General features: G+C 47.6%; 1 protein-coding gene and 1 pseudogene across 1 annotated transcript in view; one reads left to right on the plus strand and one right to left on the minus strand.

Moving 5' to 3' along the window:
• Positions 1 to 27,822: 27,822 nt before the first annotated feature.
• On the minus strand, positions 27,823 to 29,878 carry LOC139057061 (piggyBac transposable element-derived protein 2-like; annotated as a pseudogene).
• A 33,166-nt stretch (positions 29,879 to 63,044) lies between these two features.
• Positions 63,045 to 72,089, plus strand: part of LOC135908708 (uncharacterized) — an 834,911-nt gene continuing 825,866 nt past the window's right edge. The window contains exon 1 of the mRNA XM_070536550.1: positions 63,045 to 63,145. Within this exon, the coding sequence (XP_070392651.1) occupies positions 63,067 to 63,145 (79 nt within the window). The 5' untranslated portion in view covers positions 63,045 to 63,066. The remainder of the gene's footprint in view (positions 63,146 to 72,089) is intronic.

Below are 72,089 nucleotides of genomic sequence, written 5' to 3' on the forward strand. Positions count from 1 at the left end.
CTGCCTAAACTAGTAGCATTTGGGGAGACCGAAGTGGTAGTAACCCCGCACCACACCATGAACACCACCCGCGGCGTTGTCTCGGACGATGATTTGCTGGAGCTCACTGAGGCTCAACTCTTCGAGGGCTTCAGTGAATAGAATGTTATCAATGACAAAAGCATTAGGATGGGGCGAGATGGCAAAGAAATTCAAACCAAGCACTTGATAATCACCTTCGGTTGAAGTGCCCTGCCTGAGTCAATCAAGGCAGGGTACATCAAGCTCCATGTTAGGCCATATATGGCAAATCTCCTCAGATGTTTCAAATTCTAACGTTTCGGCCACAGCTCGCAGAGCTGCCGTGGCCACCAAGCCTGCGCAAAATGCAGTGCCCATGAACATACCTCTCAATCTTGCGAGAACACTCTCCACTGTGTAATCTGCGATGGGGAGTATGCCGCGTACTAACGGTGGTGCCCATCCTGGAAAAAAGAAACAGGAATTGTGAGGATAAATGTAAAAGAAAACATAACTTTCAAGGAGGCTGGCAGGTGGGTATCCTACCTGCAAAAGAACACATTTGCCGATGTGATGAGTCAGGGGGCGGTGGCTTCCGGCGGCTGTCCGGCCCAAACCCAGTGTGCAGGTGGTGACGTCATCCGGCCCCCGGCGGTTGCAGCTAGCGCTGCTGCGGCACCTCCTTTGCGACCTCCTGGCAGGTGGTCTCAAAGGCCTCGTCCAACGTGCCGGGGCCTTCAGGATAAACACAGCGCTCGGAAGAGCGCGTGTCTAGCGCCTCTTGCGAGGCGCTGGACACAACGACCAGCGCCTAAGAAGTGGCGAGCCTCTATCAACCGCTCCAAAAGAGACAAAACTGATGTCACGGCGCCTCCAAAGGGCCCGTGAGCTAATCTCCGTCTCTTAGGCTCACAGCAGTAAACACATTTATCAGAATGGATACACAAATGCTCCAATTGAATGTTAGAGGACTTCTTCATAACCTTGACGATATTAGAGAACTCCTACACAAACATAATCCAACGCTGCTGTGTGTTCAAGAGACACATCGGAAACCTACAAACACTAATTTCCTTCGTAATTACTCTATCTTTCGGAATGACCGCGACCAGGCTACCGCCTCTAGCGGCGCAGCAATAGTAGCCCTCAAATCTGTCGCTTGCCGACCCATCGCCCTTAACACGCTCCTTGAGGCAGTGTCAGTTCGGTCCATTATTTTTAGTAAATTAGTAACTGTGTGTTCCATTTATATACCGCTGAACCAGAGTCTCGAAAAAACAGACTTTTATACCATCATTCATCAGCTTCCCGAGCTTTGCACACTGGTGGGATATTTTAACGCTCATAACACGATGCGGGGAGACTCATAAAGCTACGGTCGACTCATTGAAAATTTTCTTTTAACCTCCAGTGCGTGCCTCTTTAATAAGAAAGAGCCGACGTACTATAATCTGCAGTAAAATTCACACTCGTCAATAGACCTGTCTATCGTTTCTGGTTCTATCTTTCCTGATTTAGAGTGGTATGTAATTAAAAATTCACTTGGAAGTGATCACTCCCCAGTAACGCTGAACTACGTAAACAAACGACTTCCCTCCGCAATTCCCTCGCTGGAGACTGGCCTCGGCTTACTGAGAACGTTTTAGGGAATCCACCTACATATCACGGGATTTTATAGTGGCGTTTCATTGAAAGGACGGAGCCCTAGTGGAATGACGATTGTAGAAAGGCTCGGAGGAAACAAAATAAAAATTGGGGCAAACTACGCGAATGCCTTACGGCCGAAAATTTAGTAGAATTTAACCAGGTAAAATCTCAGGGTAGAAGAGCGCGACGACAGGCAAAGAGGGCAAGCTGGCAGATGTTCCTTTCAGCTATGAATTCATATCCACAAAAGGCTAAGGTATCGGACGGGCTTAGAAGGCTAACGGTACAACAAATTCATCCGTTGCCCCTGGTAAACAATGAAGGCAGTAGCTTTCAAGGTCGAGCTAACGCGCTTGGGGAACATTTTTAGCGCATTTCCAGCTCAAATCATTATTCCAAGGCATTCCTAAAGCACAAACAAGTAGCCGAACGTGAGGCCATCAGCCGCAAATGCAGGAAGAACGAATTCTATAGCCGGCCTTCTAACATTGCCGATTTGACAGGTGCAATAGCTGCATGACAGAGTTCTGCACCTGGACCTGACAGGATCATGTACGACATGCTTAAACATCTCCACAGCAATACTCTTCAATGCTCTATGGGCTGCCGGGTACCTCCCACCTAAATAGAAAGAAGCGATTGCGATTCCTGTTCTGAAGCATGGTAAAGATACATCATTGCTGAACAGCTACCGTCCTATAGCGCTCAAGAGCTGCCTTTGTAAGCTTTTTTTTTAAAAAAATATCAATCGCCGTGTCGTACGCTTCTTAGAGTCCAGCAAAATGCTTGACCCACATCAATTTGGCTTTAGGGAAGAGCGATCTACAACCGACCATCTCGTGCCCATCGAAGCAAATATTCGCGATGCTTTCGTACACAAACAGTCCTTCCTATCTGTGTTTCTTGACATGGAAAAGCCGTACGATACAACTTGCCGGTACGGAATCCTGCGCGACCTGTCGCGCTGGGCATCCGCGGCAATATGCTAAACATTATCGAAAGCTACCTACACAACCGTACATTTCGGGTGAAAATAGGTAATGGATTGTCGCGTGCATTCATACAGGAAACTGGGGTACCCCAGTGTGGCGTACTCCGCTGCACGCTTTTTGTCGTTAAGATGAACGTGCTTCGTGCACCATTACCACCAGCAATTTTTTACTCCGTGTACGTAGACGATATGCAAATAGGTTTCAAATCCTGCAACTCACAGCGTGTGAGAGACAGGTACTGCAGGGCTTAAACAAGGTGTCCGAGTGGGCTGAACAAAATGGATTTCAAATCAACCCCCGCAAAACCTCTTGTGTTCTCTTTACAAGAAGGAGAGGCCTGGTTCCAGAACCTTATGTAGAACTGGGCGGACAACATATTCCTGTCAACAAAGAGCAGAAATTTCTAGGTGTCTTGCTTGACTCTAGGCTTACCTTCATTTCACAGATAAAATGTCTTAAAGCAAAATGTCTAAAAACAATGAACTTACTTAAAATCCTATCCCACACAACATGGGGTTGCGACAGGAAGTGTTTATTGAATCTTTACAGGAGACTACTTCGACCACGACTTGACTATGATGCCATGGTTAATCGCTCTGTCACCCCGAGTGCGCTAAAGATGTTAGACCCCGTCCGCCATTTGGGTGTCCGCCTGGCCACTGGCGCATTTAGAACAAGCCCTGTCCAAAGTCTATACGTAGTCAGATGATTGGTCACGCCATTTTCAGAGAACACACACCAGCTTCACCTATTTTCTGAAAGTGCGCGCTTATAAGGAACATCCGTGTTTCACAACCCTTAACGACTTGACGTGTGGAACACTTTTTCGTGATAGACCCTCTATGAGATTGCCCTTCTCACTGTGTATAAGAAAACTTAGCAAAGAAGTGGATGTCCCATTTATCGAACACCGACTAATGGCTCCAGCTAATTTATTACCGCACTGGGAGTGGCAGGTGACTGTGACCTATCCTTTGTAGAGGTCACAAAGCACACTGCTGACCTTGAAATCGCTATGCATTTCCGTGAACTTCAATCGAAGTACTCCTGCTGCGAAATCGACGAAGACGCGTCACAATTACATGTTGGCGTATCTTACGCTGCTTTTGCTCCTTTTTTTACGGAATCTGACTTGTTGAATCCCCTAACAAGTACCTTCACTGCAGCAGCCTATGTAGTTCTGTCTTCGGTAAAACATATGAAGAAACTAAAACTTGACAGAGCAATCATATTCACAGGCTCGTTGAGCCTTGTAAATGCACCCATTTCTCTACAAAAGTACATAAATCCTGTCTGCAATCATCTTTACTCACTCTGATGCAACATCTATTGATCGCATAGACCTGTAGTAATATGCTGGGTTCCTGGCCATTGAGGAGTCGAGGGTAATGTGCTTACGGACAAGATCGCCAAATCAGTGGCATCGCAGCCTATTCGTTCTGCTACTGTCCCGGCCACAGACATGAAGCCTTTCCTAAGAAACAAACTGCAAAGCCACTGCCATCGCTTGTGGGACGCTGAAACGAGTAATAAGCTCCACTTAATTAAGACAAAAGCTAGGCTTCTGGCACCCAACTACGAAAATACGAAGCACACATGTCCTATTCACTGGAGTAAGAATAGGACACGCATTTGGCACTCATAACGTTCTGTTGATTAGTAATGAGCCTCCAAGCTGTGGTAGACCTGGTGACAGGCTGACCGTCCTCCACGTCTTCCTGGAGTGCCGGGAAGCCGAATTACACAGGAGAAAACACTTTCATTTTGCACACAGCATTTTGCACACAGTCCCTGCGCATCCGGCTTTGTTTCTTGGAGAAAAACCGCTTTTTAAAGCCAAAGCAGTCCTCGCTTTCTTGAATGATGTTGTGCTACATGTTAAAAGACCATTAAATTCGTAGCACATCTTTCCAGAGGATGTCGCTTTGATAGTTTTCCTTATATATCACATGCCTTTAGGCCCTTGAGTTTCAAGGGCTGTAGAGTGTCAGTAGTGCTCTAGCCAATTTTTAGCATCTCACATATTTTGTATACTGCCTCATTATTTCACAATGCATTTTAATGTTCATAGTACACATCATCATTCATTGCCATAATTTTATTATACGTAGATTTCAAGCAATTCGCATCAACTCGTTTAGGCCCCTTTACAGCCACCTCACATTAACATCACAGAATCCATCAGTCCACTGCGAACTCATTAACACTAGCATGGCACTCCTTGGCCATATCTGGCCCTTGCGCCATTATACATCATTCATTCATTCTTCAAGGTGACATATGCTTTCCTCGCCACAGTAGATATGACTGAGGTTCTGAAACGAGAACAAGATGAACGCAGGAGCCAACGTTTCGACAACTGAACTTATCTTCTTCAAAGCGACATCTGCTTTCTTCGCGGCACTATATATAGCTGGGGTTCTACAACGAAACAAGGCGAAAGCAGGAACCAATGATTTGACAATTGCACTTGTGTTTTTCAAGGTGACATAAGCTTTCCTTGCCACAGTGCATATAGGTGGGGTTATAAAACGAGAACAAGGTGACAGAAGGAGCCAATGTTTCGACAAGTGTACTTGTCTTCTTCAAGGCGACATATGCTTTGCTTGCCATAGTATATATAGGTGGGATTTTAAAACGAGAACAGGGTCAAAGCAGGAGCCACCGTTTCGACAAGTGGACTTGACTTCTTCAAGGCGACATATGCTTTCCTTGAAACAGTATATATAGGTGGGGTTCCAAAACGAGAACATGGTGAAAGCTGGAGCCAACGTTTCTACAAGTGGACGTGTCTTCTTCACGCCGACATATGCTTTCGTCGCCACAGTATATATAGGTGGGGTTCTAAAGAACGTGATCAGTGTGAACTTTCCAGTACAAGTAGCCCATCGGTTGATAATATTTTAATCAGTCGCGAAGGTGTCCTGGCATTGCTTCTAAATATACATATTAAGAAGTCAGCTGGGCCCGATAACATTCCTAATGCTTTCTTGAGGCGATATTCCGAGCAATTATCTGAATTCATTTCTAATCTTTTCTAGTTATCCTTAAAATTAGGTGCAATACCATCAGTCTGGAGTAAAGCACGTGTTGTGCCGGTACACAAGAAAGGAGACCGCCAATCTGTTTCAAATTACCGTCCTATATCTATTACTAGCTCGTGTTGTAAGCTATTGGAACATATTGTCGCTGGTTTTATACAAGAGTTTTTGAAATATCATAGCATACCATCACTTTTTCAGCATGGTTTCAGGAAAGGACTCTCCACTGTAACTCAACTCGTAACAACTGTACATGAGCTATCCCGCATAATTGATTTATCTGGACAAATAGATGTGCTCTTTCTGGACTTCAGCAAAGCTTTTGATAAAGTTCCCCATGCAAAGCTATTACATAAATTAGATAAAATTGGACTCCCATTTGGTATCATACAGTGGATATGTGCTTATCTCAAAAACAGAGAACAGTTTGTTGGTACAGTGAAAGCTCGTTAATTCGAACTTCAATAATTCAAATTTATGGATAATTCGAACTGTACGATTTGGTCCTGCCAAGCTCCACAGAAGTCTATGTATAAAAAAGTCCGTTAATTCGAACGCGAGAAGGTTCCCTCACGGATAATTCGACTTACGCTCGCCTGGCACACGGCCACAGAAACACGCCTACTGCCTACACACAAGGCTGTATTGCCTCCAAAACGGAGAGAACGGCGAGAGAAGGCAAAATCGGAAAAACTTTTAACCGACGCGGGGTCAGCCAGAAGGCAGCGGCGGCTGCCGCCTCTCCGTTCTACGCAACCTCCGAGACTTCTTGCCCGTTGCGAATCTCGGAGGCTTTGAAAATCTTGTACAGTTGTTAATGTTGTGTGGAGATGGCACGGCAAGCTCCAAAACACAGCGAATCAAGTACGTCGCAGCTGCGCTTGCAATCAAGAACCAACGAATCAGGGCCTTCGCCACCTTCACATGTTCAGCGTCTTTGTCTCGGCAGTCTTCATCGGTTCTGCACCTCTGTTTTCAGCTTAGGAGGTATCGGCCGTCGCGATTCATTGTGATGGTGTTAAGCCTCGGCTAACGTTCGTTTCGGTGGACATCTGTGGTGTGGCACAGTCGGACCGAGAGCTTCAATTTGAAGATGGCGTGTGCCCGCGGCACACGCCATCACTTTCTGACACGCCAAATTTCTCACATGCCCTACTGCTTACAAATCGCAGTGTACTGTTGCCCTCCTTCACTTTCGTTAGTTCGAACTTTCGTTAATTCGAACTGAAGCGGCTTACCCTTGCGGTTCGAATTAACGAGGTTTTACTGTATTAGGAATTGTACTTCCCGTGCACGTCAGGTCACCGCAGGAGTCCCTCAGGGCAGTGTACTAGGACCATTGTTATTTTTAATCTATGTTAATGACTTGATTGATGTTATTCCTGGTAATGTGTCCATATGGTTATACGCGGATGATTGTGTTATCTTCAAGGAAATTGTGTCCTATGATGATAAAATGGACTCCCATTGTGTCCTATGATGATCATTTTGTGCTGCAAAGATGCCTTGCAGAAATCACTGACTAGTGTTCCAATTGGGGAATGGAGCTCAATGCGGAAAAAACTGTACTTTTACGCGTAACAAGAAAAAATTCTGCTAGCATTTTTTCGTACCAACTTGGAAATAGAACTGTCCTCGAAGTCGACAAATACAAATACCTTGGCGTTACCCTCAACAATAAGATTACATGGTCAACTCATATCTCGGATGTTTGCTCAGCTGCGCTAAAAGAATTGTGGTTCATAAAAAGAAAGCTTAAAAACGCGCCTGTAAGGACTAAAATGTTAGCCTACAATGCAATAGTGAGATCAAAGTTAGAATATGCTTCCGAACTCTGGGACCCGCATACCATGAAAGACACAAAAGAACTTGAGCGAGTACAGAGAAAAGCAGTGAGATTTATTTACGGGAAATATGCCAGGAAGGATTCGCCGTCCTCAATAATGTTACAAAATAGAATACAGGGACTCGAAATACGCAAAAAAATTAATCGTCTTGTACTACTACATAACACTCTTTCTGGAAAAAATAATATGACGCTAGCAGCTTCCATATCTCGGCCGTCTACAAGGAGAACACGACACAGTCATGAGTATTTGCTTGCACCGATCTTTGCGAAAACAAACGCTTACAAGTACAGTTTTTTCCCTCGAACGGTGAACGATTGGAATTCACTTCCCATTAGTGTATTTCAGTCTAAAGATTTCATGGCTGCATTGCAAAATCATTTTTGTGCAAGCTAGCGATGTTGACGTTATCATTTGTGCTTCTTTTAATGCATTATGTTCATTTCATTTGGCATTGTATACGCTTTTCTGTGTTTTCTTGTTTGTGACATGCCCCTCCTGCTTGGGCCAAAGTATTGGCCTGCAGTATTGTTAAATAATAAATAAATAAAGATAAGCGAAAACAAGGCGAAAGCAGGAGCCAACGTTTTGACAAGTGGATTTTTCTTCTTCAAGGCGACACATGCTTTCCTTCAAAGAGTACCCATAGTTGGGTTCTAAAATGAGAACATGGTGAAAGCAGGAGCCAACGTTTCGACAAGTGGACTTGATTTGTTCAAGGCGCATATACTTTTCTTGAAACAGTATATATAGGTGGATCTCTAAAACGAGAACGTGGTGAAACCAGGTGCCAACGTTTCCACAAGTGGACTTGTCTTCTTCAAGGCGCATATGTTTTCCTTGAAACAGTATACATAGTTGGGGTTTAAAATGAGAACATGGTGAAAGCAGGTGCCAACGTTTCCACAAGTGGAGTTGTCTTCTTCAAGGCGCATATGCTTTCCTTGAAACAGTATACATAGGTGGGGTTCTAGAATGAGAACATGGCGAAAGCAGGAGCCAACGTTTCGACAAGTGGACTTGACTTCTTCAATGCGCATATGCCTTCCTTGAAACACTATATATAGGTGGCGTTCTAAAACGAGAACGTGGTGAAAGCAGGAGCCAACGTTTCGATAAGTGGACTTGTCTTCTTCAAGGCGCATATGCATTCCTCGCCACAGTATATATAGGTGGGGTTCTAAAATGATAAGAAGGTCAAAGCAGGAGCCAACGTTTGGACAAGTGGACCTGTATTATTCAATCGGACATATGCCTTCCTGGCCACAGTATATATAGATGGGGTTCTAAAACGAGAACTAGCTGAAAGCAGGAGCCAACGTTTAGACAAGTTGACTTGTGTTCTTCAAGGCGAGATATGCTTTGCTTGTCACAGTATATATAGGCGGGATTCTAAAACGAGAACACAGTGAAAGCAGGAGCAAACCTTTCGACAGGTGAACCTGTCTTCTTCAAGGCGACATGTTTTCGTCCCCACTGTATATATAGGTGCGGTTCTAAAGCGAAAACAAGGGGAAAGCAGGAGCCAGCGTTTCGACAAGTGGACTTTTCTTCTTCATGGCGACATATGCTTTCCTTGAAACAGTAAAACATAGGCGGGGTTCTAAAACGAGAACATGGTGAAAGCAGGTGCCAACGTTTGGACAAGCGGACTTGCCTTCTTCAAGGTGCATATGCTTTCCTTGAAACAGTATATATAGGTGTGGTTCTAAAACGAGAACATGGTGAAAGCAGGTGCCAACGTTTCCACAATTGAACTTGTCTTTTTCAAGGTGCATATGCTTTCCTTGAAACAGTATATACAGGTGGGGTTTTAAAACAAGAACATGGTGAAAGCAGGTGCCAACGTTTCAGCAAGTCGCCTGTCTTCTTCAAGGCGACATATGCTTTCCACCCCACATTATATATAGATGGCTTTCTAAAATGATAAAGTCAAAGCAAGAGCCGACGTTTCGACAAGTGGACTTGCCTTCGTCAGTGCGACACATTCTTTCCTTGAAACAGTATATATAGGTGGGGTTCTAAAACGAAAACTAGGCGAAAGCAAGAGCCATGGTTTCGACAAGTGGACTTGTCTTCTTCAAGGCGACATATGCTTTCGTCGCCACAGTATATATAGGTGGGGTTCTAAAACGAAAACAAGGCGAAAGCAAAAGCCATGGTTTCGACAAGTTGACTTGTCTTCGTCAAGGCGACATATGCTTTCGTCGCCGCTGTATATATAGGCGGGGTTCTAAAACGAAAACAAGGTGAAAGCAAGAGCCAACGTTTCGACGAATTGACTTGTCTTCCTCAAGGCGACATATTGTCACCTGGTAGTGACGGAGAAGAAAGAAGCAGCACGGTGGAATACAAAACTAGCTTTTATTGGGCGAACCTGTGCCCACAAAACAGGCTACACTTATAGCACAACGAGAGCGGCGAACACAGTCGGCGATCGTCGAAAATCTGATCAGCGGGTCAAGCGCGTCGGCTTTTATAGAGCAGTCTTCGAATGTTCCAGACTAATCGTTCAGACCCGCGTGCCTTCCACAAAGTTCTACACCATTCGCGTTACGCGATGAAATCAGATAACACAAGGTTCGACGACAACAGACAGCCGGGTAGAAGCATCGATAACTTTCCAGAAACGTCGGACACATGCAGGCGCGCACTGCGCCGCGCGATAACATCCGATAGGCGGCAAAACTCGTCGCCCGATAAAGACAAGTACATGTGTCAATATTCTTTCCTCGCCACAGTATATATAGGTGGGGTTCTAAAACGAGAACAAAGCGAAAGCAGGAGCCAGCGTTTCGACAAGTGGGCTTTTCTTCAAGGCGACGTATGCTTTGCTTGCCACAGTATATATAGGTGGGGTTCTAAAACGAGAACAAGGCGAAAGCAGGAGCCAACGTTCCAACAAGTGAACTGGGCGTTTTCAAGGCGACATATACTTTCGTCGCCACAGTATATACAGGTGGGTTTCCCCCTTATATATTGCGACGAAGAAAGCATATGTCGCCGGATAGCGATCGAATATGTTCGTCCCCATGCTGGACATCAACGCCTATTCGCGTGTAGGATCATACGAACGATGGCGCGTTCGAACGAAGCCTCGGAAGACAGTCTCGCCAAAGCATGGAACGTCCGCGGCGCTTCTCCCTTTTGCACACCAGTAACCCCGCCGTTACGTGGCGTTAGCAGCGTAGCGCTCGCGCCATCTTTCGTACTACTCTACAACCACACCGGCTACAGCCGTAAAGCCACGCGGCAAAGCTACATTTCAAGAGACGGCAGCCATGCGGAGAAAACAACAAGAGATAGAATAATTTATGGGATTTTACGCGCCAAAACCACTTTCGGATTATGAGGCATGCCGTAGTGAAGGACTCCGGAAATTTCGACCACCTGGGGTTCTTTAACGTGCACCTAAATCTAAGTACATGGGAGTTTTTACATTTCACCTTTTCACCATTTCACCATTTTTCACCTGATGGATAGTGTGAATAAGGTCTATTGTTGAGTAGCCTTTACAGAATCCTGCCTGGGCCTTTGGTTGACGGAAGTCTAAGGTGTGCCTGATTCTATTCGCAATTACCTTAGTAAATACTTCGTAGGCAACGGGCAGTAAGCTGATCGGTCTATAAATTTTCAAGTCTTTGGCGTCCCATATTTTATGGACTAGGATTATGATAGTGTTTTTGCAAGATTCCGGTACGCTCGAAGTCATGAGGCATTGCGTGCACAGGGTAGCCAGTTTCTCTACAACAATCTGCCCACCACCTTTTAACAAATCTGCTGTTACCTGATCCTCCCCAGCTGCCTTCCCCCTTTGCATAGCTCCCAAGGCTTTCTTTACTTCTTCCGGCATTACCTGTGGGATCTCCTATATGAACACAACAATCAAGCCACAGATTACCGAGCTCTTAATCAACAAACCGTGCTGATACCTAACCCAACGCTGAGGATTGATAACGTAATTGACTGAACCAGTGGTTGTCGTTGGGTTTCAAGATTAGGCTTCTGAAAGGGTTCTGCAAATTGAATTGACTTGGAAACAAAAATTACACTGCATTCAATACACCATTCGACTTATATGAGTATAGTCAACTACCTTTCGGCTGGAAGAACTCCCCAGCGTGGTTTCAGAAAATGATTAATGAAACCCTGGAGCGGTACCTGGGCACGTTCTCAAGCGTTTCCGTTGATGATGTCATTGTTTGTTCAAAAACAAAGGAAAAAATACCAGAAACGCCTTTCATAACTTTTAAACACTGTCACTCTTGCACATCTCAAAGTAAAGTCCAAAAAAGTTCTTTCTTCCAAGAAAAGGTGGTGTTCCTTAGAAGAGTTTTCGATGGGTCCGCGAAAAGTACAAAGAAGCAATCGGTTAAAATAATTTCAAAATTTCTGCAGCCCTTTGATATACTCTCACTGTGTGTTTTCCTGGCCTAGCCAGGCAATTCAGGTCCCTCATCAAAGACTAGGCCATTAAGACGAGATGCCTCACACCTTTCATCCAGAAAGGTATGCTTTACCAGAGGGATGAGGAGCGTTATACTGCGAACGGTGAACTTGCGGCAATGATATCATCCGACACTATCCTACGGACACCAGACTACCTCTAGCCGTTTGTTCTGAATACATATGCATCATATTATAAGACCGGCGCCGTTCTCTACCAGAAATCATCGGAGTCTAACCACCAAAATAATTATGAAGTCGGGTACTACTGCTATACGCTGAAGCCTACTGAAATCGACTCCTCTACAACAAAAAGAGAAGCACTGGCGGTCTTAAAAGCTGTAAAGTGTTTTTTAACTAGCCTAGCAGCCGCAATGTTAATCCTTATCATGGATCACCAAGAATTCACTCTCTTTCTTGGCTTGACAGAAACAAGAGGACGCATCCCTAGATGGGTAAATTTTCGCCAACAATTTGATGTCGTCATTTCGATCGCGTGGGTCTTTCCTCATTGACGCTGATATACTGTCCAGATTGTCAGCACCGAACATATTTGACTACCTTCAAGAACTTAATCATATGAAGCTTTTGAGGGCACCAGAGAAATGAAGTTTATCAATGGCAAATATTGTGTTCCCGCCACCATGGTTCCCAACATACTGTAGCTCTACCTTGACACCCCAGAATCTGGAGGGCATGATGGTTTATAGCACACGTACCACAAGCTGCTCAAGAGACATACGTGGCTAGGTATAAGCATTGATACAAGGTAGAAACATATTTAAACAACGCGCGCAGGTTCATGCGCCCCTCAAGAGGACAGCGGCATATTGGAGGAAAAGACGACGAAATGATAGCACGCGTTTTCGCCGCACGCACTTACATCGTAGACGGCCGTTGTCAGCGTCTACAAGAAGAAGAGGTGAAGCGACGCTCGAGAGAGAAGAATGCATTCTTGATCTCCTGTTCAGAACGCGGCAGTCCTTTTTATTTACCCCCAACGCGCAAGTTAGCCCACAATAAATAGTTGTGTCTGGACTCCCTAATTGTTCGTTACAATTCTGGTGCAGGGGCGGGGTAATGATTTCCAGCCCAATTCGACTTGGAGAAAGCAGTTCGGAACCACGCCATCTCACACCAAACGAGTTCACGCCTCTCCACCAGCGCACGAGCCATCGCCTACGTGGTGAGCCGCCTGAGTTTCCTCTTTTGCCGGAGCAAACTATAGTAGCAGCAGCAGACAATCCTGAAATGACATCACAGACAGCCTCAACCCGCATCGTCATTGATCAGCCGCGGACATCCGAGCTTTTTCGCGGCGATACTTTCGAATACGCCGAGGACTGGTTGAAAGGCTTCGAGCGCGTCGCTGACTGCAATAGATGGGATGAAAACCGGAAGCTCCGCAACGTTTAGTTCGCATTGCAAGACTGTGCGCGAACGTGGTTTGAAAACCATGAAGCTCTCCTCCGGTCGTGGGATGACTTCCGACGAGAGCTGTTGGGCACGTATCCGAGCACAGACTGCCGGGAAAAAGCTGAAGCCGCTTTTCAAGCAAGAAGCCAACGAAACAATGAAAGTGTGGCAATGTATCACGAAGATATGTCCCGCTTACTCCACCGGGCCGATCCGAGCAGGAGCGAGGACAACAAGCTTCGGCACCTGATGCGTGGTGTGAAACAGGAGCATTTGCCGGTTTGGTTCGCAGCCCTCCACGCACCGTCGCCGAATTCCGCTTCGAGGCGACAACTATGGAAAGGACTCTTCAACAGCGTGCGACACTTTGCAACCACGATATGAACGTCGCCTCTATGGATGCGATGTCGGCAATGTTCGCGAACAGCGTCGAGGTCTTACGAGAACTCATAAGATCTGTGGTTCGCGAAGAGCTCCAGAGGCAACAGCTGAACAACGGCCCCACAGCGGTCTCTTCATTAGCAGAAGGGGTTCACGAAGAAGCAACACAAGCAGTCCGCAAACAGCACCCGCTAGCACTGCCGCGAGCGTCGTCACCGGTTCGGCCGACGGTATCGTACACCGAGGTACTCAGAGGATCTCCAGGACGTACTTTCGTCGCGGCAACTGCGCATGTACCCGAACCTCAGTTCTTGCCGCCTCCGCCGTAGACGAGATTCCGGAAGGCTGACATATGGCGCACTCCTGATAGAATCCCACTGTGCTACCACTGCAGCGAAGCTGGTCATCTCTACAGGATGTGGGAATACCGCAGAGCGGGACTTCGGGGGTTTTCCATAAGCGCTTCTTGCCCAAGAAACGGTGAAAACCCTTTCGAGATCCAGGAGTATTTGTCAACGTGCCAATGCACGCAGACTTCACAGCAACATCAAGCTCGGTCAACAGTGCCGCTGAGCTATCGATCACCGAGCCCGCGTCCATCCTCAAGCTCCCCAAGGCGACGCCCCCAAAGCCCAGGTCGGGAAAACTAATACCGGCGACCTGTGGAGGTGAGGCCACTGTCCACGCAAGAACAGAGCCTGCAGCGCTGAACGACGGACGCGAGAGCAGTTGCGAAAAAAGTGAAGTTGCTTCAGATTTATGTGTGTTTATAGACGGCTGTGAAATTACTGCTTTAGTAGACACAGGTGCAGACCATTCCGTTATGAGTAAAGTACTTGCCAGAAGACTGAAAAAAGTGCTGACTCCTCGGAGAGAACCGCAAATTCGAACCGCCGAAGGACACCTTATCAACCCGGTGTGCAGGTGCACTTCTAGAATCACAATACGCGGCTTTACATACGTCACCAGTTTCATTGTCCTGTCAGAATGTTCAAGGGATTTAATTATTGGAATGAACTTTTTGCAGGCGAACGGTGCAGTTATCAACTTGCAGGAATCCTGTGTGTCGTTCTCAAAGGAGCATGCCATCGTGACGTCCGAGTGTGAAGAACAATTTGATGCTCCTTAGATTATAGACGACGATGTCACGATAACCCCAAGATCCGGCATAGGTGTCGCCGTAAGAAGCACCGTATTCAGCGATTATAAAGGAATAGCAGACAGTAACACTGGGCTCTTACTCGAAAAAGGAATCTGTATGGCAAGGGGTCTGGTTCGGCTGTGTGACAGGTGTTCGAATGTCTTCCTGACTAATTTTGGAAATGAAGTCCACCATGTGGCGACGGGAACCCTCATTGCCCGCCTTAACGATTATGAACAGATTACAGATATGAGCCCTTCCGATGCTGCACTACTGGATTCTGACAACGTAGACTCTATACTCGCATCTGTCAACATCGAAGCAGCACTATCACCGAGCCAGAAGCAGCAAATCGAGAACCTTGTACGAGAATTCACCTCGTGTTTCTCAACGGCATCGAAAATCCAGAGAACACCCATCGCCAAACACCGTATCATTGTCGACGAAGCTGTGAGGCCTATTTGCCAGCATCCCTACCGAGTGCCACCGAAGGAGGGAGAGATCATTAGCAAACAAGTCGAAGAAATGCTTAGAGACGACGTAATTCAACCATCGACCAACCCGTGGGCATCGCCTGTGGTGTTGGTAAAAAAAAAGGATCAGACTTTGCGCTTCTGCATTGATTATCGTAAGCTAAACATCGTCACAAAGCGGCATGTCTATCGATGACACCCTCGATAGGCTAGGGGATGCTGTTGCAAATGGGTCGCAAGCCCCAAGGGTAGCGTTGGCCTGGCGGCCTGGGGCACCACTGGAAGCATCCGAAGGTCCTGGCAAAGCATGAGTCGACTGCTAACCGAACAACTTGTTTATTCTAGCATCGCAAAGAGCGGGCGGTCAGGTCGACCGAAGTGGAGAGACGGGAGAGCACGTTACTCAACAGAAGAAATCGGAGCCTCTCTGCTGGCGTCCGGGGGCAGCTGCTCTTATACTCTCGGAGTCGCGGGCAAGAAGGAAGGTAACGGGATGAGACCACGTGACGGCGGCCACGCTACCCTTGGGGCTTGCGACCCATTTTCAACAGCTGGTGGCAGCGGTGGGATTCCAATAACCGGTGCCATCGGTGGGGATCGCAACAGCTGGTGGCAGCGCTGGGATTGCAATAACGGGTGTCAGCACTGAGGTTCCAACAGCTGGTGGCAGCGCTGAGATTCCAATAACCGGTGCTATCGGTGGGGATCGCAGCAATGCGAAATTATTTTCCTCTGTCGACCTCAAATGCGGATACTGGCAAATAGAAGTGGACGAACAAGATCGTGAGAAGACATCATTCGTCACACCTGACGGACTATACGAATTCAAGGTACTTCCGTTCGGCCTCTGTTCCGCACCTGCCACCTTTCAGCGGATGATGGACACTGTGCTCTCCGGGTAAAGTGGCAGTCCTGTCTGGTTTATCTTGACGGCGTCGTGATTTTTTCTACCACCTTCGCTCAGCAGGTGGAACTGTGCTCAAAGCTATTAGTTCAGCAGGGCTGACGATAAAGCCACAAAAATGTCACCTCGGCCTCCATGAGCTCCTCTTTCTCGGCCATGTGATTAGCTCCGAAGGCATCCGTCCTAACCCTGAGAAGACTGCAGCAGTAGAAAAGTTTCCTAGACCAACTGATAAAAACACCGTTAGGCGATTACTAGGACTTTGTGCCTACTACAGGCGTTTCGTCAAAAATTTTTCAAAGCTTGCCGAGCCGTTAACGCGATTAACGAAAGAAGATATGCCTTTCGTCTGGCAAAGTGAACAAGAAGTTGCATTCAATGAGCCACGACGGCGACTTCAAAACCACCCGGTCCTTGTGCACTTTGATGAAGAAGTGGAAACAGACATCCACACAGACGCCAGCAATTTAGGCCTCGGTGCCGTCCTCGTCCAATGGCAAAACGGAGAAGGAAGAGTGATTGCATACGCCAGCCGCACTCTTTTGAGGGCTGAAACCAACTATTCAGCCACAGAAAAAGAATGCCTCGAAGTAATATGGGCCTTGGAAAATTCCAACCATACATATACGGTAGACCGTTCCGAGCAATCAGCGAGCATCACTCATTGTGCTGGCTTGCAAACCTGAAAAATCGTTCTGGACGACTTGCTAGATGGAGTTTGAGGCTGCAGGAATACGACATAACGGTCGTGTATAAGTCAGGTCACAAGCACAATGACGCTGATTGTTTCTCACGTGCGCCCGTCGAATCTGCTCCTGTGAAAGATGGACACGACTTTCCGTTTCTTATAGCCGTGACTACATCTGAGATGGCCGAATACCAACAGTCTGACGCCGAGTTGCTCCAGCTCATCAGGCACCTCGAGTAGGGAGCACCTCGCGGAACCTGGACGGGATGTCCCGTCCATGCTCTGCGAGTTTTCTGCCGGGGATTGTCATCATAAGTGATGAGGAATGGCGTCCTGTACAAAACAAAGTTTGAGCACAGCACAGAGAAATTTCTACCCGTCGTACCTTCAGCTTTGCGATACGATATCTTGGAAGCCTGTCACGGTGACCCATCAGCAGGACACATCGGAGTGAGCAGAACGTTCGCCCGAATTCATGCTAAGTACTACTGGCCAAAGCTATTGACTTCAGTACAGCATTATGTACGAACATGTCGGGATTGCCAAAGACGCAAAACGCCTCCATTAAAACCCGCAGGCCTCCTTCAACCAATAGAACCCCCAGAAGCCCCATTCGAACAAATAGGAATGGACTTGCTCGGTCCCTTTCCGACATAGTCCTCAGGGAAACGATGGATTGTAGTAGCCACAGATTACCTAATCCGATATGCCGAGACATCCTCTCTCATCAGTGCAACGGCTGTTGAAGTGGCTGAATTCTTTGTCACAGAGATAGTATTACGACATGGTGCCCCTGCAATTATTATCACGGACCGCGGAACTTCGTTCACAGCCGATTTGACGCAATCCATTATGAAATTTACTCATACCAGCCAGAAGAAAACAACTGCCTATCACCCTCAAATAAATGGGCGAACCGAGCGATTGAACAGGACGCTGACCGATATGTTGTCAATTTACGTACACATAGAGCACCGTACATGGGACAAGATACTACCCTATCCAACATTCGCCTACAATACCGCAATGCGAGAGACCACTCAAGTAACACCATTCCAGCTTGTTTTAGGCCGAACAGTTACTACACCCTTGGATGCAATGCTGCCTGTCGGCGACAGTACAGAACAGAACCCTGACATCAGCGACTTAACACACAGGGCCGAAGAAGTACGTCAGCTGGCGCGACATCGCATTCAACAAAGGCAGCGAATCGACGCGGACCGATACAACCTGAACGAAAAAACCAGTCAAAAACACAAAGGACAAGAGGAGAAGTTCACATCACAACGACTAGACTATCAACTGACGTTTATTAGAATCGGTGTAGTCCCAGCAAGGCCAGCAGAGCATGCGCAACCTCATCATCACTTACCACATAGCATGAAAAGACAAGCACCGTTTCTATCGGGACCGACTTAGAAATTCAAATTCTTTTTCATGTAAGCGCACCGAGGTTGTACTAACGCAGTCATCACCTAATAAAGTGATGAAGTACGCTCCCAAGATTTCACGCTCTTCTTTGCCCTTGCCCCTACCAAGAATCGTCACATTGCTAAACAAAGGATAACAACCACACTCGTTGCAATGGCGAGGCAAGTTTGCACCGTTATCTGACCCCAGGGAGGAGTAGTGCTCACGCAGGCGGTCATTAATACATCGACTGGTTTGGCCTATGTAAAATCTTTCGCACGTGAGAGGAAACTTATAAACAACCCCTGCAGCACATGCCGTGAAACGGTTTTCATGCTGCGTTGTGCAAACATGGTTCCTTGCCCTGCCTCGAGAAATGCGCGAGCACAGACCCGAAAGCTTACAAGGGGCAGAAAACACAACACTTACTCCCTGCTTGGCGGCAACTTTCTTAATACTGTGGCTCACTTTATGCACATACGGCATAACTTCAAGTTTCTTACGTTCAATAGCCCCACCATCTACCAGCTCCGTACGTTCCTTCTTTAGCCTCTGAAGCAGCGATTCAGCCACCGCTTTCAAAAGAGGCGGAGGGAACCCAGCAGCTTCTAGACGTTGGGATTGTGCGTCAAAGCTACTTTTAATGGCTTGGTGACAGCTTCTTTCAAGTGCATTGCGGAAACAATTCATTGCAATCTCTCTTTTTACAATCTTTGAATGTGCAGATCCAAATGGTACAAGAGCTTTCTTGCCCCTAGGTGAAAACATCCAGCACAAATGCCCGTCGTCAAAGAAAGTTAGTTGCAGTTCTAGGAACCTGATGGAATGATTGCTAGAAAGTTCATGAGTGAAATTAAGAGTGCGTGAAGAAGGTTTAAAAGCAGTCAATACATCGTCTACTGCTGCGGGCAGAGTGTCATTTGGTAAAAGCTCTAAAAGTACTAAAAAATCGTCAACATACCTAAAAACTTTGCACACACGCTTGTTTAGACGGAAGCCTTGAAGTTTCCTGTCAAATTTTGCTAAAAATATCTGGGGAAAGCACTGGGGCAACACTAGAGCCAATACATATTCCTTTTTTCTTAAGGAACAAGGAACCTTTGAATTCAACAACACTGGATGACAGATAAAAGGATAGGAGCTCTAGAAAGGCATCCACCGACATACCACATGCATTCTGGAAGTTTACAGCACTTCAGTGATCAATAAGTTCACGCACAGCTACAAAGAGTTCATCATGGGGAATGCTGTAGAAGAGGTCTTCAATGTCAACTGAAAAGGCCGTGTTGGCACCAGGGATCCCACTATTAAGGACCTCTAGCACCGCTGCCGAGAAAGCCACACTGAATGGATCCTGCGCTGGGAGGGCCGTCAACTGTCGCTGAAGAAACCGACTTACTACCTTCTGCCATGAACCTGTCTCCGTGATGATGGCTCTCAGAGGGCAACCCACCTTGTGTGTTTTTGCTCAAAAGAACACTTGCAGGTGGTTCCCCTTGCAATTCGTGACACTTCGCGAAAGTTTTTCCAAGTTGTTTTCTTTCAGGAGCTTCACCGCTGCCGTCTTCAACCTTGAGGGCTTCCGATTTGTAGACTCCAAGTTCTTCGCTATGTCGGTGGATGCCTTTCTAGAGCTCCTATCCTTTATTTATTTATTTATTTATTTATTTATTTATTTATTAGATACCTACATCGCCCATGCGGGCATTACAGCAGGGGGGATTACATAATAAAGGAAGGAACAAGTAATCACATACATAAAGCGTGATAAAACGCATCATTGTTTTCAATATTAACAATGTCAGGCGAAAGAGCATTCCATTCTCTGATAGTCCGAACAAAAAAAGAATACCTAAAGACGTCACCCTTGAAAGGATACTCGCAGACTTTCAGCGCATGGTCGCGTCTCAACGACGTATATGTAGGCGACTTAATATATCTTTCTCTCTGAATCCCTGTTTTTGAATAATAAACAGCGTGGAAAAATTTCAACCTCAGGTTTTTTCGCCGGTCTTTTAATGCCTGCCGCGATAATTTAATTTTACTTTCTGTCATACTTAATTTTCTACTATAGTCATTAAGAACAAACCTAGCTGCTCTGTTCTGCACTCTTTCAAGCTGTTCTGTGAGATCGGCCGTGTACGGATCCCAACAAATACAACCGTAATCAAGTAAACTACGGACATAAGTGAAATACAGTTGCTCTTTTAATACATTCGGTATTTGACTGAAGTTACGGCGGAGGAAACCCAATGAACGTATTGCCTTATTTTTAATATGCGTAATGTGTCTGTTCCATCTTAAGTCAGACGTCATTAAAATTCCTAAATATTTGTATTCGTCAAGTTTCTTTAATGCCATATTACTCAAGGTATAAGTGCATGGCTCAAATGCGCGCTTCCTTGAAAAGGTGACGTGAACACATTTTTCAACATTTAGTGACATTTCCCACGTATTGCACCACGTTCCTATAAGGTCTAGGTCAGTCTGTAATAATGAAATGTCACTTGCGTTATCTCTGACTCTATAAATGACACAGTCATCCGCAAACATTCTAAATGAAGACGTAAGATCACTTTCAATATCATTAATAAAGAGTAGAAATAAAAGGGGACCTAAAACTGATCCCTGAGGAACACCTGAGGTAACTGGAAGATATGCAGAAGAAAAACCGTTGAGCACCACAGACTGCTCTCTTGCACGAAGATATTCGGCAATCCAAGCTATGACACTATTGTCCAATTTGTAGGCCTTAAGTTTTGAGATGAGAAGATCATGTGCAACGACATCAAAGGCTTTTTTGAAATCTAGAAATATGCAGTCTATTATTTTGGTTTTGTCTATTGTCGAGGCCAGATCATGAAAGAATTCTACTAACTGTGTAGAGCATGAAAAACTTTGTCGAAAACCATGTTGACTAGAGCTTAGAATATTGTGCTTAACTAAGTGCGACATGACCGAAGTATAAATTATGTGTTCCATTAACTTGCATGGTATACTTGTTAAAGATATCGGTCTGTAGTTTTCAACGGCACTTCTCGATCCGCCTTTGTGAATGGGTACAACCCGTGCCAGCTTCCAATCACACGGTAAACAAGACTCAGATAAACAATTTGTAAATAACCGAGAAAAGTAAAAACACAATATTCCAGAACAGTTTTTAAGAATCGCTGCCGGAATATCATCAGGGCCACAAGCGGTCGTCGGCTTCATCTCCTGCTGTAATTTACGTAAACCTTCTACACAAAATATAACCTCAGGCATTTGTTTAATGTCCATTTGGCAGATCACATTAACACTACGAGAACGCCTTGGTCTAAACACTGACAAGAAAAAATCACTAAAAAGTTTCACTTTGTCTTCATCAGCGTCAATTATGGTTTCAGAGCTCTTTAAAGGGGGGATAGAATTGTTTTCTTTACCGTTGCATCTCACAAATCTCCAGAACTCTCTGGAATCTTTGAGCAACTTCACACCAAGGTTTTCGAAATACGTATGCTTGGCCTGCTCCGCGAGATTCTGAAAGCTTTTTTTCAAACATTTCAGTTCTAACCAAGTATTCGGGGACTTCGCTCTCCGAAACATGAGATAAGCTCTCCTAATTTTTTGTATTAGTGTGCGCAGCTGGTGATTAAACCAAGGCTTATCCTTTGACCGTTTAGATGAGATAACATGAGTAGGAACAAATGTATTGCGCAATTCAAACAGCTTGTCTTTAAACAGCTTCCATAACTCTTCAATGCTCAATTCATCAACTAATGCATCAAAGGTAGGAAAATATGACTCAAACGCCGAAATTATAGCCGCGAAATCAGCCCTCTTATACACGTAAATCTTTCTGGGTTCCTTCTTCGGCAAGGACACATATTGAACGTTTATATCAGCAGTAAAAACACAATGGTCACTTAAGCCGGGAAGTACATTCACATTTGTTAAAATGTTCGGGACATTACATAAGAGCAAATCAAGTACGTGACCTGTGCTGTCGCTCCGTGACGCATCACGAATGTACTGTTGAAATGAAAAATCACAGACGAGATCAAAAAAAGCAGAGTACACATGGCCAGTGACCGACGCTACCGGGTCGTCGCACGACCAGTCTATACCCGGAAGATTAAAATCTCCCCCTAGTATTATGATATCGTTCTCAAGCGTATCAAGGAAAGCAGATAGCTGAAGAAACTTGTCGTATGATGTTCCGGGAGGACGGTAATATGATCCAATAACTAGACTTTTCCCATTAGATAGCCTCACTTTGCAAAAAACAGACTCAAGATCGGCTGTAGAACCTTCCAGTGGAACACACGATAAGCTTGAGCGAACTAGAATAAATACCCCTCCCCCTCTTGCTCCTCGATCGCGTCTGAAACAATGATAGCCATCTGGAAAAACTTCAGAATTTAAGACACTCGAGTCCAACCATGACTCAGTGCCAATAACTATTGATGGCTCAAGTGATCTAAGAAGGATATGGAAAGAATCGACTTTATTTCTTATGCTCCTGCAGTTTATCACCAAAACGCTGAGCATTTCCTTTATGTTAGTCACTGGTGATGGTCACATCTGCTTCACTTTGTTGGTCACGCTATCAATCTTATAGCGGTTGTTGCCCATGTACAAGGTATCAAACTTCAGTACTGCTTTTATACCGTCTTGCCGATTCTGTTTCGCAAAATTCCATAAAAGGCTTCTTTTATCCCTCGCCACGCGTGAAAAATCTTCGGAAATGCTGTAGTTCGTGCCCTTTAACTTGCGTGCATTTTTTAACACTTGTTGGCGTTCTTTGAAAGAGGAAAACTTCACTATAATTGGGCGGGCTTTATCTGCTCGATAGGTTCCTATCCTGTGAACGCGCTCAATTCCAACATCATGAAGTTCCAGCTTAGTGCGGCACAGGTTTGAGACAAGTTCGCTTGATTTAGTTGCGTTTTCGCCAGTATCACTATCTTGAAAATCATAAAAAAGTAGATTATCCCGCCTTTGACGATTCTCGATATCGTCAATTTTTGAACAAAAAGTCGACAATGTTGCGTGATTCTGACGCTGCTGTGCCTCAACGTTAGCCAGTGAAGAACGAATATCATCCACTCCTGTGATTGTTTCTTCCAATGACACAATACGTGCCTTTAGTTCTTCTATTTCAGCAGATAACTTGTTCTCCATTGCTGACAGCTTTTTCAATATTGTGTTTTGGCCTTCAAGTATTCGTTCAAACTGTGCAGTATTGGGCCCTGGGTTCGGTTCTATATCGCCTCCACACAGCAGCAAAATCAGTAAATAGAAAGCGGAACGCCTCCAAACAACAAACTGACGTCGTACGAGCGCCCTGCGCGACTTCGAAGAAACACACTGCTTTGAACACAAGAAAAACAGAGTTTGGGGTGGAACCGGCAAAGCAATGCATACATTAATCGAAGAATAGTGCTTGTGACTAACCTGCGAAAGCAGTAAACAATACATAAGGGTTGATGCCATGTCGCCGGTTCCACGCTCCGTCGTCGTAGTGCCGCTTCGAGGCTTTTGTAGCTGAAGGATACCGCCAGCGTTTCCCAGGGCACACAGTTGCCATTCGTGAAGTGGGCAGAAGTCAGATTCAGCGAGCGCCGGGCACGTCTGTTGGTCCCAGAGCCACGCAAACGGTAGTCCATCGCAGTTCACTTCCAGTTGGGCATCGCCACCTACATACGGTGATGTCGAAGTGCAGCGCGACACAAAAACGTCCATGAGGCCAATCTGCGAAAGCAGTAAACAATACATAAGGGTTGATGCCATGTTCGCGGTTCCACGCCCCCTGTCATCCACTGTTGCTGAATTCAAAGGTTCCTTGTTCCTTCAGAAAAAAGGAATATGTATTGGCTCTAGTGTTGCCCCAGTGCTTTGCCAGATATTTTTAGCAAAATTTGACAGGAAACTTCAAGGCTTCCTTCTAAACAAGCGTGTGTGCAAAGTGTTTAGGTATGTGGACGATTTTTAGTACTTTTAGAGCTTTTACCAAATGACACTCTGCCCGCAGCAGTAGACGATGTATTGACTGCTTTTAACGCTTCTTCACGCACTCTTAATTTCACTCATGAACTTCCCAGCAATCATTCCATCATGTTCCTAGAACTGCAACTAACTTTCTTTGACGACGGGCATTTGTGCTGGATGATTTCACCTAGGGGGAAGAAAGCTCTTTTACCATTTGGATCTGCACATTCAAAGATTGTAAAAAGAGGGATTGCAATGAATTGTTTCCGCAATGCACTTGAAAGAAGCTGTCACCACGCTATTAAAAGTAGCTTTGACGCACAATCCCAACGTCTAGAAGCCGCAGGGTTCCCTCCGCCTCTTTTGAAAGCGATGGCTGAATCGCTGCTTCAGAGGCTAAAGAAGGAACGTACGGAGCTGGTAGATGGGGGGCTATTGAACGTAAGAAATTTGAAGTTATGCCGTATGTGCATAAAGTGAGCCACAGTATTAAGAAAGTTACCGCCAAGCAGGGAGTAAGTGTTGTGTTTTCTGCCCCTTGTAAGCTTTCGAGTCTGTGTTCGCGCATTTCTCGAGGCAGGGCAAGGAACCATGTTTGCACAACGCAGCATGAAAACCGTTTCACGGCATGTGCTGCAGGGGTTGTTTATAAGTTCCCTCTCACGTGCGAAAGATTTTACATAGGCCAAACCGGTCAATGTATTAATGACCGCCTGCGTGAGCACCACTCCTCCCTGGGGTCAGATAGCGGTGCAAACTTGCCTCGCCATTGCAATGAGTGTGGTTGTTATCCTTTGTTTAGCAATGCGATGATTCTTGGTAGGGGCAAGGGCAAAGAAGAGCGTGAAATCTTGGAAGCGTACTTCATCAGTTTATTAGGTGATGACTGCGTTAGTACAACCTCGGTGCGCTTACATGGAAAAGAATTTGAATTTCTAAGTCGGTCCCGATAGAAACGGTGCTTGTCTTTTCATGCTATGTGAAAAGTGATGATGCGATTGCGCATGCTCTGCTGGCCTTGCTGGGACTACACCGATTCTAATAAACCTCAGTTGATAGTCCAGTCGTTGTGATGTACACTTCTCCTCTTGTCCTTTGTGTTTTTGCCTGGTTTTTTCGTTCAAGTATGTACCAACTGGCCCAGATTTCAACCCTTCTGCGATACAACCTGTGGCGAAGGGAAGTCGAGTATGCCCCAGGTGACAGAGTATGGATGTGGACTCCCGTGCCGACGCGCGGCCTGTCCGAAAAGCTTTTGCGCCGTTATTTCAGTCCTTACCGAGTACTTCGCCGCATCAGTCCCCTGAACTACGAAGTTGCGCCAGAAGGACAAGTGAGCTCATCACGATGCCGGCGTCCCACAGAAACTGTACGAGTGGTCAGACTGAAGCCTTATTATGACAGGCAGTGAATATTCGACCAAACATCTATTCTGTTCCATATACCACTTTAGCATGGACAACAGCTTCTCAACAATTTAGTCGTTTTACGCATCGGGACGATGCTTTTTGGAGGGGTGATAATTGTACAAGGCAGAAACATATTTAAACAACCCGCGCAGGTTCATGCGTCCCTCAAGAAGACAACGGCGTATTGGAGGCAAAGACGACGAAATGATAGCACTTGTTTTCGCCGCACGCACTTACATCGTAGATGGCCGTTGTCAGCGTCTACGAGAAGAGGTGAAGCGACGCTCGTAAGTGAAGAAGGCATTCTCAATCTCCTGTTCAGAACGCGGCAGTCCTTTTTATTTACCCCCAGGGAACAAGTTAGCCCACAATAAATAGTTGTCTGGACTCCCTTAAGTGTTCGTTTACAGTATGATACCAGAACCTACACGTGCCACCTGTGCCAGGCGAATAAAGTTCAGGCAGCGAACAGGTATATAGATAACCACAAAGCACTCAAATATACAGTTGGAAGTCGTTTATTTGAATTTCGTGGAGCTCTGAAAGAAAGGGGAATGCGTCAGGAAATCACAAGCTTTCCTACCAGCTATTGATGAATGTACAAGGACAGTTATGGCCAGGGCAGGAAAGGAAGGCTCCAACAGCGTCATCGCTCTTTTTAAGGGTGTGTGTTCTTGAGACACAAAGATCTTAGCGTGTGACAATGGACCTGCTTTCCAGAGCAAAAAGATTGCAAAGTGGGCGGGAGATAAAGGAATGACAATCAAGTTTTGTTCACCGTATCACCCAACTGCTAATGGCGTCGCCGAACGCTGTATACGAGACACTAAACAGTACATAAATATGTACCCGAACTTCGCAGGTGTTTAGAAGTGCTGCCTCGAAGCCGCTGTGAGATATCACAATCATTCTTGCAAGAAGTGTTCTTGGATGCAGCTCTCTTTTCCCTGCTTCAGGGAGTGTGCCCATACTTCCAGCGGATCGCGAACTGGGCCTTCCCAATAACCTAAAGCTTCCTGGGAGCGAGAATTGTGCGGAACAACCAGAAGCATAATATAAAGGTTCACAGAAGACGCAGCAGAGACATACCGGACATACAACTCCGTGACCGTGTTCTGCTGCAGAAAGGCAGTCACACTTTCAATGATAAGTGTTATGGACCCTTTCAAGTAATCAAGATTGCCTCATAGCGTGGTATCCTCAAGGCCACCTGGTACTCTGGGAGTCTCTGGGCAAACGGAGCAGACCTTCATGAGCAATGTGTTGTAATATTACAATAGAAAGTGTAAACAATGGTGTCTGGAGGAGTGAAGCGGTCTGCTCCACAAGAGTGATAGAAGACGACGAAGAGATAAGAATGGGAGGAAGCAGAAGAGATTAGGGCGGAGGAGATTGAAATGTGGTACGACACCCGTATCTTTACATATGTGTCTAAGTAAATCAATTTAGAAACGTTACAAAAAATCAGAAAAGAACAGCGTTTTTACCACTCCTCATCATCAGCAGCAGCAGCCTCGCTACGCCCACTGCAGGACAAAGGCCTCTCCCGTACTTCTCCTACTACCCGGTAATGTGCTAATTATGGTTGTGTTGTCTCTGCATACTTCTTAATCTCATCCGCCCACCTAACTTTCTGCCGCCCCCTGCTACGCTTCCCTTCTCTTGGAATCCAGTCCGTAACCCTTAATGGTCATCGTTTATCTCCCCTCCTCCTTACATGCCCTGCTCATGACCACTTCTTTTTCTTGATTTCAAGTAAGATGTCATTACTTCGCGTTTGTTCTTTCACCCAATCTGCTCTCTTATCCCTTAACGCTACACCCATCATTCTTCTTTACATAGGTCGTCGTGTCATCCTCAATTTAAACCTCTTCCCTACCGACCTAAGAAACAATTGAAAACAACTGATTTTTTTTGCGATTTTATTAGGCATCCTCTTAACAAGTCACACAAAAAAATAGCCAAGAAATTTGATTAATTTTAGGTGAAACAAGTGTGTACACAAACGTGGACATAAGTTGTGTACACAAAGGACGGGTCGACCACAAATGTGGAAATCAGTGCCCAGCGTTATCAAATTTAGCGAAGCAGTTTTGCTTCTGAAGGCACAGAAAAATATTGCATTTCATGCACCTCACCCTTGTTTCTCCCTTACAGTTCTTCTTCCTGCACCACATTGCATTTTCGAGCTGGCAGTATTCTAGAAAGTGACCAAAGTGGTCGCTACGTGTATCATTGTTTGGGAGTTGTATAGGCCTGTTTTGGTTGATTGTGGGCTCGTTGCTTGCTCTTTCAGTCCTGCTGCTTTTTGTTGAATCGGCCTTGATCAATGTTTCTGCTATGTATTGCTTGAACTGAAGCAAGGGAAGGACTTCTTTCTTCGGAATGCTCAGTTCTTGGGCGTCCCGCCGGTCTCAATCCAGGCATTGGACACGGCATGGTCAAGGAAGTGCGTGAAGAATCGAACTGTCCATTTTCTTGTTCTATCTTAATTCTGTAGTACGACACATACCTGTCAGCTAAGTCCACATCGCCCATGCACCTGTTGTAGCGTGAGACAATAGCCGGCTGAGGAAAAGGCATTTTCTTTTTCTCTTCCTTTGACCACCGCTTGCACATACCAATTGGATCGCACCCAACCGCGCTCGACAAGAAAAGAACTCTTTTGTTACCTTTCCATTTCACTAGACAGACGTTTCCGTCCTCGCGCATGAGGCAAGCATTTCCACCACGGTTCATTGACCTGTCAGTCGGGAAATTTCCGAATGCGCCTTGCGTGCGGTTAGCGTTCACAGTGCCAGTCAAAAACATTTCATTTTCAGTGACGTAGTCTATAACTGACAGCCCCATGAAAAATCTGTCAGTCAATAGGTGCGCCTTCTGGTCGCTTACGATTGTTGAAAGATGCTTTACGAGTGCGCCACCCAGGCTATATAATTTCATGTCTTCAGGCGTCACCATATTTTTGCCAGTGTAAGCCAGGAAGTCTAAAACAAGGCTATCGGGGGAAGCCAAGACAAAATTCTTTAAACCAAGTGGATTTGGCTTAGAAGGAAGATATGGTCTAAGTGCACAGCTTCCCGAAAATGGTATCGTGTGCTCATCTATTGAGCATTCTTTTGTGCGTTGCAATGAGCAGCAAGCACTTTGAAAGCTGCTAACTATTGGCCGTACAAGATGTAACCTGCTTTCTTTCTGCAGTGATGTAACTGCGGAGAGGTCTACAAAGTGCAGGTTATTACGCAGCTCGTAGAATCTCGTAAGGGGTACGTGTTGCTCGTGAACAGTTCAGCTGGACTTGAGGAAGGCTCATAATTCCCATCACTAGGTGTATGCCAGCGAGCTTCCTCACCTCAAGTACGTCTGTTCTCACTGATCGATGATTGCGGTTCTGAACGGAATACAAATTTGTTTGTTCAGCGAGTTCCCTCCAAAAACCTATTGGAAAATATTTGGCGAAATACTGACGTGGGAACAGAAGCTCCCGAAAATCGACGTCTGCTTGACCGTGACTGTCATGTCAGGGTTTGTGAATCTGGGAAACCAAATATAATGTAGGGTGACCATACATGAAACTAGAAATATTTTAACAGAAAGGTGCTGTTAATAGACGCGCGAGAAAATTTAGCGCAACAAAGCGCAAGAACTTACGTTCCTGGCTTCCAGCAGCTTTTCTTTCTGCTTTTTGGGCAGGTTGACGATGTCCGGTTCAGTTTCATCCTCATCTTCGGATGTGTCATGACTAATTGCCTGAGGCGGCGAAGCACCATCATCCTTATTATCAGACTCCGAAAGGTCCGCGTCGCTCTCTTCCAGCATGGCAGCGATCTCTTCATCGGTCAGGAATCTGGTTGTTGAGAACAATCCAGAGAGAGCAGCGTCCATGTTCACAACTTTTGTCCGCAAATGTGACACAATGTAAAAAGGTGCGCTTCAAACCAACCGTTCTGTTTTTTGGCCTAGAAATAATTCATGGCGCTTTCGGGAGTTATAAACTTCATTACCAAATGACTCTTTTCGCAAATAGTACGAAAAAAGGGAAATAGTAGGTAAAACCTCCTCTCGGTCGGTACCTCTCGGTCGCTGTCCGACTCTGGAGCTGGATGCCACCATTTCAACTTTTCCTGACGGCGCTCTGACTGGCCCGGTGGTTCCGCCTCTTGGGCATAGTGGTAATTACAAGCAGCTCTTCTAAACGCGCTGAATTTGAATTCCGCCAAACATAATTTCTTGAAGTAGAGTGCATAAATATGTATATCCACGAACCTGTACGCTGGTAGGGAACAGGTTACGTAGCACGCTTTCCGTAAGCCTCCAGGTATCTGCTGCGCAGCTGAGTACTGCTAAGAAACAGCTATTATACACTTTTCTCTTGATGGATAATTGCACCATGCTGTTCATGATCCGAGAAGGCCTGCCAAAGGCACTGCAGTCCCATTTTTATTCTTCTCACTATTTTAGTCTCATGATATGGATCCACGGTCCCTATCTGCCCTAAGTACGTGTATTGCCTTACCATTTAGAGTGCCTCGCTACCTATTGTGAACTGCTGTTCTCATCCGAGACTGTTCAACATTACTTTGGTTTTCTGAAGGTTAGTTTTCAGACCCACCCTTCTGCTTTGCCTCTCCAGGTCAGCGAGCATGCATTGCAATTGGTCCGTAGAGTTACTAAGCAAGGGAATATCATCAGCAAATGCAAGTTACTATGGTATTCTCCACTGCCTCTTATCCTAAATTCTTCCCAATAGAGGTATCTTAATACCTCCTGTAAACACGCGGTGAATAGCATTGGAGAGATCGTATCTCCCTGCCTGACGCCCTTCTTTTTTGGGATTTTGTTGCTTTTTTTGTGGAGGACTGCGGTGGCTGTGGAGCCGCTATATATGCATATCGTTCAGTATTTTTACATGCGACTCGTCTACACCCTAATTCCGTAATACCTGCATGAATGCTGCAGTTTCGCCTGAATGAAATGCTTTCTCACAATCAATGAAAGCTATATATGAGGGTTGGTTATATTCCACACATTTCTCTATGACCTGATTGATAGTGTGAATATGGTTTATTCTTGAGTAGCCTTTACAACATCCTGCCTGGTCCATTGGTTGACCGAAATCTAAGGTGTCGCTGATTCTATTTGCGATTACCTTAGTAAATGCTTTGTAGGAAACGGACATTTAGCTGGTCAGTCTATAATTTTTCGCCTTTGGCGTCCCCTTTCTTATGAATTAAGATTATGGTGGCGTTCTTCCAAGGTTCAGGTAGGCCCGAGTTCATGAGGCATTGCGTATACAGGGTGGCCAGTTTTTCTAGAACAATCTTCCCACCATCTTTAAACAAATATGGTTACCACATCCTCCCCAGCTGCCTTTAACCTTTGCATGGCTCCCAAAGCTTTCTTTAGTTCTCGCGGCGTTACTTGTGGGATGTCAAATGCCCCTAGACTATTCTCTCTTCCATTATCATCGGGGGTGCTACTCGTACTGTACACATCTCTATAGAACTCCTCAGCCACTTGAACTATCTTATCCATATAAGTAGTGATATTGCCATCTTTGCCCCTTATCGCATACTTCTGATTCTTTCCTATTCCTGGCTGAATTTCCTATTCCTAGTTCCTTCTTCACTGATTTTAGGCTTCCTCCGCTCCAGAGAGCATGCTCAGTTCTAACTATATTTGACTTCTTTGTCAGCTTTCTTACGCTTGTGGACTAACTTGGAAACTTCTGTCTGTTCTATTATGGCTGTTGGGTTAGAGAATTTCATACATCGGCGTTTCTTAATTAGACATTTCGTCTCCTGCGATAGCTTACCGGTATCTTGTCTAAGCGAGTTACCACCGATTTCTATTGCAAACTGCTTAACGATCCCTGTTGCATATGCTCCACTCTGGATGCAAAGCTACCCGGAGCTTGGAGCCGCCGACGATGCGGCGAGGAGGACTCCCCCTCCTAAAACGGCACTACTGAGATCGCTGTGGCAGAAGCGGCGGGCATATGACACCCCTCAAACTGCGTGCAAATGACTGGCGGGCGCGTCTACGAACAGCAACTGGCGGTGCCGTGGTGCCTTTCAGGTTTGGAGCGGGTTGCTTGCACGTGCGAGGTGTACAAAAGCCTGTTTGGCCCAGAGTATTTACTTTCCCTTGTCTCTACACTCTCCTCTTTCCTGTACCTTCTAGTCAAAAATAAATGAGTCTTCTTGATGCGCTCCATAAGTCTTCTGAAAGCGCTCCATTTTTTCATAAGTTAAAAGTTCCCCGTCTCTTATTCCGCAACGTTTTGGTCCCGAAACCCCAGAATAGGAACGTCAGAAGATGGATATCGACAGAATCAAGTTTAGAAGGGCCGTGGTGGGAACATCGACAACCTAACTGGTCAACGAAGTATCCACCATGGACGGCAACGCATCAATCGGGGAGCTGGAAGAAAAGATAAATCTTCTTTCTCCTAAAGAGGACTCACTGGAAGAGCTAGATTGGGACATAGAAAAGGCTTTGAAAATGAAGCTTTCAAAGATGAAATTGCACGCTCCGAAATGTACAGATCAGCGTGGCGAAAACAAAGGTACAACACATGCTACGCGACTTTAGCTTCATCAGATCGCACACTAAACTCCTCAAATCAAAGAGAATCTAGCGCAAAGGATTCGCAAATGCGCCCCACTGTAAAGCTGCCAAAGCTCAAAATCAACAAATTCAATGCAGAGCTTCGAGAGTGGCAAGGCTTCTGCAGTCAGTTTGAGTCGACTATGGACGCTCACCAATACCTTTCAAACGCAGACAAATTCAAGTACCTCAACAGCTTTCTTCACAGGAAAAGCGGCTCTCTCGCTATTAAAGGAGACGTTCGGCATAAAGGAAGTAAAGAAGACCACATGTCACGGCTATTTAACATCAAGCCGCAAGAGTGACTCACGGAATTTCGGTCAACTGCGCAGCTCGTCGACAAACTAGAGACAGGTGCACACAGCCTCACTTCTTTAGGCGTGAGTGTCAGCACTTATAGAACTTCGTTACTCACCGTGGTAAAGAAAGTGGTGCCTGCCGACCTTCGTCTGGAATAGAACGAGGCATGAAAGCTGGAGATGATCCTGCGTATATTGAGAAAAGAGGTTGCGACGTGGGAGATCATAGAGCAGGACGAAGCACCGAGAGACAACAGTGCGGAATTCGTAAAGGAAAGGCGCAACAGCAACATTAAAGATGCGAACATGCCTACTGCAGCGGAACTGCACACCACGAAAAAGGGCAGCACTGGATGTCTATTTTGTAATTCGAACGGCCATGAGACCGGCAACTGTAACGCAAAGATGTCTGCGGCGGATTAGAGAGAAGTGTTGAAGGGTAACAATCGGTGTTTCCGGTGCATAACAAGGAGGCAGGGGGCAAGAGCATGCCGTAAAGCTAAGTGGCTCAAGAGCCTAGGTTAGGGCGTGTTGGTATTCCATAACTGAGGTTTTTAGAGCACGAAAAGGAACGAGAGACAGATGGAAGACGCGGACACAGCGCTAACTTCCCACATTTGTTTTATTCCATGAAGCGGTACACATATATATAGGTTACAGACAACAGCGTACGCATGCGCATATGTACTGATTTTTAATCAAATGAGGCAGCGACGAGTCGTGTGTAATTGAAAGTTATGACATCAGAGATGAAAAAACGGCCATGCATAGCCACAAAAAATGTTTTTTTATTAATTCCACGATTAAAATGTCATCTCCATCAGGCCATGTTAAAAAACTCTGTGCCACGTTTAAAAAACCGAATTCTTTTATTGAAAGATCGATTGAAGGCGCGCCAACACAAGCGCTCCCCAAACTAGCGATCTTCGCCGCTTCAATAATCTCACGTTGTGTTCGCGTTAGGCTTCTTCCTATCACAGTGCACTGATATCACACCGCACTGATATCACAGTGCACTGAAGTTAGCCGTGTATCCGCGTCTTGCCTCTGTCTCTCGTCCCTTTTCGTGCACTAAACACCTCAGTTATGGAATACCAACCCACCCTTACCTAAGTTCTTTCAGGGTACATGTCTAGTACATCGGGCTCTGTTTTGTGTTCTACGTTGCATCCTTCCACACTCATCACCTTCATCTCAGCCGCCTTTTGCAGGGCACCCATGCTCTCGTACCGCCTACGGCTCGACCAGATGCCGTCGGACGTGCAACGCTTCTGTGGGGACCTTGAACCCTCGAGAGGACATGAACGAAGAATTTGCAAGATACTGAGGTCAGAAAGCCTCAGGCTAGCTCGGCTTTACAGGGACTTGCTACAGGCAAGAGTGTTCCTTCAGGCAAATCAACCTGCAACAAAAAAGAAGTGGCGAGAATACTCAACAATTATTGACGACGGTGTGGAAGCCCTCTGGAGACCTCTGCTCAAGCAACCACGGGCAAAACAGAAAAAGAATTAAGAGAACCGGAGCAAAGCAGTCCACATTGAGGGAGACATACAATTGCCTGGGTATGTGAGATACACCCTGAAGCTGGGACCGAAATTTGCTCTTGAACATAAACTGTCTGCACCTGAACCCTTAACCTTGGTTAGAGACGCTTCAAAATGCGTTGAGGGAAATGAAGTAGGAATGTCTATCTTGTGTCGCGAGCTAGGCCATCCAGGCCAGCCGTACCTTTAAAACGTGTGAAACATTTCCTTAGCGAAAATATCTTGGCACTGCTTCCTGCAGATGAAGAAGGTGGTTTTGTAGCCATCCCACATAACTTGTTGAAAGAGAAGGCAGATGAGGCTTTGGATTCCGTTTTTCATAGCAGGAACGATGTCTCATTCGCGAAAGTGAAATCGAAAGCTAAGAAGCTTTGTCAGAAATTAAACCTGAGTAAACTGGTCTGCGAAATTGAAAGTAAAATATCTGGGAGCCTTGAAATTTTCTTTTCGATCAAAACCCATACACCAGAACGGCCACTGCGTATTATAGTGTCGGAAGGTGGAACTTGGCAAAAGTCCGTAGGCCTTTCTCTTCAACGGAAGTTTAAATCGCTTGCAGTGAATGATGCTTTTCTGACCAAGAACTCAGAAGAAGTGATAGGTTACCTCAAGACGCTTGTAGCCAGTAATTGGGAAGCTTTCTCTGTAGATGTAAAAAGTCTATATTATACACTGCCACATGATGAGCTATTAGTATATGTTCAAGAGGCTATTAATGCTTACGATGAAGTGAAGTTTGTGAACATCATCTGCATATCTACACAAGGTTTAAAAAAGGGAAAATAAATTATCGGGTTTTACATGCTAAAATCACTCTCATTTTGAGGCACGCCGTAGTGGAGAACTCCTGAAATTCAGCCCACCTGCGGTTCTTTAACGGGCACCTAAATCTAAGTACATGGGTGTTTGCTCATTTCAACCCCACCGAATTGCGGCCGCCGTGGCTGGGATTTGATCGCGCAACCTCGTGCTCAGCAGCCTCACACCATAGCCACTGAGCAACCATGGCGGGTTCCAAATGGTTTTGCTGAATTCTTGTCCATGTATCTGCGCTCGACATTCTCCAAGTGGGATGGAAGTGTTTATTTTCAAAAACAAGGAATTTGCATTGGTTGCTGTATTGAACCAAATTTAAGTGACCTTTATCTTGCTCATGTAAACAGGACACTGGAGGCCAGATTAGCAAACTCAAATGTCAAAAAGATGTATAGGTACGTTTACGACTACTTGTGCTTCTCGATCCAAGTCCCAGCGGGGAGGTTTGTCTTGATGTTACGCAAGTGCTAGATCTTTTCAACAAGTGCTTACAACCGCTCACTGTTACGCATGAAACGCCACAGGATGGAACTTTGTGCTTCCTCGATATTAGAATGTTTTTTTTAGGGACACCAGGTGTGCTGGGCATATGAACAAAGGGCGAAGAAGCCGCTACTGCCATTTTTGATCGGGCCACTGTAAGTTGGTTAAGTGGGGCATCGCAAAGTCAACCCTAATGAATGCGCTTCGCCGCTCAAGTCCTCACAAGCGTTTGTCCAGTTTTCGGGCGCAAGTGGATAGCCTGAAAGAGACCAGTTTTCCGCAGCATATTGACACGTGTACTTATCTTTATCGGGCAACCACGTTTCGCCGCTTAACAACTGTAATCGCACAGCGAGGGACGCGCCTGCATGTATCCGACGTTTCTGGAAAGTTATCGATGCTTCTATCCGCGTGTCTGTTGTCGCCGAACCTTGTGTTATCAGATTTCATCGCGTGACACGAATGGTGTAGAACTTTGTGGAAGACACGCGGGTTCCATCAGTTAATCTGGAACATTCGACGACTGATCTATAAAAGGCGACGCGCTTGAGCCGCTGATCAGATTTTTCGACGATCGCCGACCGTGTTCGCCGCTATCGTTGTGCTATAAGTGTAGCCTGTTTTGTGGGCACAGGTTCGCCCAATAAAAGTTAGTTTTGTCTATCACAGTATTGCTACTGTGTTCTTCACGTCACCACCACGTGACATCTGGTGGAGGTGCTAGTGCGTTCATGTACCGAACGCCCCCGCAAAGCCGCGATCCAAGCCCGAAGCCCGAGGACAAAACCGACACCGTCCAAGACCAGCGTGCTAGCCGCAGACTGCAAGGACTGCCCCCAGAGCACGGACTTCTACCTGAGGCGACAAAGAAGATCGCGGTCAAGACAACCTCAATGGCTGCCCCAGCGTCCCCCGTTATCCTACAACAACCCCGGGACCCACCTACCTTCCATGGAGCAGCGACTGAAGACCCGGAATCCTGGCTGGAGACATACGAGCGAATCGCGACATTCAACAACTGGGACTCCGACGAAAAGCTGCGGCATGTCTACTTCGCCTTAGAAAACACCGCCAGAACGTGGTTTGAGAACAAGGAGTCGACCTTGACTACGTGGGACCTGTTCCGTAGCGGCTTCCTGCGCACCTTTACAAGTGTCGTGCGCAAGGAGAGGGCCTAACCTATGCTGGACGCCCGAGTGCAGCTACCAAACGAGAACGCTGCCATCTTTACGGAAGAAATGACCCGTCTGTTCCGCCACGCTGACCCGGATATGGCCGAGGAAAAGAAAGTTCGCCTACTCATGCGTGGTGTGAAGGAGGAACTTTTTGCCGGGATGGTACGAAGCCCACCGAAGACCGTCGACGAGTTTCTTCGCGAGGCCACCAGCATCGAGAAGACACTCGAGATGCGAAATCGGCAATTCAACCGCCGCGCGAACGCGACAAACTACGCCGGACTTCAGTCACTGGCCACCGACGACCTACGCGAGACTATCCGAGCTGTCGTGCGGGAGGAGCTACAAAAGCTGTTCCCATCATCACAGCCTCAAGTGGCTTCGATTGCCGATGCCGTGCGTGAGGAACTCCAACAACAACTTGGAGTAGCCCGTGAATCGCCGCAGCCCGAGCCGCAAGCAATGACCTACGCCGCCGTCGCACGCCGTCAAGGCCCCCCTCCGCGACCGCGCCAGGGCCCTGTCACGCCGTAGTTTCGTCGTCCGCCGCCGCCGCCGCCGCCAGCACGACCACCCGTCGCCCAGCGCACCTACCCGAGGAAGACAGACGTTTGGCGCGCTCCTGACCACCGCCCGCTCTGCTACCACTGCGGGGAAGCCGGCCATGTGTACCGCCGATGCCCATACCGGGAGATGGGACTACGAGGTTTCGCCGTTAACGCGCCGCGGCCACAGATTGGCGAACGACCTCGCGATATCGCCGACTACCTCGCCGCCACTCAGTGGAGCCATCGACGAGCTTCCCGTTCGCCGTCACCAGGCCGCTACCTGTCGCCGCAGCGCCGACCATACACTGGCCCAGCCCGCGGCCGGTCCGTCAGGCCATATCCGGAAAACTAAAAGCGGCAACCGATGGAGGTGCGGTTGCTGTTCGTCGAACTGACGAAGATCCTCCGCCGCCGACGAAGACGACGAAGCAACCATCTCGACGATCTAATGACGACACGCCGCCGTCCCGACGAAGTCAGGAAGCCAAGACTACACCGACGAAAGACGACTTGACGACGCGACGTTCAAGCTTCAGTTTAACACGACGCAGCCGTGATCCGACGCCAAGACCCAACTGCAACGCCAGACAAAGAACCACCGACCTCGAGGTGCTTCTCGACGGACACGCGGTTACCGCCTTAGTGGACACAGGGGCTGATTACTCCGTCATGAGTGGACACATCGCCGCCCAGTTGAAGAAGGTTAAGACTGCATGGGGAGGCCCTAAAATTCGCACCGCAGGAGGACACCTCATCACGCCAACTGGAATCTGCACGGCAAGAATAACCATTCATGACGGAACTTACCCTGCCACTTTCGTTATCCTCCAACAGTGTTCACGAGACGTCATTCTCGGTATGGACTTCCTGAACCAACACGGCGCAATCATCGACCTGAAGTCACAGTCAATAACGCTGTCGGAAGATAAAACAATACCGCCGGAGAGCCCTCATAGTCACCATACCTTGAGTGTGCTCGAAGATCAAGTGAGCATCCCGCCTCACTCCAGCATTGTTGTTTTGGTCGGCACCGAAACACCCGCTGACGTAGAAGGCGTCATCGAAGGCGACCAACGTCTTCTGCTCAACCGTGAAATTTGCGTCGCAAGAGGGATCGCTCGACTGCACGGAGGAAACACGAAAGTGTTGCTGACAAACTTCAGCAAGGAGTTCAAACACATCAACAAGGGCACGACCATCGCATACATCGAGGAAATTGCGGAAACCAGCGATGCCTTTGTCCTCTCGGATTCCGCCGCATCTACCCCGACGACCATGGTTCCCGAACCAGACTACGACATTAATCCAAATCTAACTATGATTAAGCAACAGCAGCTCAGAAGTCTGCTCCGACGATACAAAGGCTGTTTTTCGACGTCATCGAGGATTCGACAAACACCAGTCGCCAAGCATCGCATAATCACCGAGGAATGCGCTCGCCCACTCCGTCAGAGCCCTTACCGAGTTTCGGCGCGGGAACGTGAAGCTATAAGAGAACAAGTCGACGAAATGCTGCGCGACGACATCATCCAGCCGTCGAAAAGCCCGTGGGCATCCCCTGTTGTCCTGGTAAAGAAAAAGGACGGAACCCTACGTTTCTGTGTCGATTATCGTCGACTGAACAAGATCACGAAGAAGGATGTATACCCCCTCCCACGGATAGACGACGCATTGGATCGGCTCTGCAACGCTAAATACTTCTCGTCGATGGACCTCAAGTCTGGCTATTGGCAAATAGAAGTCGACGAAAGAGATCGCGAAAAGACCGCCTTCATCACCCCAGACGGCCTCTACGAGTTCAAGGTTATGCCATTTGGACTGTGCTCGGCGCCTGCAACGTTCCAGCGCGTCATGGACACGGTTTTAGCAGGATTGAAGTGGCAGACCTGTCTCGTTTACTTGGATGACGTCGTTGTCTTCGCCGAAAATTTCAACGATCACCTTAGGAGGCTTGCAACAGTACTCGAGGCCATTAAGTCATCAGGGCTCACTCTGAAGCCAGAAAAGTGCCGCTTCGCGTACGATGAGCTTCTGTTCCTAGGCCACGTCATCAGCAAGTCTGGAGTCCGCCCCGACCCGCAGAAGACAGCTGCCATCGCAAAGTTCCTGCAGCCCACCGACAAGAAGGCAGTGCGTAGATTTCTTGGCATGTGTGCCTACTACAGGCGATTTGTCAAGAACTTTTCACGCATCGCTGAGCCGCTGACACAGCTAACTAAATGTGACATTGAGTTCAAGTGGGAAACGCCGCAGGCCGACGCATTTGAAGAACTCAAACGACGCATGCAGTCGCCGCCCGTACTTGCGCACTTCGACGAGCACGCCGATACCGAAATTCACACTGACGCCAGTAGCCTAGGCCTCGGTGCCGTCCTAGTCCAGAGAAAAGATGGACATGAACACGTGATAGCTTACGCTAGCCGGTCGTTGTCAAAAGCGGAAGGCAATTATTCCACAACGGAAAAGGAATGCCTCGCCATCGTTTGGGCTACAGCGAAATTTCGCCCCTACCTATATGGCAGGCCATTCAGAGTGGTCAGCGACCATCACGCGTTGTGTTGGCTAGCTAACTTAAAGGACCCTTCAGGACGGCTGGCACGTTGGAGCCTCAGACTACAAGAATATGACATTACTGTAACATACAAGTCCGGACGAAAACACTCAGATGCCGATTGCCTATCACGCGCCCCCATTGACCCGCCGCCGCAAGATAACGAGGATGACGACGCCTTCCTTGGAATAATAAGCGCGGAAGACTTCGCTGATCAACAACGAGGGGACCCGGAGCTAAAAGCCCTTGTCGAGTATTTGGAAGGGCAGACCGACGTTGTCCCTAGGGCATTTAAGCGTGGACTATCGTCGTTCACGCTTCAAAACAACCTACTCGTGAAGAAAAACTTTTCACCAGTCCGCGCCAACTACCTTCTTGTTGTTCCGTCGGCGCTGCGTCCAGAAGTACTGCACGCCTTACACGACGATCCAACTGCTGGGCACCTCGGATTCTCCCGGACGCTGTCGAGAATACAGGAAAGGTATTACTGGCCACGTCTGACCGCCGACGTCGCCCGTTACGTCAAGACATGCCGTGACTGTCAACGACGCAAGACACCACCGATGGGGCCAGCAGGGTTACTACAACCGATCGAACCTCCTCGTCGACCATTCGAGCAGATTGGGATGGATTTGTTGGGGCCGTTTCCGACGTCAACATCCGGGAATAAGTGGATCGTCGTGGCGACGGACTATCTCACCCGCTTCGCTGAAACAAAAGCTCTACCGAAAGGCAGCGCAGCCGAGGTGGCGAAATTTTTCGTCGAGAACATCCTGCTGCGACATGGCGCCCCAAAAGTCCTAATCACCGACAGAGGAACGGCTTTTACCGCAGAGCTCACCCAAGCCATTCTGCAATATAGCCAGACAAGCCACAGGAGGACAACTGCCTACCATCCGCAAACGAATGGTCTCACGGAGCGCCTGAATAAGGCCCTCGCCGACATGCTAGAGATGTACGTCGACGTTGAGCACAAGACGTGGGACGCGGTCTTGCCGTATGTAACCTTCGCTTACAACACGGCGGTGCAAGAAACAACACAGATCACGCCGTTTAAGCTGGTTTACGGCAGGAACCCGACGACGACGCTCGACGCCATGCTGCCCCACGTCATTGACGAAGAGAATGTTGACGTCGCTAGCTATCTCCAGCGCGCCGAAGAAGCCCGACAGCTCGCCCGCCTGCGGATCAAGGACCAACAGAGGACCGACAGCCGATACTACAACCTCCGACGACGCTTCGTCGAGTACCAGCCCGGCGACCGTGTTTGGGTATGGACCCCGATACGCCGGCGAGGACTCAGTGAGAAGCTGCTGCGACGCTATTTCGGACCCTACAAGGTCATCCGACGTATTGGCGCACTGGACTATGAGGTCGTGCCAGACGGCATTTCGCACTCACAGCGGCGCCGCGCACGATCTGAAGTGGTCCACGTGGTGCGCCTCAAACCATTTTACGGACGCTGATGAACTTCCTTAGTTTTTTTTCTTTGCTACGAGTGCTTTTCTTTGTTACTTTCGTTTGTTTGCAGCATCGGGTCGATGCTTTTTAAGAGGGGGGTAATGACACGTGTACTTATCTTTATCGGGCAACCACGTTTCGCCGCTTAACAACTGTAATCGCACAGCGAGGGACGCGCCTGCATGTATCCGACGTTTCTGGAAAGTTATCGATGCTTCTATCCGCGTGTCTGTTGTCGCCGAACCTTGTGTTATCAGATTTCATCGCGTGACACGAATGGTGTAGAACTTTGTGGAAGACACGCGGGTTCCATCAGTTAATCTGGAACATTCGACGACTGATCTATAAAAGGCGACGCGCTTGAGCCGCTGATCAGATTTTTCGACGATCGCCGACCGTGTTCGCCGCTATCGTTGTGCTATAAGTGTAGCCTGTTTTGTGGGCACAGGTTCGCCCAATAAAAGTTAGTTTTGTCTATCACAGTATTGCTACTGTGTTCTTCACGTCACCACCACGTGACAATATCATCACAGCTGTGGCCGAAGGTCTCCTTAATACCGCAGAACGCGGGCGACAGGATGAGCAGTTTACTTCACCGGAAATTGCGCGGGTGAAGCAGAAACGCGCAATAAATACCATGCATCCACGATATCTCGCGCAGAGTGAAGAGTGGCAATAACGCAAATGTAAGGGTCATGTTTTCAGGGCCAATCAAGCTGTCTAGCTTGTGGAGGGCCAGCTACTGTGATTCTGAGAATCCCGGTTGCCGGACAAATCACAGGGAATGTTACGTTCTTTGTGAGAACAATATCGTGTATGAACTGCCCCTGTCGTGCGGCAAAAAAATACACCGGGCAAACGGGATGGTGCGTAAACGATAGCTTGCGTGAACATGCAAATAATGTGTGAACTGGATGAATGGGGCATCTGGCTTTTCATTGCAGAAAACATGGGTGCAGTCCCCTTTATAAGCAGTGCACTGTGATAGGAAGAAGCCCAACGCGAACAACACGTGAGATTATTGAAGCGGCGAAGATCGCTAGTTTGGGGAGCACTTGTGCTAGCGCACCTTCAATCGATCTTTCAAAAAAGAATTCGATTTTTTAAACGTGACACAGAGGGTGGCCTGAAGGAGAACAAATTTTCATCTTGCAATTACAAAACAAAACAAGGCTATGCATGGTCATTTTTTCACCTTCGATATCATCTTAACTTTCCATTACACTTGTCTCGTTGCTGTCTCATTTGTTTAAAAATCAGTGCATATGCACATGCCTCCGCTGTTGTCTGTTACCTATACAGTGAAAGCTCGTTAATTCGAACTTCAATAATTCGAATTTATGGATAATTCGAGCTGTACGATTTGGTCCGGCCAAGCTCCACAGAAGTCTATGTATAAAAAAGTCCGTTAATTTGAATGCGAGAAGATTCCCTCACGGATAATTCGAAGTACGCTCGCCTGACACACGGCCAGAGAAGCGCGCCTACTGCCTAAACACAAGGCTGTATTGCCTCCGAAACGGAGAGAACGGCGAGAGAAGGCAAAATCGAAAAAAAAATCTAACCGACGCGGGGTCAGTCAGAAGGCAGCGGCGGCTGCCGCCTCTCCGTTCTACGTAACCTCCGAGACTTCTTGTCCGTTGCGAATCTCGGAGGCTTTACAAATCTTGTACAGCTGCTAATGTTGTGTGGAGATGGCACGGCAAGCTCAAAAACACAGCGAATCAGGTACGTCGCAGCTGCGCTTGCAATCAAGAACCAACGAATCAGGGCCATCGCCACCTTCACATGTTCAGCGTCTTTGTCTCGGCAGTCTTCATCGGTTGTGCACCTCTGTTTTCAGCTTAGGAGGTATCGGCCGTCGCGATTCATTGTGATGGTGTTAAGCCTGTGGGGATCGCACGCGCATCCCGATATCTCCGGAGCGGCCACGCGGTTATCACGCGATAATCACGTGCTCGCTCGCGGAGGGTAGCGTAGAGAGGGCACCTTCGCCACTCCCGCTGCTCTTCGCGCCTGGCCGCAACGCTGCAGCCAAGGCACCCCGTTCCCTCCTTTCCCTTTCTTGGAACCGGGGAGACCCCCTCTCCGCCGCTCGGGAGAAGCGCTATTCCCCCGACGCATCTTGGGTCTCACGGCGGAAGAGCTAGCGAAAGGCCGCATCTCAAATCAGCCGCTGAGACCGCCGCACGCCGTCCCCCTGTGTTGCGCCCGGCCTTTGTGTGCGACTCACCGCCCCAGGGCCCGAGCGCGGATCCACTTTTGGGTGAGCTGAACTCTTATCAGCCTCTTTTGTGGTTCCCACATTGTGCGGTTTGTGTTTCACCCCAGACGTGCGGAATGCTCCGCCGCTGCGGTTGTGTTTTGTGTTGTATTTGTGTGTGTTGTGGCTGTTGTTGTCTGTTGGAATCATTGTACACCAAGGTGAATAAACACCTTAGGTCGAGACTCACCCTGTCCCCACTGGCCTGAACCCGCCGTGGTCGCAACTCACTGCGAACCGCGGGTTAGGGGTCACAGCTCTGACTGCTAGGGCTGCTGCGAAAGTGCTAGGGAGCGACTGCCGCTCCGCCGGCGCTGTGCGATCCAGAGAAGGGTCAGGTGCGCACGCGCGAGCCTGAGTAATACCCCTATATTTGGCGCCCAACGTGGGGCCAGAGGTGTGACAGGTTGAGTCTGTTTGTGTGAGTGATTGCCACTTCACGAACGAACCATGGCAGCATACAGGGCTGATTTACAGCCGTTGTATACGCTGTCGCAGGTTGCTACCAACAGGCAACAATTCGAAGCGGCGGTAACTGCTACCGCTCAGTCATGCCCGGCGGCGGACATTAGCCCTGGGAATTTGATAAGCTTCGAAGAGGGTAGCGCTACACACGAGGCGCTCTCTCCGGCAGGATGTACCCTTGAAGGCGTGAGGCACATTACGCCGAACCCTTCGCCAGTGTTTGCGGAGAGCATGGAGCCACTGCGGCATACTTGCTCGACGCGTTCTGCTCCTGTGCCAGGCATTACTGGCCAGAGCGAGCCTCGTACCCTTGAAGGCGTGAGGCACATTACGCCGAACCCTTCGCCAGTGTTTGCGGAGAGCATGGAGCCACTGCGGCATACTTGCTCGACGCGTTCTGCTCCTGTGCCAGGCATTACTGGCCAGAGCGAGCCTCGTACCCTTGAAGGCGTGAGGCACATTACGCCGAACCCTTCGCCAGTGTTTGCGGAGAGCATGGAGCCACTGCGGCATACTTGCTCGACGCGTTCTGCTCCTGTGCCAGGCATTACTGGCCAGAGCGAGCCTCAACAGGTGCTGTTGCAGGATGCGATGCGCTTGATTGAGAGGTTGACAGGTGCCGTGCAGGACACTCTGCTGACATCTGCCGCCGCTGCTAGACCGAGAGTGAGGGTGGACTTACCCACCTACAGCGGGTATCATGATTCAGTTAGCGTCAACGAATACCTCGATCGCGTGCTGACTTACCAGCGCGCAACGGGGCTGTCCGATGACGAGATGCTGGAACGCGTCATACCAGTGTCGTTAACTGATCACGCTGCCCGCTGGTTCCGGCTTACTGGCTACCGGTCTAGCACGCTGGCTGAGTTCCGAGCGGGATTACGCGAGGAATTCCTGCCCGCAGATTACGAGCGTCGTCTGCGGCGCGAGTTGGAGCTACGTACTCAGCATCCGGACGAATCCTTGCTCGAGTACGTCAGGGCGATGGACGAACTTTATCGTACCGCTGACCCTACCGCTCCGAACTGCGATAAGGTGGAGAGAGTCACACGACAAGCTCATCCCACCTTCGCAGCGTACCTAAGAGGCAGCAAGTTCAGGGATTTGGATGAGCTGGCCTCAGAGGCAAAGCGCATACAGGCGGACATACTCGCCTTGCGCTCATACCGACCTCCACCCCCAGCGTCGAGGGCACTTGAGCCGCGATGCGCGTGGAACGGGGACACTTTTCGCACTCGTTCCGGTGGAGATGGTGTGGTTGCTTTCAGTGACGGACAACTGAGAAACGGTTGGGGCTTATCTGACCGGGCTCTCGATCCGTACACTTATGCCATGCGTGCAGCATGCGCTGCCGATGGCCGAGGTATGCAGAATCGTGGTCGATATGCCGGCTCGATGATGCGAGAGCAGAGCGTACCTGCAAGGGAGCAGTCGATACAGAGGAACAACGGTCAAACGGCGCGAGGCACTGGACGCCAAGCCCGTCAAAGGCCGGCTCTCCTCTGTTATCGGTGCAACCAGCCGGGGCACTTCGCCCGGGATTGCAGACAGCCTGCGAACCGAGAGCACGCGCTTTCGGGAAACGAGCGGGGCCGCCGCTGAGCAGTGCTGCATGGCCGGCGGCGGTTACAGCGGTGCGAAGTGAGACACACGAACTCCTTGCCCCGCTGGCTTGTCGTTTTGGATTGCCCAGCGACACGCCAGTCCCGCTCATAGAGGTTACAGTCGCCCGGCGCAGGTTTTTTGCGCTGTTAGACACAGGAGCAAGCGCTTCACTATTTGGCGACGAGGTGTGTGAACATCTCCGTCGGAGCACTATCCGACTGAGAGAGAGTAATGTGACCTTCCGACTGGCCAGCGGCACGGCACACGCGAGCTGTGCTGCTAGGCTTGTGGTGCGGTGGGAGAAACGAGTGAGGCGACAGCGCCTAGCTCACCTTCCCGGCCTGTCGGTTCCTATAATTCTTGGTAGAGATTTCCTCGCCAAGACGGGCATTGTTATTGACGTCTGCAACGGAGGATATAGGGAGCGAGCATGTGGCACCCTGAAACCTTTCGTTTCATTTCAAAAAGCGTCAGAGACAACTTCGTTCGATGATGCTTCGCGCGCAGACCGACCAAACGATTGCCCGAAAAGGTCCCTCAGAACGGTTGCGGCCGGGTCGAAATGCCGTCCGGCCAACCGCGCTGAGAAAAGAGGCGCGGAGGGGAACTGCTCCCCTCCCGCAAAGCCCATAACCCCCGCTGCGGTGGCAGACTGTGCCGCAGTGAGGGGCGAACGATACCACCCGCTGCTGGACGACTCAAGCAGTTTGTCGGGGGAAGAAAAGGCTCGCCTCTCAGCGCTTCTGACTGAATATGATGCCGTATTCACAGAGCGGCCTGGTTGCACTACGCTATACAGGCACAAAATTGAGACAGGCGACGCCTCTCCGTGGAAGTGTAATCCTCGGCCGGTGAGTTTGGCTAAGAGGAAAGCACTAGACAGCGCTCTGGACGAACTGCTCGATACAGGCGTTGTTGAAAGATCGGACAGCCCATGGGGTTTTCCTGTGGTGTTGGTTCCTAAAAAGGATGGGACGCCCCGCCTTTGTGTTGACTATCGCCGCCTGAACGAGGTGACACGCAAGGACGCATATCCGCTTCCTAGCATTCCCTCGATCGTATCCAACGTTGGCGGAGCGAAGTACTTCACTACGCTCGATGCAAGCAGAGGATACTTTCAGGTGGAGGTAGATCCCAGTGACCGAGAGAAGACTGCCTTCACGTGTCACAGGGGACTTTTCCAGTTTACCCGTATGCCATTCGGACTTGTCGGTGCGCCTGCGACTTACCAGCGCCTGATGGACCGTGTCTTGGGTGATGCAAGGTGGCACCACGCTCTTGCTTACCTGGACGATGTTGTGGTATACTCGCGTACCTTTGATGGGCACTTACGCCATCTCAGGGACGTGTTGGAGCGTCTGAGGTCTGCGGGGATAACGCTAAACCCGACCAAGACCCAGATCGCAGCAACCCGAGTAACGCTACTGGGGTTTAAACTGGATAACGGACGCCTTCTACCGTGTGATGATAAGGTTCAGGCATTATTGAACTACCCGTCACCGGAAGACATAGGCGGACTGAGACGCTTTTTGGGGCTGGCGAATTTCTATCGACAGTTCATCCCAAACTGCGCTGCACTGCAAGCCCCCTTGACAATGCTGTTGAGGAAAGGTGAGCAGTGGAGGTGGGGTCCCGAGCAAGAGGAGGCACTGCGCAACCTCGTAAACGCGCTCGTGGAAACCACCGAGTTAAGGCTACCTGATTTGAACAAAGAATTTGTCATTCATACGGACGCCAGCGACCTTGGCCTAGGAGCGGTTTTGCTCCAACAGCACGAAGGTAGCTTGCGCCCGGTAGCTTTTGCCAGCCGCTCTTTGACTCCCGCAGAGAAAAATTACTCTGTGACCGAAAAGGAATGTCTAGCGATCATTTTCGCTCTCAAAAAGTTTGACTACTATATTGATGGAGTCCCATTCATAATTGAGACCGATCATATGGCATTAACTTGGCTTAGGCGCTTAGGAGAGCCGAGCGGCCGGCTCGCGCGATGGGCACTTCTCCTGCAGCGATACGATTTTACCGTTCGCTACAGGAGAGGAAAGAACAACGTTGTGGCGGACGCACTTTCGCGCGCGCCCGTTGACTGTGAGAAGAGTGATATTACTACTCAACTCACCTCGCCCGAAACTGAGCTTGTGAGCGGACTAACCGCTGCGACGACTGAGGTTGTCAGGAGGGGTAATATTAATACCCATCGTGACCCCTCAGTGACTCAGCCTAAGAGCAGAGTAACTGCTACAATGCTCGACGGCGCTGGTCCCGAAGGAAGGGCGGATGAACCCCCTTCTCAGGACGAAAGCGTGAACCACTTGGACTGCGTCAGTTCTGTGGGGAGCGTGTTCGGCAGAAAGGAGCTGTTAGAGGCACAGCGGGAGGATCCATTTTGTAAGAAAGTGTTTGAGGGGCTCCGGGAGCCCGGCGGCGCGGCCGCGGCGCACATGGACGCAGCTGGTATTGCTGTGGGTGCGCGGCGCTCCGAAACAGCTGGTAATGCTGTGAGCGCGTTGGATTCCTACCTGCTAGACTCTGACGGCGTCCTGCTGAGATACATTCCCGCGGAGAAGGATACACACGAGTCCTTCAAAGCGGTGATTCCACGCACGCTGAGAGGAGCACTTTTACGCTACTTTCACGATACGTGCTTGGCCGGGCATGCAAGTGGCCCTAAGACTTATCTAAAGTTGTGCCGCTTTGCTACCTGGCCTGGAATGAAGCGGGAGGTGATGCGCTACGCCCGCTCTTGTAACGTGTGCCAACGCGTGAAGCCGCGTGGTGGACGCCCACCCGGGCTCATGCAGCCGATCAATAGCCGAACACCGTGGCAAATTGCGGCATGTGACGTCATGGGGCCTTACCCCAGGACACCGAGCGGGAACCGATTCCTTCTCGTAGTCACAGACCATTTCAGCAAGTGGGTGGAACTGTTCCCACTACGGAAGCTGACGGCACGCGTTATCATGGGAAAGCTGATCGAGGTGTTTACACGATTCGGCTATCCTGAGCAGCTGATAACGGACAATGCGTCCTACTTCACTGCCAAACTCTTCGTGGACTCTTGTGCAGCTCTCGGCATTAAGCACAGGAGAACAACCACGTACCATGCCCAGGCGAATCCCACTGAGCGTGTGAACCGCAACATCAAGCACATGCTAGTTGCATTTGCGGGGACGCACAATGAGTGGGACGCTTGTCTTCCTGAAATTGGATTTGCTATCAGGTCGACAGTGAATCGATCGACTGGGTATACACCCGCCACCCTCAACCTTAGGAGGGAGCTGTTGAATCCGGTAGAACTTACTCTACAGGAACGAAGCAGCACGGAACTGGTTGTTTCGTCGGCACGCGCCGATTATGCGACTGGGCTGCGCGCGAAGGTAACGGAGGCTTTACGAAAAGCGCGACGGAACCTGAGCACTGCACGTGCCGAGCAGAAAGCGCAGTACGACCGCTCTCATCGGGAAGTTCAGTACAAAGTGGGCGACCTGGTGTTGAGACGGAATCACGTCCTGAGCGACGCCAGTAAGAAATTCTCAGCTTCTCTGGCGCCGAAATGGACAGGACCGTACCGGGTGCGAGAGACTGTCTCTTCACTCGTGTACAGGCTGGCGGACTTGAAGCTAAGACCGATCAGCCGACCGGTGCATGTCTGCGATCTCAAACCCTACTATGACAGAGGAAACGAGTGGCCCGAGGAGAATGCTCTCCCGCGCCCGCAGGCAGCGGCATCGGGTGGCACGGCTCGACGTTCGAGCCCGGTGCGGTATTATAACTTGCGATCTCGGCAGAACTAACTCTGTCCGGTTCGCGGAGGCTATTTTATTGTGCGCGATATCGGACGGAATGCTCCTCCGATGTCTAGCCTGCAGGCTTCCAGAGCGAGCACGCGCTTTCTCTTTGGAAGAAGCGAGAGGGGCTAACATAATTGTCGCAGCAGCAGACCGCCCGTCGGGAGCCGTGAAACAACCACCAAGCAAAGAGGAAAGACCATCTCCACTGCCGGTGGGGACGAGCAGGCCGCAAGCAGTCAGCAGCCCAGTGCAGGCGACAGGAGGCGAGAAAACATCCTCCAGCGGCTAACAGCGAGGTGAGAGGTGCAGCGGACGACTTCCGGTCCGGAATGGTCGCAGCGGCGCAGAATTCGCCGAACCGCACCGCACAGCTCCGCGACCGAGTTGCAAGCCCCGCAACCAAGCATCCAGCCTCAAGGCCGAGCGTACACTTCTCCCGCAAGGACAGAGTGGACCCCTGCTGCGCAGCGAGGTGCAAGCCATCGTCGGGGCGGGTCGGCGCGCCTTTGCCTATCTTGCGTGCCGACACCCGCGAGGGGGCGAGCTGTGTCGGAGCGAACCGGAAGAAAAGCGTTCGACCATACCAGAGGGCATCGAACTCCGAGAACATCAAAAGAGCTGTCCTGCGCCATCTCGAGGCTGGCTGGTAATCGAGGCAGCCAAGAAACATCCAGGGACCCTTTCGCCACCACGGACCCGGCACGTCCGACTGGGCAGGTGACGCCGCCGAGACGCAAGGTGACCCGGACCCAGCAGCCTTCTTGCCTCCTGCTGCGTCCCGTTACTGTCAAGCTGCTCCGTACCATCCTTCAACGTTCCGGCCTGGCTCGCGACCACCTACACGGCGACAACGACGGTCTGCAGCTAGAGCTGCTCCCTCACCAACATGGATGGACTCAAACCGTGTTGCTGTCGGAGTAGCATGTCCCTCTCGCAGGAAAGCCTCAGGTGACGGCGGCCTCTTAGCGGCTAAAGGGTTATTTTAAGGAGGGGGGGATGTGGGGATCGCACGCGCATCCCGATATCTCCGGAGCGGCCACGCGGTTATCACGCGATAATCACGTGCTCGCTCGCGGAGGGTAGCGTGGAGAGGGCACCTTCGCCACTCCCGCTGCTCTTCGCGCCTGGCCGCAACGCTGCAGCCAAGGCACCCCGTTCCCTCCTTTCCCTTTCTTGGAACCGGGGAGACCCCCTCTCCGCCGCTCGGGAGAAGCGCTATTCCCCCGACGCATCTTGGGTCTCACGGCGGAAGAGCTAGCGAAAGGCCGCATCTCAAATCAGCCGCTGAGACCGCCGCACGCCGTCCCCCTGTGTTGCGCCCGGCCTTTGTGTGCGACTCACCGCCCCAGGGCCCGAGCGCGGATCCACTTTTGGGTGAGCTGAACTCTTATCAGCCTCTTTTGTGGTTCCCACATTGTGCGGTTTGTGTTTCACCCCAGACGTGCGGAATGCTCCGCCGCTGCGGTTGTGTTTTGTGTTGTATTTGTGTGTGTTGTGGCTGTTGTTGTCTGTTGGAATCATTGTACACCAAGGTGAATAAACACCTTAGGTCGAGACTCACCCTGTCCCCACTGGCCTGAACCCGCCGTGGTCGCAACTCACTGCGAACCGCGGGTTAGGGGTCACAGCTCTGACTGCTAGGGCTGCTGCGAAAGTGCTAGGGAGCGACTGCCGCTCCGCCGGCGCTGTGCGATCCAGAGAAGGGTCAGGTGCGCACGCGCGAGCCTGAGTAATACCCCTATAAGCCTCGGCTAATGTTCGTTTCGGTGGACATCGGCGGTGTGGCACAGTCGGACCCAGAGCTTCAACTTGAAGATGGCGTGTGCCGCGCTTTCTGACACGCCAAATGTCTGACATGCCCTACTGCTTCCAAATCGCAGTGTACTGTTGCTCTCCTTTAATTTCGTTAGTTCGAACTTTCGTTAATTCGAACTGAAGCGGCTACCCCATGCGGTTCGAATTAACGAGCTTTTACTGTATATATATGTGTACCACTTCGTGGAATAAAACAATTGTTGGAAGTTAGCGCTGTGTCCACCTCTTGCCTCTGTCTCTCGTCCTTTTTTGTGCGCTAAAAACCTCAGTTAAGTGGCTCAGGTGTGCGCATTGCAACGGCAGACGCTTAACGACAATGTTCGACCTCGAATTTAGAAGATACTGCAACACTGTGATAAAAGAAATGCATCCTCGCCATCGGTGATTGAGCAAGCCACGGTGTTGAAGTCCTCATTACGCATGGAAGATAACTTTGTGTGCACTGGAGAGGAGCAATTTCTCCTACAGTCAGCGGGAGCTTCGACAGAGGGTCCACATGTGCGTACACTTGACAGGCTTCTCCTCCATGGTGGCAATCAGCGAACCTTCATCCATCGCAACCTATCCTAAACGCTGCAGTGAAATGTGCTTGGGGAAGAGGAGCTTAAAATATTTGCCTTTCGTGAACAATCGGCAATAACACAAACAAAAACGCGTGGCATGGAGCTGTGGCTCAGAAGCCAGTACGACGGCTTCTGAGCGAGTGGATGCACTGAAACTTCCTTGCATCTGTGCAGATATCATGGCTACTCCATCAAACTCTGTTCTACTTCAACTTTCAAGATTTCACTTCCAAGTCGCGGACGTCTCGCAGGGCGGGCGGCGAACGTGAAAATATTGAACTTTTTGTAGCCTCCTGAGACCCGGGATGCACTTGGGTGCACACATAAGAATACATTAGTACTGTTATGAAGGTGAAAAGTGCTAAACATTTTTCAAATAGCCCTGATAGTTGCAGCTCAGCGCGATGTCCAATATATTGGACACTGGGATGCTGCCCGGCCTTTTTTCACCCAGCAGGCACGTAATGACGTAACGCAGACATTGCGCTCAAACTCGGGTGCAAAAATATTTTTTATAACTCGAAAGGCAAAGTAGTGAATAAAATACATAAAAAGAGCATTACTCTGCTCAACAAAAATTTTGCTCTCGTGTTCACTTCCTGTGGGAAATTTCAAAACACCTTTTTCTCATTCGTGATGCAGCAGAAGAGCCGACATTTGGTGCAAAAGAACTTTGTTTTCATGTCGCAGACCTGTAGTCTGCAACGGGCAGTGTTTGCTATGTGTGCCAGCATTGAGCAGTGGGTAGTGCTCTTTTCTTGGGGTTCTCGAGGAGACAGTCGAGCCTGCGTTCATGGGGGATGCCACTCGGCTTCGTTTTCACCCTCCGTTTCATCCTGCTTCTTCCATTGAGGTACAAGTCTCAGCAACAGATTGGCGGAACTGCATATATTTCAGTATTTCTTTCCGCTGTTTCTTTAGGGAGCGTATGTACCCCGTGTACTGCACCCAGGAGTTGTTGAGGGCACTGTCGAAGACGTGAAAAATGGCTCTGATTGTCCACTTGTTGACGCGTGCTTTTATGCTGTAGTAACTTATCATTCGGTCTGCCTTGTCAACACCGTCCATGTTGACGTTGTACATGCGAACAATATCTGGTAGAGGCATATCGATTTGTTTTTTTTCCCTTACGAGACCACCTGTGACAGCTGCTGTCTTGAGGGTCCAAGCCATGGATTGAAAAAAGAAAAGTTATCGGCTTAATTCATCAGACACGCGAGGCCGGTCCCCTAAAGAAAGAGACGCGATTTCGTACACAAGCCGCTCAATGCCAACAGTACTCGCCTGCTGTTCATACCAAGGCCATCGCAAAAGTGCGGTCAAAATAACCGGGTTGAGTCCTAGCGTCCAACGCAATGGACATGCGAAATCAAAGGAAGCGTCAAAAAAGTAAACGCACAAACAGATAAAATTTTATATTCTGCACGTACGCTGTTGCATTAACTTTATCATGAAATCAAAGGTATGCTCTAAAAGCAGGTAGAAATATGAGAAACAGTGCTTACTTCTCCGGCAGCTGCCGTAAAACGCCGCGCCGCTGAATGCCATCATTGTGAAACTGTTTCGGCGGGAATTGGAACGATGCATTTTCATCAATGCTGCACAGATGGCGCAAGCAGGTGTCTAATAAGATTGACAGCGCGGTTTTATGAGGATGAAAGCCTTGTCACAGGTGTACTGCCTCATATCCGAATGTCCAATGTATTGGACAAATCCCCATAGCGGGGTCTCTGGAGGGTAGGCGCTGATCATTACTGGGGAATTGTCACGGGATCCACTAAGCGTCTCAGCTAGAAACTGATGGCAATGGAGACTGTATTCGGATGGACAGTCCAGGGCCAGGGCGGCACAAGCAAGTCAAGAGGAGTCTGCTCCTGGGCTGCTGGCGTGATGCAGATAGGAGTGAGTGAAGAAATTGACAAGGAAATATCAGCACACCTAAAGTCTTTCTGAGAGCTCGAGTACATCGGTATCAAGGAACATGAGCCAGTTCGTCACCAGGACGCGGTCCTTCAGCATTATAAAGAAACCGCCAACTTAGAGAATGGCCGCCATAAGGTGTCGTTCCCTTGGAATTTGATGGTTTATGAGCTTGGCGACAACTACGAGTGCGCAGCAAGGCGTCGTAAATCACACAGAACGCGCCTCTTGAAAATAGATTCGTTGATTAGGGAATACGACGCCTGCATAAGAAACTACCAAGAAAAGGGCTATGCAGAGCGAGCCAGCAAGGCTTACGGCACGTCGAAAGGTCCAGTGTACTATATGCCCCATCCAGCTGTTATTGGTCACGAAAGCCAGACGATAAAACGGAGGGTAGTATTCGATGCATGATCAGGTGCCGAAAAGCGCCTCTCGCTGAACAATGTTTTCGAAAGTGGCCCAAGCCTGAACCGAGAGCTCATTGATCTGCTGATCAATTTCCGCACTTACAACATTGCCACCATTGCGGATATTGAAAGGTCCTTTGTCAAAGTATACCTATCTGAGGGCGAACGGAACGCTGTGCAGTTCCTCTGGTACGCTATGATGACAAAGGAAGGGGAAGAACTTCCACCTGTGGTGACCTATCGGATGACTGGCGTGTCGTTCGGTGTCACGTTGAACCCATTTCTCTTGGCTGCAAGGTTGCAACACCATCGTGAAGGCCTGCCGGAACACTATGCTGAGACTGCAGGTATCCTGAGCAAGCATCTTTACGTGGACGACCTTGTAACTGGAGCTGACAGCCTTGACAAGGGTGTCTTCTGCCAGCAATCAAAAGATATATTTGTCTCAAGCAGGGATGCGGCTACACAAGTGGATGTCGAACGACCACGATCTCGTCAACTTATTAGAGAATGACGATGGGGAAAGAACAAACGCTAATTCTGCATCTACAAAGGTATTGGGAGTTCATTGGAATACTGAGACTGACCACTTTTAGTACAACCTAACTGCACTCATCAACTTCCTCTCCGCAAAGACCGACAACAAGAGATTTGTGCTGCAGGTCCCGGCAAGAAGTTTCGACCCTTTTGGATTTATTGCTCACACAAGATTATAGGTCATGTTCCAGAAGTTGTGGGAGTTGGTAATTGGTTGGGATGGCCCTTGCCTGAAACATTGCAGTCTGAGTAGGAGTACGGGAACGCGAATTGTGGTGGAGAGGACGCCGTTGTTTTGAGGAGGATGAGACGGATTGGCGAATGGTAAGTGAGCCGAGCTCGAAGTTTGGCGAGTGCCAAATGGAAGAGCGAAAGGTGACGGTGATGCCCATAGTATCATCGTCATCCATGGCAATTCTCAATGTTGAGAGTTATAGTTCATTCAGCAGAGTCATGGGAGTGACTGCGTGGGTCCACCGCTTTCTCGACAACAGCCACAGCAAAGAAGGAAAGGCGATCGGCCCATTACAAGTTCAAGAAGTAATCGGCGCCGAAAGATACTGGTTGGCTAAAGCTCAATGAGATTCGTTCAGCGACGACATTTCTAACCTGAAAAATCAAAGACCACAAGATCTCACAAGATCTCACAAGATCTGCACAAGATCTCTCCTGTTTTGTCTTTCAAGCCGTACTTCGACAAAGAGGGCTTCATTCGAGTCGGTGGACGCTTGCAATTCAGTGATAACATCGAAGAGACAAAGCATCCCTTCGTTTTCCCTGGCAATCACTGCTCATACTGAAGGAACACTTGAGAGTGCTGCACACGGACGTACGCGATACCCTATCACAGCTACGAGAATCGGATTATCAGAGGACGTCAGGCCGTAAAGAAAGTTATAAAGCAGTGCCTCGTCTGTCACAAAGAAAGTTGGCCTCCAACTACGGAACCAGAAAAGGCCTTCGTGCTCCTGAGGGTAAACCGCTTGAAGCGCCACAGGTGGAAGGTCGCCAGAATTAAGGAAACATTTACGGGTAGAAATGGCCGGGTGCGGTCCTGGAAATTGGTAATAGGTGGAGATCAGAGGTGATGTGACCAATACAGTTGTTGTATCCCTTAGAGATTGTGAAGCAATGAGCTAAACAATAGTTCGCCCATCCGGGGAAGGTTGTTGGATATCCTCTATTCTGGAGCCAAAGCGCCACCGCGCTGCGGGACGCCGACGATGTGGCGAGGAGGACCTTCCCACCTAAAACGGCACTGCTGAGGTCACGGTGACAGAAGCGCCGGAGGCTTAACAGCCCTCAAACAGCGTGCAAATTACTGGTGCACGTGTTCTACGAACAGTGACCGCTGGTGCGGGGGTGCCTTTCAGATTTGGAGCTGGTTTCTTGCACGTGCGGGGTGCAAGAAAGCCTGTTTGGCACAGCGTATTGTGGTCTTCCCTCTCTCTCTACTCTCTCCCCTTTCCCGTAATTTCTATTCAAAAATAATTTAGTCTTCTTTATACGCTCGAACCGAACGGATGTCTCTCACTTTTCCATGGGTTAAATGTTTTCTGTCTCTTGTTCCACAACAATGCCCATAAGATTGCCGTCCATTGCTTCAACACTAAGGTCCTCCTAATGAGTTAAAGCAGAATACCTGTTCTGTATTTTGATCCAGAATTCCTGCAGTTTCCCTCTTAACGCTAACTCATTGATCGGCTTCTTATGAATCAGTTTCTTCCATTCTCTGCTAAAGACTAGGCTGATTCTAGATCTTACCATCCTATGGTCACTGCAGAGCACCTTGCCGAGCACGTCCAAATCTTTTATGATGCCAGAGTTAGCACAGAGTATGAAGTGTATTTCATTTATTGTCTCGCCATTCGGGCTCCTCCACGTCCACTTCGGTTATCTCGCTTGCGGAAGAAGGTATTCATTATTCGCAAATTATTCAGTTCTTCAAACTGTATTAATAACTCTACTCTGCTATTCCTGTAACCTATGCCATATTCCCCCACTGACTTGTCTCCAGCCTGGTTCTTGCCTACCCTGGCATTGAAGTCGCCCATCAGTATAGTGTATTTTGTTTTGACTTTACTCATCGCTGATTCCACGTCTTCATAGATGCTATCAACTTGCTTGTCATCATGACGGGATGTAGGCACGTAGACCAGCACGACCTTCAATTTGTACCTCTTATTAAGTTTCCAAAAAGACCTGCCACCCTCTCGTTAATGCAATATAATTCCTGTATGTTACCAGCCATATCCTTAATTATCAGGAATGGGCCTCCTAGTTCTCGTCTCTCCACTAAGCCCCGGTAGCACAGGACGCGCCGTTTTTTAGCACTGTATATACTTCATTTGTCGTCCTAACCTCACTAAGCCCTATCATATCCCATTTAATGCCCGCTAATTCCTCCAATAGCACTGCTAGACTCGCCTCACTAGATAACGTTCTAGCGTTAAGCATTGCTAGGTTCAGGTTTCCGTCAAACGGTAAACGTTAAGCGTTAAACGTGGCCAGGTTTCTACCAATAGTGCATGCTAATGTAAATATTAGCATTCTAACGACGACGCGGCTTTTTAACCCAGCACAAAAGGGAAGTACCCCGTGTCTATGTGCCTTTCGAGTGAGTGAAGGGACCAGTTCTGCCATTATTTCGCCCCTTCTCGTTTTAAGTCCTGTCTCAGGTTGTCGAAACGCCTATATAGTTTACCTAACCAAGTTCACCACCGCCTGCGTACGTGAGACTCCCTAACTACGGGCTCAGAAGCATTTAGAAATAATTCTATATTGAGTTCCCTATCGCTATCTACAAAACACATCTATCGCGGATAAATCAAGGACGCTTTAAGGGATGTAAGATTTAAGAAATAGGCTGCAGTAACTTCCGAAGTGCACTGCCGAGATGTGTCTACTTCGATAACCTCTTTTTGGGTTGGAAACGAACGCATCGTGGACGTTATTATTGCTTTTAAACACGAGTAGCGGTATCGGCTCTGTGTCGCAGAAATTCTGGTGGCGCAGTCTTCCGATTCATGCGTGAGCGAAGTTTCCGCATATATATATATATATATATATATATATATATATATATATATATATATATATATATATATATATATATATATATATATACACGTATGTGTCTAAGACAGAGCAGCTTATCCATTCTCGACGACTCGGCTTTTCGGCACAGCAAAGCACATCTATCGCCGAAAAATCAAAGAAATTTTAAGGCATGTAAAATCATCTGGGCTGAAATTCTCCGCCATCAGACAGCCTCAGAGCCTGCAGGGTTATCAGACTGAGCTAGCTTCTATGCTCACTTGTCGTAATGAGAAGTTCGTATCCTCGAGTATCTTTCTTTTTTGTTGTGAATGTGGTAACCTGGAAATCACCATCTCCGGTACTAAAACATCTCCAGGCTTGGAGTGGCGACTCACATCTGTTATGACGCCGAGAGCCAGTGGGGCTATAATAATCAAATTAGAAAGGCCGACTAAGCTTCAACAAAGTCGCTCCTCACCAGAACACGAATTGGCCTCCCTGGTGCAGTATTAGGCCACTACCTCCCTCATGGCACCTACAATTAAGCCATGGCCCTCAACCTACAGAAGCTGCGGAGCACCTGGCCAAGGCGACGGTAAGACCTATAACGCAGCACAGGGGGCTAAGAATCTCTGGACCGGGACAGGCCGCCAATAAAAACTGACCCTCGCAACCTTCAACACCCGAACTTTTTTGAGGGAGGCTATCTTAGCAGGACTCTTTGAGGAACTACCATGCATTGTTTCGGATACCATTGACAGTAGTGAGGTTAGAAGACCTAGTGAGGCTTATACAATGCTGACTAACGGCCACGTTCTCTGCTATAGATGACTCCAAGATAGTAAGTAATACGGGGTACGATTCCTAATACATAAGGACATAGCTGGCAACATTGACGAATTCTACAGCATTAATGAGAGGGTAGCAGTAGTTGTAATAAAACCTAATAGCAGGTATAGGTTAAAGGTGGTACAAATGTACGCTGCAACCTCCATACACGATGATGATGAAGTAGACCAGTTTCATGAAGACTTGGAAGACATGAGAAAAGCGAAAACTCAGTATGCAGTAGTAATGGGCGACTTAATTAAAAGTGGGAAAAAACAGGCTGTTGAATAAGCAAATGGCAACTATGGCGTCGGCTCTAGAAACACTATAAACACAAGAAACACTGGAGGAGAGATGTTGGTAGAATAAGCTACGAATAATGAACACCTTCCTCAGAAAACGTAGCAGCAAGAAATGGACCTGGAAACGCTCTAGTGGTCAATCAAGGAATGAAACCGATCTCATACTTTGTGCCGATGCCAGCATAGTGCAGGATGTACAAGTGTTAGGTAGGGTAAAGTTTACTGATCATAAATTATTGAGGTCTAGGATTCATCTGAATTTCAAGAAAGAAAGAGATAAATCGGTCAAGAAGAAACAAGTAAACCTAGACGCAGTAAGGATAAAAGCGGGACAATTAGGGCTGGTACTTGAAAATAATATGCTACCTTTGAACAGTGAGATGCAGATGCCAAAGAGATAATGAATGAAACCATAACTAGGCTGGCTTCAGAAGTAGCACTTCAAGTGGGAGACTATGCATCAAGGCAACCAGTAGGTAAGCTGTCCCGAGCAACGAATGACATAATAAAGAAAGGACAAAGATTGAAACAGTCCAACTCAATACATCAAATAGAATTCGCGCCATAGTCAAAACTGATCGACAAGGGGAAAATAATGGACACTCGAAATTGTAACGTATGAAAGACTGAGGGAGGTGTAATAAATGGACGCAGTATGAAATCAGCGAGAAGACAACTACGCATAGGCCAAGCCAAGATGTACGCTTTTAATGATAAGCAGGGAAATATGATCAGCAGTCTTGAGGATATAGTAAAAGCAGCGGAATAATTTTGTACTGGCCTTTACTTTAGCCAGAGCAGCCAGAATACCTACATTGAAAGTAATGGACAGTTTACAGAGTCTCCTTGTATAACTTGCGATGAAGATACAAGGGCTTTAGAAGACGTGAAACGAGGAAAGGCAAGGCGGCAGGTGAAGATGGAATAACAGTCAATTTAATCATAGATGGAGCAAACATCATCCTTGAAAAGCTTGCGGCCCTTTGATGAAATGCCTCCCGACTTCAAGGGTCCGGGAGAACGTGAAGATTACCAACATTATACTATTCTACAAAAAGAAACATGTCAAAGAATTGAAAAATATAGGCATATTAGCTGTATTCTGGTATTGTATAAAATATTCACGAAGATTATTTCCAATAGAATAAGGGCAACAGTTGACTTCCTTTACCCAAGGGCTGCCTTCAGGAAGGCATACTGTACAATGGATCACATCCATGTAATCAACCATGTAATCGAGAAATCTGCAGAGTACAACCAACCTCTCTACATGGATTTTATAGATTACGAAAAGGCATTTGATTCAGTAGAGATACCAGGAGTCATGGAGACACTACGTAATCAAGGAGTAGAGGAGGCTTACGTAAATATCTTCGAAATATTTCGAAAGATTCCACAGCTACCCTAATTCACCACAAGAAATGTAGGAAGATACCCTCAAACAAAGGGGTCAGACAAGGAGACACAATCTCAGCACTGCCTGCTTGGAAAAGGTATTCAAGCTATTAAATTGGAATGGCTTACGGGCAAGGATCAACGGTGAATATCTAAGCAGCTTTCGGTTTGCAGATTACATTGTCCTATTCAGCAGCACTGGTGACAAGTTAAGCAAATGATTGATGACCTTAACAGAGAGAGTGTAAGAGTGGGGTTGAAGATTAATAGTATCAGTAATAGATTATTAGCAACATTACATTAAAAAGATTAATAGTAGCAGATTAATAGTAATAGTATCAGTAAATATAAGTTGAAAGTCAGCGCTGGTCTTCGTCATCCTTTTTGTTCTTCGCATATGTAGGCGCGGTAAGTGACGATTTATACCATGGAATACCAACTAGCCCGTACCCAAACCTTGCTGAAGATTAGTATGCAGAAAACAAAGATAATATTAGATATCCTGGCAAGGGAAGAAGATTTCAGGATTGCTAGTGAGCCTCTAGAATATGCGAAAAAATACGTTTACCCAGGGCACGTACTCACAGGGGACGCTCATCACGAGAAGGAAATTTATAGGAGAATATAACTGGGCTGGAGCGCATATGGCAGACATACTCAGATCCTTACTGTAAGCATACCATTATCACTAAAGAGCAGGGTGTACAAAAACCACATTCAACTGGTGCTATCCTTTGAGGCAGAAATTTGGAGACGGACAAAAAAAGCTCGAAAACAAGTTAAGGACCGCACGAAGAGCGATGGAACGAAAAATGATAGGCGTACCGTTAAGAGACAGGAAGCGAGCGGTGTAGACCAGAGAGCAAATGGACATAGCCGATATTCCAATCAACATTAAGAGAAGAAATGGAGCTTGGCAGGTCATGCAATGCGTACGTTAGATAACCGGTGAACCGTGAGAGTTACAGAGTGAGTGGCAAGAGAAGGGAAACGCAGTTGAAGACGGCAGAAGACTAGGTGGGGTGATCAAATTAAGAAATTCGCAGGCGCAAATTCTAATCAGTTGGCGCAGCACAGGGGTAATTGGAGGTCGGAGAGAGAGGCCTACGCCCTACAATGGACTTAAAATAGGTTAATGATGATGATGATGATGATGATGATGATGATGCATGTGTATATAGAAAGCATGAGTTTGTATAGGAGACTTAAAAGGACGTGCTTGCTGAACTCATTTATGTCAAACATTCTGTGCGCCAAGATTACAGAGACACTCAATTGAAATTAATCATATCAGATGAACTGGTATTGTACACCTGCTGAATACGTGTCATGGGGCTAATTAGCGATAAGTCAGAGTAAAACACATCAGAGACACATGCTCATTTTCAGTAAGGGAACCCGAAACTACAACAATGCAGCCCACGTGCTACTTGTCGCAAGAAGTTTACGTAACGCGTGACTCTCGGTTCCCTCAAAGAAAGCACACTGAAGTTGACTAACAGGCTTGAGTAGTCGCAGTATCAGCGTCGACGAATGTATCTGTCCTAGTAAGTGCGAACGAATCGACGTTCGACGGCTTCTATGAAGTTACATTGAGGAGTACTATTAGAGTGACACACAGTAGAAGCAAACTCTAATCGCAGAATGACTAGTCCATCGGGCATGGTTTTGAAGCATTCAGAATGTCGAAACTTCTTTACAAGTCTACAAATGAAGCCCCACTGCCTCATGCCATGACTCACAATACAGGATACACGAAGACAAAAATCCAGCCTTGAAGCTACGTAGACGCCCAGGTCACGGGCATCAAGCACACGACGAATACTGTGACCACACAAAGTGTAATTAAAATTCATCTGCACCCGCTTTCTGGACAAACACACCACACTCATTTTCTTCATGTTAACTTCGTCTCGTAGTAACACACTACTGATGGATCAAGTAAATATCATCTTGCAATATACTATAGCAGTCAATTACGCACTTTCGAAACAATTTTAGATCATCAACTAATATCGAAGATTCCTACTCAGTTTCAGAAAAGCGAAAGTCATTGACGAACACCAAGAACAAACGTTGTCCTAAATTGGAACATTGAGCCACTCCCGACCAAAATGTAAATTGGCTGAATATTTTCTCAATAATATTGACCAAATTTACTCGATTAGAAAGGTATCTTTCGAACCACTTAGAATATAGAGCACACAAACCATGTTTTTTGTGCAGCTTAAGGAGCGGCAACTGAAGGCACACTTTGTCTTTAGCTTTCACCAGATCAGAAGTACAGCTCGTCTTTGTGTATAGCGTTCCTCGCCAGCGTTTCCTGATAAATATTTTGTTGAAGTAGGCTGCTGTTGCGGGAAAGAAGCCTGTTAAGCAGTCAGGGACCTTTAAAAGCGACAGTACATATGAGCTGTTTAACTGAATATATTTCCTAAAAGAAGCAATCATCGAAGCTCTGAATTCTGAAACCTACATTTGAGCAGTTGGCTGCTCGTCACAAATAACTCGCGAGTGGTTAAATCAGAATCCCTCTCTCATCAGCCGAGAGAATACACATTTTTTTCCCGAGAACCAAGAAACACTGTTTAAATGACACCGGTGGTTTCCTGCAAGAAAAGCTCAGCTGAAAGATGAGCAGTAAAATGACCGCAGCTCAAATCCCAGGAAAGCGCGCGAACCGAACGAGTGACGCTGATAAGACTTACGCCCGTAGCTTGTAAACCGGCGCCGGTGAAGAAGGCTGCCCGTCGAGGTGGACACCGGTCGTGCGCAACAAAGTCGCGGCACGCGCCGCTAATCGGAGCTCACGCGCGTGCATCATGCGTGGGCGTGGGTGCGCATAAGAGGCGCAGCCCGGCAACGGGTTCGCCACACGCGGTGCTATGGCGGCTCTCGTGGCAGCCCTGCGGGCGCTCCTCGTGCAGTTCTACGGGCATGGACTCGGCATCTGGCTCGACAAAGGTGAGCCACAGTCGGATATTGTAGCTGACAAAAAAAAAACACGCGCGGAAAGATTAAATCCTGGGGTATGCCGGGCCAAAACCGCGATATTATTATGAGCCACGCCTTAGTGGGGCACTCCGGAAGAATAGTTACCAGTTGGCGTCCTATAACAGTCTGCTCGCTGCGCACGTTTTTATTGGCAGCGTTGCATGTGACGCCTTATTACACGCGGGTTGATAAGCTTAGTGTTGTGTACGGCGGGATTATTGGAACAAATTTAGGAATATTCCTTCGTTGGCACGGACAAGTAAGTAATAATTCACGTTTACTCGTACATGCCACCGTGACAGCTTTACATTATGACACACATGTACGCACACGCCGTGGGTAGACGCGCTGTTTAACGTGTAACCAAAGACAGGTTAGGAACAAGAATACAGACAAGGTGCAAGTTCGACAAACACACACCTATGCACAAAGACAAGTGATCGCAGTAAAAGCTGCAAAGCTTAGGGGGATACCTAGTTGCATCACACGATAGCATAAGAAAGGCAAAGCAGTAGTATTGCTCAGTTCTCACAGACTCGTTTCGTTCAGCCAATTCTCTGGGATATGAGCTTCGGTCATTTCCCTGCTCATCGTTCAGCAAAGAAATTTATAAACTGAATAACATGCCACTTATTTATCATAAAGCGACAAGTGCCTGATTGGTGAATCATGATTTGTCGAACGGGCAATTACTACAAGCTTTTTCATTATTAGCAATGTGATGTACTTCGAGAACCTCTCCAGCTAGCTGGTTTCTGACCACAGGTTTCGTGTCGCCAAACATGGAAATATATCTGACTCTGCAGTGCAGTCCTGGGTGAAAAGGCGCATTAGTTACCGTGTTCTCTCAGCCACGTGCCTGACCCACGTAAAGCTTGTCATATGAATGAACCATAAAAAAACGAGATTTGAAAACTTCAGACGCAGGTGACTTCTCCAATGAGCACTTGTCGCTGCTCGTTGTATCGCCTTGACCTTCCGTGAAAGCCAACTGCGCTTTAGGGCCCCTTTGATGACCGCTTTTGTTTGTGTGCGATCACCATCTGTTATTCCGTTTCTTCTCCGTTTCATTTGTTTTATTTTTACCCCTCCCCTACTGTAGGGTAACAAACAATCAGCACCTCGTTAATATATCCGCCTTGCCTTTCTTTATCTCTTTAATTCTTTCTCTCTGAGGGAAACTTTCGCTTACGTTTGTACGTGAGCAAAGTACATCAAGCCCAAAGCCCTTCGCAAAGCTTCTCAAGACTTTTTTAAAACATATGAAGGACATTATCGTACCTTTGCCTGCATTCGCCATCCTCCTGAATTTCTTCGAGACTGCCTTCAGATACGAAACTACGACGAAGTGTTTTTTTTATGATTTTCCAATGCCATAAACATTAGTCGTAGCTCGCATAATTCGTGCTCACGTCAGGCAGCTTCCCGTTTGCCTGCAAGTTATGTGTAAAGACATCAAAATATGCACCATTACAGTTCACGAATTGGAGCTCTTCACTTTCTTGGTAATTGAAACAACCAAATTTTGGTCCCTGCCACCTAAAAAGATATGGATATTCTGTAAACTCCGACATATATGATAAGGTGCCTAATAATCTAATTAAATTAATCAACTATGTAATAGAACAAGGTCATCATTCATTGTATCATCAAGTTTATTGGATAGATATTTCTTAGCAGTGGCTCGATGCTCGAACCGATACATATGTCAGCATTCCGTATGAACAATTCAGCGCTTGAACTAATAAATATAAAGCCCTGCCCCAAAACTGAACATGAAGGCGTCGAAGTACGTGCGACGTTTTACAACAAAGCCCTCTTCGTAATCACATCTCCACACACTGCAAACTAAAGCTTTAGGCCAGTGCTCCCAAATAACATCCACGCTGAAGGCCGTACTTGCGTTACTAAGGCTCCTGCGGTCTAGGCCTTCACGATAGACGTTAAGAACGCCGGCCCCTACCGCTCTATAGCAGTACGTGGTTTGTTTGTGCTTGTCTCTGTTTCTCTCTCCCTTCCTGTTTCTCTCTACCACTCTATTTCGCCTTTTCTCGCCCCTTAAGCCTTCCCCCCGTACACGTTAGCGAACCGGGACTAGTTCTGGTTCACTTCCCTGCCTTTCTGTGCATCCTGTTCGCTCTCTTTTGACAACCAATGTTGTCAGATGTCTTCTTGAGAAACAATGGTTCAATAGAGGATATCTTGCTGGTGGTTGATGCGCTGAGAAAGGCCTACAGATCTTGTTTTTGTTCTCTACTTTCAACATTTAAGGGTAATAATGACAGGCATCGAGCAAAACGAATGCTTGTGCGTTCTTTGCTTGGCTTAATCGAGAGGTTTCTCAAATTCTTGTCTTCAGATGCACTGGCTTTCTGTTGAACAATCAGTTTTTAGTACACGCAAAGCCTCCTTTCGAAGTTTGTTTCATAGCACCAAAGAACTCATGCTTTCATTTCATTGAACGTCTTAGAATTCGCCCAATTCAATGTCCCGCTTGAAATCGCACTTCCAGACAACCAGGTCGCCTATTATGCTCCAGTTTTGTTTGCTGTATGTACTTTAAAATTACATTCTGAGGCTTTGCGTGCCCAAAACCAGGATCTGACTTAGAGGCAGGCCGTAGCTGGAGTCCCCGGATCAATTTCGACGGCCTGGGGTTCTCTAAAGTGCGCCTAAATCTATGAGCGTTTTTCTGTTTAGCCCCTGTTAAAATGTGGCCGCCGCTGCCGGGAATCGAAATCGTTACCTCGAGCAGCGCCACGCTGTAGCCCGTGAAGGGGTCCTGAACCACCCTCGGGCTCGGTAAAAAAAACGCAGTGTGCGGGTACCATACGCTGCTGTGGACATCTCAGCCAAGTGTTGCCGTCGAGCGCGGCGCAAGCAGCTCGCAAGGGGGGCGTCAAGTGGCCTTTCTCTCGAACGCTCCCTTCTCAACCGAAGCCTGCTCCTCCCGCTTTTCTGAGAAGGGGTCAACCGAGGGGCGCGACTTTTGCTTAGTCATATCATAACGAGCCAACAAACACTGACACCAAGGACAACATAGGGGAGATTACTTGTGCTTATAAATGAAATGAAGAAGCAGTAAATAATAGGAAATGAAAGTGGATGAACAAACAAGTTGCCGCACGTGGGGAACCATCCCACAAATTAATGTGCGTAATGCAAAGTTTTTGGTGGCTTGCCATCATTTATTGAGCTTATTTATTTCAGCAATGCTTCTAGCCTGGAAAGGCTTTGAGCAGGAGTGGGGTACAGCGGCATACACACGTAACACAGACAATACATGATTTGCATAACGTTGCTTGCGCATATATATATATATATATATATATATATATATATATATATATATATATATATATATATATATATATAAAGTATAGTTGTTGCAAGCGACTGAGTTCGGATCGCAAAGATTTCATTTCTAATTGCGAACACCTCAAAAGTGCTATCGTTAAATGGCAGTATCCGTCAAAGCTAATTGACGACGCCATATGCCGAGCAGATCAATTAAGCAGAGCCGATATTCTTAGCGAATGCCAGTCACCCGAAAAACGTAACAGCACCAATCTTGTACTAAGATTCTCGGCATCAGGGCCCAAAGTCTTTTCTATATTGAAACGCCACCACAATATCCTTTCCCAAAGTGAACATCTTCTCGATATTTTTTCTGAACCGCCTCGCGTCGTGTACCGACGGTGTAAGGACCTCCGCGATATGCTAACACCCTGAAAATTAAATAAGCACAACAAGACGGCTTGCTGCACCCCATGCAAGAAAGCGTGTTGCAAGGTGTGTGTGCACATGCCGACCACAGAGAGAGTGATTAGTACGTCCTCACGCGGATCTTTCAATTGTGATACCTCGAATGTTGTATACATGCTTGAGTGCACAGTCTGCTGAAAACATTAAATTGGCCAAACAGAAAGCTCGTTTCGAATACGCTTTAATAACCACAGATCGCATTCTAATACACTTCCTAACCTACCATTATCACGACATATTCGCTTACCAGGCGATTCTTTCGAAACACTCAGGGCCGCTTTACTTCAATAAGGCATTCATTCCCATCACGATGGCGATGTCCGTGAGCCTTACCTAATCTATAAGTTTGAAACCGTGTCATCTGGAATTAATGAAAACACAGGTACACTAACCAGCGTGCCTACTAAGCATCCTTGACATTAGCCGTGATGCCTTATGTATGCCATGAGACGCAGCTTTCTTTCAAGAACCCTCTATTATTATTGTATTTTTCTTTGCTGTTGCGTCAATTCTGTGTCACATGATGCCCATAGTCTGCACACGACACTGTATTCCACTATACGCATGCGAATACAAGCCCTGATCATTCATCCTGCTCGCGATGACGACTACTGAGCAGCGCGTTTCACCCGCACCCTGAATGTACTATTGCGCGGTGCCTTATTATCTCCATGTCTCTTTTTATTGTATTATTTTTTATTTATTGTTGATTTCAAGTGGTTTGCATTGTATTATTAAGTAAACGAACGATTCATTTCTGCACTGTGATCCACCCACGTGTGCAGTATCACTATCGCCAGTGGCATCGCTATATTTATGTTATTTTTCTTGTTTTTATTATTGCGCACGACTTTTATGTGATGTATCGCGTGTTTATAAGGAAGCCCAAATGCATGTACATATTACTTTGATAAAGGGTGGTCAACCAGCCGAAATGACAGTCAAATATACTGTGCTCATGAAACATACGTCCTACTCGTCATCTTCATGTTGGTATATATATATATATATATATATATATATATATATATATAGCAGGACTCGTTTCGTGTACAAGTATGGGGTTTATGTCACATCGGTAAGCATACAGGTAAATGTACGCATACAAGGCAACAAACGACATTTTAACACATAGACAAAGGAAACGAAAGAGCTAGTGCATTCTGGCTAATTAAATTGTCGACAGGTGAGCCTTCAGGGCTGAAGCGAAATCAGCCGAAGACGAGTGTTCCACAACGTCTGTTGGAAGCATGTTCCGTTCTCGCACCATTAATGAAAGAATGAATTTTTAAAAATATCGGTTCGACAATGAAATTCTGGCAGTTTTTTGGAGTGGTGAGACTGTGTGATTCGTTTGGTGACATACTGAATACAATCGTTCTCTGTTATTCCTATTTTATTGTGATGGAGTAGATACAGGTACAATAACGGATCAGCATGGCGCCGGGACTGTAAGGAATCCAGTTGAGCCTTTTTCACCAATGCACTAGCAGATGCGCACCAGCCGTAGATATTGTAAACAAATCTGACGAATTTTCTTTGACTACTTTCTAACTGGACAATATTTCCTTTCGTGTGGGGGTCCCACACTATTGACACATATTCTATGATTGGTCGGACAAACGTTTTATATGTCATCAGTTTAATGTGTTGTGGCGCCTGTCGCAGTGTTCGTCTTAGGGTACCCAAGTTTCATTACTTCTTTCTTCCTGATGTAAGAAATGTGCTCATTCCAACGAAGATCCAAGGCGAATACGACGCCTAAATACTTATAATGTTTTACTTCAGACAATAAATTTCTATTTAAACAGTAGTTAAATTGTAATGATAAGTGCTTGCTAGTGATTCTCATGAGAACTATTTTTCTTGGGTTAATTTTCGTTCACCGGGTCTCCCACAATATTTATATGTGATGAAGAGCTTAATTTAATTAGACCTGGCCATGCGGGTTATCAATCCTGCGGTAAATTATGCAGTCGCCTGCGAATAGCCTAATTTTCCCGCATACTTGATTAACAATGACATTTTCAACACCAAGAAAGATAGCTGTCCCAGAACCAACTCCTGTGGAACGCGGGACCATACTGTTACAGGCACCGAGCAAACATCTTCTATTGATATTGATTAGAGGGGTATATTGAAATGCCCCCCCATTCGACTTGATGGGCGTTTTGAGCTTTCAGCGCAGAAAGCGATCCAGAAAAGGTCAGCCGAACAGGTATTGAACTCACACCCTTGCACAGAATATGCCTTCTTTGGAGGCCGACGAAAGCTTTAGGTGAAGAGTGCTGGTGAGGCATTCTGAGAGAGCCCACCTAGTGAACATGTCCATTTCGTCTGCTGTTGAAGTGCTGTTCGCTGAGATGAGCCGCACGCGTGCTGCAGCCAGGCACCACAACCAATCAGCACTTCTGCAGCAGACGAAATGGACAAGGTGGACTCTTAAAGAATACTTCCTCTGGTCCAATCATTCGAAGCCAAGTCCTTCGGCTAGCGCGGTTTGGGACGAAAACAACTAAAGAAGTATATGGCGGTCGTAGCTCACTACTTTTGACTGGAGGGTGACCGGCTATTAGCCCCGAGAATTAGGAGTGGCGCCCTCTCGCGAGTGACGTCACGGCCAGGACGCCGCTCGCTCCGGCTCGCTCGGCTGCCGCGCGCGCTCGTTCCCTTCGTGTATGCTTGGTGTATGGGTGGCTCGAGCCGTACGTATTGAAGAATACGTCGGCTTCTTTCAGCTGCCATACCTTAACCACAGTTTCTTCTTTAAAAGCGTGTGAGTCGAGAAACTTTGTGGCTTGGATATCGCAAGCTAAGTAGCGTTAAAGGGGTCTACTAGGTTTTGCAATGCATATAAGCGCCGTGTCTATCGGTAAATTTTGACTTAAAAAAGAATATCTGCAAATTCAACGCGCGAAGTTGTGTATGATGCTTCGCTAAACATTTAACATTCCTTTTGTATTTAGCTACGAGAGGCATTGCATTTTACGTGGAAGAAAAATTTGGTAATTGGCGTCAACATGTTATCTGATTTTAGAAAGACACTGCCCAGCGAAGCTCTCATCATGATTCCCATTACTCTGGTGTGTTGTTCTATTCAAATATGGCCATTCATTAATGCGTAAAAAAATAGTTAGGCGCGCATTTCTTATGAAAAAGTTTGCTGCTACTTTCATCCCCCTCTGAAACGGGCCTCTAGAAAAGCGGATTGCTCATGGCTGCTAACACGAAGGCGCGTCATGTAGAGTATTTACATAGTTAATTCACAAACACCATAGTAGCAATCATCTGAGAGAAAAGTTTCGTTGTTAAGATCGAGAGCCATTCAATTGAAAGTGATGAAATGTTTCATAGTGGCCCTCAGTAGCCTTTATCGACAATATGGCACACCGCTGATCACGTAACGGTAGCAATCGACTGTCCGTATGGCGAGGCACGCTATGTTCGCGAAACCCATCAGTTCACTACAACTTCGAATTAAAACCATAAAGCATGTTTTTTACGGCGCCAACTGGAATGGCTAAAGTATTCTCGAGCTACTACACCGTAGCTTAGATTTCCTGTATACAAAAGGAAAATTCAAGGACCTTCTGTCTCACCATGTCTCGATCCAGCGTTATTCAATTATACAAACGGATACCTATTCGCTTCGTCGGTACATAAAAGAGAACCTTGCAGGCAAATTAAGTTTGCTCCAATCCAATCGCAAACATTCATAAAGAAAGCACCACAAGCCTTGCATATACTTTCACTTGATTTCTGACCCTCCACCGGGGGAATTTCGATATCTTCAATATGTCCCATACTACTAATCATTGACGCTTCGATTTCTTTCTGGCTGCAGCGATGCGGTCCAGCAGGCATACATCACTAAAAAAATTGGGCCGAGCAGCCTGTGTCAGTTCGCCAAACAGATTCGTCATGTATATTCCTCGAGCAGCAAGGACCAGTAAATTTCTCAAGTGGGTTTGATTTGATTTAATAATTTCCATTTACACACACACATGTACAGAGGACTGGTAAGTGGAGGTGGATGAGGGAAAAAAGTCGCACAGACGCGGCTTGAGGTAACCTCACCCCCTTAGGTACAATATGGCTGCATGGGGTAACACATCAAGCGTCATATAAATGACATTTATATAGTGGCCATAAAACATTGCAGTTATACAATATATGAAAGAACAGTGAAATATTTCCACAATAACAATGCAAAACACACTGCGGCATTGAAATAAATAAATGATATACACTAGGTAACATAGACAAAAAAAGAGGAACATAACATACATTATTATTCATTAACAAACGCGCTCTAAAGAGGTGAGTTGAACGTGTAGCACGGAAAAGGGAATATATATTGGTACATTTCTATTTGTACTCTGTAAATAGCTGTAAGCCTTCATTAACTTTACTTCAAGTTTCCGCCGCTTAAAAAAAAAATGAACACGTGAAGAACCGCTGATGTTGACAAGCAGTTAAAGAAGCAAGTGAGGCATGTAGAATCGAAGCTCCAGTATTAGTTAAGTCCCCGTGCTACTGCCGAGCGTTTCTGTGAGGAAATGCAAAAATTCGATATTATACCATGAACTACTCGTCGTGAGCAAACCTGTTTTAGCGGAATAAAATCAACGTAACTGCTGTAGAAGTCATATATAGCCAGCTTTGTGACATACTTGTTGCACCGCGGCAGGTATGGTATCATAACTGGATTCCTATAGGCTATGCTCTTGCGATTGTCTATCCGAGTATGAAAAACCCGCAATGGGCTGGTCTGCGTTGCTTCGGCTGGCAATGTAGCGTTGCCTTCGAGAGCTGCATTGTTGTCTAAGAAATTAGCTCTTTGAATAAATGTTCGCAAAGGAAGACGTCGTAAAGTATATTTGAGACGACAACCATAAGTATACAAGCAGAGAGAACGAGGGCGAACAAACGAAAACACCGCAGAAAGCGCCCGGACAACGCCCGAACTGTAGCAGACGACAGGCGCGAGTCCGTGCCCTGACGTCACGCGAGCGGCGCTCGCAGCGCCGCTCGTGTTCGTTCTCGGGGCTAATAGTCACAAAAATAGCATACGCCAACGGGGTCACATGCAGTGGCATGCGGCTCGTAATGCAGGCCGTAGCGAAAGAAAGAAAGAAAGCAGACGCCC

The sequence above is a fragment of the Dermacentor albipictus genome, chromosome 3, assembly GCF_038994185.2.
Source record: "Dermacentor albipictus isolate Rhodes 1998 colony chromosome 3, USDA_Dalb.pri_finalv2, whole genome shotgun sequence".
Classification (NCBI taxonomy): domain Eukaryota; kingdom Metazoa; phylum Arthropoda; class Arachnida; order Ixodida; family Ixodidae; genus Dermacentor; species Dermacentor albipictus.